Source organism: Nicotiana tomentosiformis, chromosome 12 (genome assembly GCF_000390325.3).
Source record: "Nicotiana tomentosiformis chromosome 12, ASM39032v3, whole genome shotgun sequence".
Taxonomy (NCBI): domain Eukaryota; kingdom Viridiplantae; phylum Streptophyta; class Magnoliopsida; order Solanales; family Solanaceae; genus Nicotiana; species Nicotiana tomentosiformis.
In genome coordinates this window covers 1,645,974-1,718,062 of record NC_090823.1, presented here as the reverse complement: position 1 = coordinate 1,718,062, position 72,089 = coordinate 1,645,974, and the positions used below count along the sequence as shown (strand labels likewise).

Genomic DNA, 72,089 nt, shown 5'->3' with positions numbered 1-72,089 from the left:
TAATTAGTTCTTTCTCTGTTTTTATTCAAAATCTATGTTATGAGATCATATTGTTTGAAGCTTTGAGCTTTTGATGAATCATGTTTTTCAGTTTTATTTTTTGTGTGTTTAAATTTCTAAGGTAATAAAGAAGTAATCATAATCCTAATGACTGTAAGAGTATGATTCATGTAGTGCAAGTTTACAATTTTTACAGCTCGAAACTGATCTCATTGCTTTAAACTCGAACTCATATATATATATATATATATATATATATATATATATATATATATATATATATATATATATTAATCATATGCGCAAAAAATTATTTAAAATATTTTTAAAATTGCAAAAATATGTTAATTGTAGGTCGCCAGTGTAACCAACGACCTAATTTTCCTTTTTATTTATTTATTTATTTGGGCGGCTTGTTTTTTAGACTGTAGGTCGCCTGTGGAATTGGCGACTTAATTTCCTTTTTTTGAATTATTTATTAAATTGCAGATTTTTTTGACTGTAGGCCGCTTATGTCTCTATTTTTGTTAATTGATTTTTTTTTTAACTGTAAGTCGCCTTAAATTGTTTTCCTATATGCATCATACATATATATGTGAACAAAAAATTACTAAAATTTTAATAAATATTATATTCTAAATTCATAATTTTAAATGCATGTGTTTGGATTAAGCCTTTAACTACTAAGATGTTCCACCCAAAACACAAGAAAATTAATATTGAAACGTCAATTTGACTAATTTTTGAAGTTAAATTATATTAAATGAATTTAATATTTGAAAATTTAATTTTAAATATTCAACTGACTCATTGCTTTAGACTAGAAAGATGTATACATATAAGCAAAATATTATATAAAATGTATACATCTAATAATACCTCTAGATTGATTAGCCCATGTTCAACCACTTGTTTTTATATTGCAGAATTTTTTTAATGTAGGTCGCCCATGTACCTTTTTTTTAATTTATTAAATTGCAGATTGTTTTAACTTTATCCTAGAAAGTTACATGAAACTACAATAGCATCACGATAACGAAGAAGAGTATTGCAGATAAAAGTAGAAACAGAGAATTTTTATTGATTTGGGATGATTACAATGGAATAGAATCCCTCTAATTATAGGGAAAAAGTGGCTTAGTCATCAAGTAACAAACCCTAAAATCTCTCTAAAATATAGACATTCACCATAAATAAAATACTACTCCCTCCGTTTCAGTTTATGTGAACCTATTTCCTTTTTGGTATGTTCCAAAAAGAATGACCCCTTTCTAAATTTGAAAATAATTTAGCTTAAACTTACAATTCTACCCTTAATGAGAAGCTTTTATAACCACACAAATACTATGAGCTCCTTTTTGACTTATTTAGGATCACAAATTCCAAAAGTCTTCATTTTTTCTTAAATTACGTGCACAGTCAAACAAGTTCACATAAATCGGAACGGAAGGAGTATTTATAACACTCCCCCTTGAATGTCTATTCACCAAATAATGTGCCTCATTAAAACCTTATCTAAAATAAAACCCAGTGAAAAACAAATCTAGTGAAGGAAAAAAAGTACACATATCTAACAATACGCCTTTTGGTTGCCGCGTTAAAAACCTTGCAAGAAAAACCCAGTGGAACAAAACCTTATAAGAAAAAAAAAGTACAATCAATTCACATTTTTGAGCCTTTGTATTTCAATCTTGTGCAGCATCTTCAAAATATCGTTGGTATAGATTTGATAAACAAATCGGCCATATTAACTTGAATGAAAATGTTGCACCTTGAAATCATAATTCTTGATATATATATATATATATATATATATATATATATATATATATATATATATTCATATAATGCCGTGGAATGACCTTTTCAATATCACTATAGAGATTCTCGCTATCATATTATCATGATTATAGTTATAGCAAGATACATATGTGCACAAATTGCACTTAGGATGTAGTACTTCATGACCAAGAATTCTATATGCTTTAAGCAATTTAAATCTTTGAGGGGGTGTCATATAAGTTAAGTCATATAAGCCATATGAATGGACTTTAGATGCATATCATATTTTCATGTCATGCTAGACATATAAGATAGTTAAAAGTAATTGCATACTCTGTTGACTTTATACTTTTAAGTGTTTGACTTGTAGGTCCAAAACTTCATGTCTTTCATATGGAATAAATTTTACTTGAATTATTTCTCCAGACTTAAGATCCTCATATATATTTAGCGTTATCATAAATGTAGTCGACGAACATTTTATATCGATTCCAACCTCATTCTTTCATAAAGACATAACATAGAGATCTCTTCATTCATATTTTTAGGTACCTGGACCTCTCCTGAGATTTTATGAAATGTTATGTCATGTGATCTTCTAGATCACTTGCCTCCTTATTATGATCATTTGCTCATCCTCTTTATCAAGAATTTTATTTGAAACCGATTTGTCTATACGCTTTAAGCATACCATAGACTTTGTCCTTCAACAACAACAACATACCCAGTATTATCCCACACCGTGGGGTCTAGGGAGGGTAGTGTGTACGCAGACCTTACCCATACCTTGTGATAATAGATAGGTTGTTTCCAATAGACCCCCGGCTTAGGAGACTTTGTCCTTCTGGGACTTATTCTAATGGGAGCATTTGTAGTGGGAATATAGTTACTTTCTTTGGGTTAGCAAATGCATATGGCATGCTTTGCAACATATTGCAGATGAATTATGTTTTTATGCACTTTAAACTCATATTATCTTATTCGAGGATCTAGATGTATAAATGATAATTCATTCCGTAACTTTTTCTCAACTGTCTATCATGTCCCCCTCCCCCCTCATGTTAGAAAAACTAACTTGCTTCATCAATTTTTTGTGTTATGGTGTTAATCAAAATATACACCGCATATCAATAATAATAAGATGGAATTATTTGGTTCATGATCCTGAACCATTTGTGAGGGGAGAATATAATATACTTTCGTATATAAGGTATATCAAACTCATACAGATAACTTTGTTCTCATGAGCAGTAGTTTAGCTATTAAGTAGAGGCATTCAATAAATTATTTTGCTAAACCAGTTGTGATGTAAACCAACTTATCGAGATGAACTGTCTTGAATAGAAAATATGAAAATTATGCTCGAAATTAAATTATTGAACAAGTTAACTCGCAAATATTAGGTTGAGGATTAATAATAAGAGCACATGTAACCATCTCATAGATGCATCTTATGTGGTATATATGGCAGGTAAATGGGCCCATATTCACCTTTGATATTTCCAGCATTCATGGGATTCAATCCCAATTTTAGTTGGTCTATTAATTAATGAGAACAAACAACATAAGAGAATTCGTAAAGAACTTTCTAGTTCTTTAATATTTACACATGTGAATTCTCTTTTATTTTTCACATCATACTGAAATTGATATGGCTAAACTAGTTGTGCTAACTGGATAAATTATCAATATTGATAAACTTCAGGTTTACACCATGACGTGTACAATTATCAATAAACTCCAAGTTTATTATGATATAGGTCCTTATATCAATAAACTTCTACTTTATTGTTGCATACTCTAATATGTGGTAGTACAAACTAGAGAATAAAGCGAGTAATTTTTCACATACATATTATCCCGCTACAAGTTATAGTAATAGAAGATATTAAATCTTTCCTTTATTTATAGTCTCAATATAACCAACCGCTTTCGCGAATACTTTAGAAACTAAATAAGTTTCTTTGAGACTTACTACGATACAATACCTTATTGATAATCAATTTTATTTCTCCAAAATAGTATAATTGGCTCTTCTGGAGCTCTCAATTTAAATTTTGTACTACCACATATTCATCAACATCCATATGGTGAATATCTCTTTTAAAGAAAAAGTTATACCATTATGGTCATGGTCAAAATTGTATGCAAGATATGTTTCTTACATTACTATTGTCCTTTAATAATCACATTACCAAAATATTTTGGCATACAATAGGTACGTGACCAATGACCATTCATGCCATAATAATGACATTATTTTTTTTATTTCATCTCAAACCTCCTTCTAAAAGTGAGCGTGGTATATTCACTACCATTATCACGTTCGTATTCTTCCAAGAATGAATATGTATTCATGAATCACATGTTATCACATTCACATCATGAATGGACCATAATCATTTATATGTGCTTTACAAATATCATGTCAAATCCATGACAAACATTACTTTCACAGAGTGAAGGATTGTTTTGAGAATTCCTATTATTCTCATTACCATAATGATGACGATTATAATTCCGTTTATTGCCACGTCCACATCCATTGTTACCTTCACGGTAATAATTTTATTTTATTTTAGACTTATTATATATTTCTATCATATTCTCTTAAGGGAATGAGAATGAAGCAAATTCAATGGGATGGTTTTCCACTTCTTATGCTCATAATCATACATGAATTTGATCATGGCAAGATATAGAAATTTTACCACTTTAGGTAGTTATAATTTCTCATAAACTCTATTAGAGTTATAATCAAAATTTATTATCTTTGCTTGTATTTAAAATCAAATTATAGAATTTCAAGAATATAAAAGAGAAAAATAAGGTAAAATACTTACCTTAAATCCAGAATTTATTTGTGAATGATGTTCATGGATCAATTGACAATCATTATGCTTAATATTATGTATAAGTTGAGCACCAAACATATATTCCAGAGCCTCTACTCAATTGGTTGGAGTCTCGTGCTGATAATATATTGTAAAACAATAAAAGACGAAGAAGAGTATTGCAGAGAAAAGTAGAGAGAGAGAGAGACAGAGAGAGAGAAAGAGAGAGAGAGAGAGAGAGAGAGAGAGAGAGAATTCTTATTTATTTGGGATGATTACAATGGAATAGAACCCCTCTATTTATAGGAAAAAAGTGACTTAGCCACCAAATAACAAATCATAAAATCTCTCTAAAATATAAACATTCACCATAAATAAAATATTATTTACAACAATAAGATTATTTTCTTAGACAACAAACGTAATTGATAAACTTTCTTTTCATGATTATTTTTATATTTAAGGTAATTCCAATTAATTCCCGTTCCTCATCCAACTTGACACCCTCTTTTTAATGACGGAGCCAGAATTTTCACTAAGTGCAAAATATAAAGAAATAAACACATGAAACCTTAATTCAATATCTACTATATAGGGGAGTATAAATCAGTTCTTTTACAAGTAATCAGTATTGTCTCTGCCATACCTTCGCCAAACCATCATGTCTCCTCTCTCTTCGTTACCCCAAAACCCCAATCTGTCGCACCCCTTCCCTCCATTGTCTGTTGGTGACCACACCGGGGGTCACCTCACTCTTCTTATTAATCCTACATAACAGATTCCAACAACAACCAGTTATGCCACGACAATCGGAGGACACACAGTTGGTGGAACAAAAAATTGATTCGACTGGAACCTATGCCTTATGAATTTGTGGATGGTAAGGCTAGGGTGGTGGTGTTCACCAATGAAGAAGACAAATTGCTTGCAGAAAAGTTCCGTCTCACGATAGTTGGAAGATTTCTACGAACTCTCCCCCAAATTGATAAACTCAGAGATGAGTTCAAGCGGCTTGTGCCGCTAAAAGGATTTTTCAAAATTGGTGTCAAGAACTGGAGACACGTGTTTATTGATTTCACTGATGAGGAAGACTTTAAGAGATTCTATGGAAGGAGATCAATGCAAATTTGTGGCATGCTAATGCGAGTAGGACGTTGGACTCGGGACTTCAAGACTGATTCAGAATCTACATTGATGCTGGTATGGTGACGTTACCATACCTCTCATGGCAGTACCACGACTAGCCAGCATTGGAGAGGATACTAGATCCTATTAGCACGTTGATTGCACTGTACAAGGCTACAATTGCTCGCACAAGACCTACAACAGCTAAGGCGAGAATTGAAATTGATCTGACACGTCCAAGGCTCAACGAAGTAGAGGCCGCATTGACTTATAGTTCGGGCGAGATGCACATTTTTACTCAAGTGGTGGAATACGAACAAGTACCGAATTTTTACTTCTTTTGCAAAATGCAAGGTCATTTAGATACATAATGTGAAATACAACAAAATAAGGACTTGCCTAAAGGACCAGTGAGAGAAGGAAAAATGAAAGAGAAGGTCCAAGAGGAGAATCAACATAAAGAAGAATGGGTGGAGGTTACAAACTCCAAAAAGAATTATTCTGCAAAGAATAGAAGAATTAATCAGGGGAAACAAGGGGAAAGGCATACAGATAATACCCCTTTGAAGCTCACTAATGGTTTCAGTCCAACGGAGGTTATTGAAGATGAGAAATTAGTAGACAAAGAAGATTCACATATGCAAGGCAATTAGGAAATAGAGGAGTTAGTACTGTCAGTGGGAAAGGAACAACCAGATAAGCCAGTACCAACTGGATACGAACCAGTGCCACTACCGAAAAGTTTTAACACTGTGGAGTTGTCACAGAAAAGCCATAACAAAGCCAAGAAGAATAAAAATAAGAAATCAAAGATAGGTACATTAAAGAAATCGAAGAAGGGAAAAAAGAAAAAGAGAGTTGAAGCACCTGAACAACTTGAAGAATAAATGCGCACCACAGGTCATGAACTAGCTATTGTCTCTAAGGAGCAGTCCAAAAAGTTAGCCTCTAAAAAGAGATAAAAGTTCAAGTCTAAGGCCACGTTGCAAGGGCTCGCTAAAACTAATCTGCCAGAGCCAATTGATGGGAGCTTAAATTTTCCAGAATTGACTCTAGAGAAAGAAGACTCTCCAGATGAAAACCAGAAATCTAAGTTGAACACAGAAATAGAGATTGTGGTTCAAGCGGGGACTCTGGGAATGTACACTAAGCTGGGAATTGTAGAGAGCGGAAGTAATAGGGCACAAAGCATAATGTTCAATCATGCACAATGGAGGATTCAGGGAACCTAGATGAAGAGATGCTACAGTTACAAGACGTAGAAGTTGAGGTCAGATTAGATGATAAGTTCGCTCAAAGACCTCATAGAACACTGGATTTTAATAAAGTAGATTCTTCACAGAGTATACAAGATAAGATAGCAAAGTTTAACCATTTATCTCCCAGAGGAGTACAAGGTGCTGTAGGTGCTAATGCTTCATGGCTCCAAGCAAAGGCACAAAAGACAAACAAAAAAATAACAAAGAACCTTGCCCCTGATTATTTCTCATGATTAGTACAATATCATGGAATATGAGGGGCATCGGAAAGGTTAAAAACTCTCAAATTACAATAGAACCTCACTTTTATTGCATTACAAGAACCAATGACAAAAGCTACTAAGATAAGGAGATTCCAGAATCAGTTGGGGTACATAATAGTTACTTTAATTGTAACAACAAGATATGGCTCTTTTGGACAGACGATCATGTGGTTAACATATTGGAAGATACTGAACAACAGGTGACCGTTTCAATCAGCCATCATATGGGCTCTACACCATTTCATTTGACAGCCATGTATGCAAAATGCAAGGCCTATTTGAGACAACAACTCTGGACAAAATTCAGAGAAATAGCGGACATAATACAGGGATCATGGGGAGTGGTTGGTGACTTCAACGTGATCACTAACTCTATAAAGAAGAAAGGTGGTAGGCCTTACATAGTATAAAAAAGTATTGACTTCTTAGCTTGCATTGATGATTTTGGTTTACAAAACGTAGGGTATTATGGAGCAATGTACACATGGAGTGACAATAGAGGAGCCCCTAAAACTATATGGAAGAGGCTTGACAGGCTTCTAATTAATATGGAATGGTTGGATGAATTCTCAAAAACTACTGTGGAGCATCTAGCTAGAGTTTGTTAAGACCATGCATCTCTATAGATCAATATGAAGAAAGCTTAGTTCCCAGACCCAAATACTTTAAATTTCTCGACTTCTGGACTAAACATGATGAGTTTCTAGCAGTGGTGCAAGAGGAATGGCATGAACCAATACAAGGTAATGCTCTATGGATACTACACCAAAAATTGAAGAAGATTACTAAACGGTTGAGTGCTTGGTCGAGACAGGCATTTGGTGACATTTATGAAGAACCAAAGAGGCTGGAGAAACAGATAAATGAATTGGAAGCAATGCACGTAGCTGATACCACACCTGCTCACAGAGTAGAATTGAATGAAGCAAAGGCTAAGTATATCCAGTATCTAAAGACTCAGGAAGAAGTACTGCGACAGGAAACAAAGGCACAATGGCTTAATGAAGGGGACAAAAATACATCATATTTTCATAGTGTCATAAAAGAAAGAAGGAAAATATTATGCATACAGAAGATACAAGATGATGAGGGATAATGGAGGGAAGGTGATAAGAAAATTGCAGAAGCGGCCATAAGTCATTTTCACAAGATTTTTAATCATGGTGAGGCTTCAAATGACTTCTCTGCACTAGAATATGTGTTACTTCAAAACTAACAAAAGAAGATAATGAGGTGCTCATGGCCATCCTCACAATAGAAGAAACCAAAGAGAGTGTCTTTTTCATAGATCCCACTAGTGCACCAGACCCGATGGACTAAATGCCCTATTATTTTTAGAAGTGTTGGCCAATAATTGTGGAGGACATACACAATGCTGTGTTGTCTTTCTTCAATGGTGCAAACATCCCCAGATTCTTTTCACATACTTGCTTAGTCATGTTACCCAAGGTTGATTTTCCACAGAAGCTGTCCGACCTTAGACCAATCAGCTTATGTAATGTGACAAGTAAAATAATATCAAAGATTTTGAATGCCAAACTTGTTCAAGTGCTGCCAAAAATAATATCTACAAACTAGTCGGGCTTCATTAGAGGAAGATCGATATCATAGAATATTATGCTGGCTCAAGAAATCATAAATAGCATTCAGGACTCTCAAAAATGAGGCAATGTAGTCATAAAGCTTGATATGGCCAAGGCATATGATAGAATTGCTTGGCCATTTTTGTACCAGATGATGAGGAAGTTAGGATTCTCATAGGAATGGGTTGAATTAATTCACAGACACATTTCATGTAATTGGTACTCAATTATCGTGAATGGTCAAAGACATATTTTTTCAAGTCATGGAATGGATTAAGACAGGGAGATACAATATCCCCCTCGCTATTTGTTACAGGTGTTGAACTTCAGTCAATATTATTGAATAAGCTGCATGAAAATAGAGAGTTCACTGGTTTCTCGATAAATAAAAGGGGACCTCAAATTAACTACTTAGCTTTTTCTGATGACATCATTCTCTTTTCTAGTAGTAGAAAGAGAACTATCAAGCTGGTGATGAATACTTTGGCAGTCTATGAAGATATCTCTGGTCAACTGATAAACAAGACTAAGATTTATTTCTTACTAGCTCCAGATGCTTTAGGGAGGAAGGGTATTATATTGGCCAGATGGACTAGAATGAAGCAGCAAAAGTTTCCAATTAAATACCTTGGTTGTCCGTTATTTGTGGGTAGGCAAAAAATCGTGTATTACTAAAAATGATCAGCAAGGAAACTAGCAGGATTAGAGGCTGGCACTCCAACTAGTTCAGATTGAGAAGTTGTTAGCAAAATTCTTTTGGAGCTCCGCAGATGGGTCAGATAGACATCATTGGATTGCTTGGTCTAAGTTATGTTATCCGTATGAAGAAGGGGGGAGACTTCAGAAGGCTACATGATACGTGCAAAGCTTTTTCTGCCAAAACATGGTGGAAACTAAGAACTGTGGATTCTTTATGGAAGGAGTTTATGTTGGCCAAATACTGCATCAGACACCATCCAGCGATAAAGAAAGTAGGTAAAGGGGCATCACATAGCTGGAAGAAATTATGAAAAATAAAAGATAAAGTGGAAGAGAACCTGGTATGGTTAGTCGGGAAAGGTGAGATTTCATTTTGTATGATAATTGGACAGCAGAGGGACCACTATGTAGTCATCTGGATGAAGGGGTGAGACCTAAAGATATCAGGTTGAAGGAAGTACTCATTAATGGTGGCTAGCATGAAGGAACTACCAGGACTCTATGGCCAAACTCACTCAGAAATGTACTGCAAAATATTGTAGTTGAGTTGGACACCGAAAAGCCCGACAGACCAATATGGACACCTGCTCGTAGAGGACAATTCTCAGTATCATCAGCCGGGGAAATATTTAGACAGAGAAAAAGCATATTTGCGACAGACACAAGGATATGGCATAAGTCAGTCCCTTTCAAGATGGCCTTTCTCACTTGGCGAGCAGTACATAATCGATTACCTACGGATAATAGGGTCTCGATGATTGGGATTGTGTTAATTCCTAAGTGCTACTGCTGTAGGACACCATCACCTGAGACCATAGAGCATTTATTTTGCTCAGGCACATTTGCATTAACAATCTGGTCTATTTTTTGTGCACCTTTTGGCATTAATTGCAGGAACACTCAACTGATACAGCTACTATATTCGTGGTGGAGCCTAAGACCTATGAATACAGTAGCATCGTTCATTACCAAGGTGCTGCTACAAATCATAATATGGGAATTATGGAGGTCCAAATGTGCCAGCAAATATGGAGCAGAGCTCCCTTCTATCCAAAGATCTGTAGTGTTGATTGGTTCCAATCTTTCCGGCATAGTAAAGCAAAGGTTTGGACAACTGCAGATGGAGTCAACATGGGAAAAGTTGCAAGATATCATTGATCAACCAATTAACTTCAGAATAGTTAAGATACACTACAAAAAAAAATGACTTCAGCGACGAACTAATTTCATAGCTAAATAGTATATTTCTGTCGCTAAACAGGTTTAGCAACGGATTAGCGATGGATTTATGTCCGTCGCTAATATGCTCGTAGCTAACCCCTTAGTAACAAAAATTTTGAATCTATTGGTAAGTTAGCGATGAATTAGCTACGGTTTGTATCTGTAGCTACAGTTAGCGACAACACATATCCGTCGCAATTCTCATCAATTCTGTCACCATATCTACAAGTCATTTCGTCATCAGATTTAATTGGCGACCAATATTTTTCGACGCTAATCCATCGCTCATATTATTGAGACATTTTTGGCTTTCTTTTGGCGACGAAATTCTTTTGTCGCAAATTTGTCGCAGCATGTTATTCTATATTAGTTATAGCTACAAAGAAATTCGTCACAAATTATATTTTTCTTATTTTACATAATAAAATAGATATTGTTCAAGCATATAGAAGATACTTAATAAAAACTAAAATTCATAGAAATTAATATTCTACAAGATCCAAAATAGATACCTAAATGCAAATGTATAATTATGTTTAAAACATCTACAATACTAAAATAAAGTTCAAACAGAGACTAGAGAGTGAAGGTCATCATCAGAAAGCGATGCATGAACCTCGTTAATACCAAAACATCTACAATACCAAAGTTCAAATAAAAAAAGTTAACTACTGAGAGACTGGAGTGAAGGTCATCATCAGAAAGCGATGCATGAACCTCGTTAATATTAGTAGGATGAGGAGAAATTGAAGGTGCCACAACTGATGGGTGATCGGTAAGATTATCTGGCATATGTGAGGGTGAAGAAATCAATCCTATTACTCGATCAGCCAACACAGGAAGCATGTGATCAGTCAATACATGAACCATATGATCAGTCAATGCAGGAATCAATCGAATCACTAACTCATCCAAATTTGCCATTGATGCTGATTGAGCATTCAGAGGTGGTGTTGATGATGAAGCATCAAATCCAGAAGAGGCACGAAGATTCGGCCCATAGAAATTGTCATGACCCAAAATCCCACCACAGGCGTCGTGATGGAACCTAGTCTCTAAGACTAGGTAAGCCGATTACAATTACCTTTTGAAGCCATTTTTTTTAGTTGAATAAGTAATCAAAGCTAACAGCGGAACAAATAATTACGATATACAACCTCCCAAGACTGGTAGTACTAAGTCACGAACTCTAACTGAATACATGGAATGATCACGAAGACCGAATATACAATACTGTTTGATTACAAATTAACAGTAAATGAAATGAAAAGACTCCAAAGGACTGCGACTGCCAAGCAGCTCTACCTTGAATCTTTACGATCGCGCTTTAACTCTGTTCAAGTCTGATATCTCCAATACCTGGCTCTGCACAAAAATGTGCAGAAGTGTAGAGTGAGCACACCACAGCGGTGCCCAGTAAGTATCAAGACTAACCTCAATAGAGTAGAGACGAGGTACAGTCAAGACACTCACTAGTCTAATACCCTGTGCAATATAGCAGTATACAATAGTATTAGAAAATAACTAGCAATGATAACAACAACTCAATCAGTGATATAACAACAAGACAACAAGAACATCATAATTATTGCTCAAGCGAATAAGGAACACAAGTACAATCAATAAGTCAAGTCCTTCAAATATAAATCATTCACATATTATTCTTTAAGATAAATATCTTTCGAATATGCTTCTTTTGAATAATTATCTTTCGAATATACTTATTTCAAATAAATATATTTTCAAGTAAAAGTCACCATGTGACACCTCATTTCAAATCATAAAAATTACGGGTCTCAACCCACTTTCATATTTTCTACGACACCTCGTGCCCATATTTCTATCACCATCACACGGATAACTCACGTGACAATAATAAAATTATCATATTTTTTCCCGGCACCTCATGCCCATATTATTTTCATAGCTGCACAGACAACTCACGTACCAAAATATCAATGTATATAAGATCAGCAAGATCAATTTATTTTTAATAAAGTAAAGTTAAAATATTTAAATCGAGTAAGAAATCAACAAAAAGATAAATTTATTTTAGAAATCGTTTGAGAGAAGAAAAATGACATTTTCTTTAAAATAAAGCATCAGATAAACTAATGATTTGGATATAAAAATTATTAAATTAAACATACTGAAAAAAAATTTTTATTTAAAATAACTCAATCATCAAAGACAAGTACAACCCAAAAATACAAATCCTCAAACTCTCGTACATAAAAGTCAAGGTCAACACAATGCATCAAGAAATATAAAACACTTAATATTAAGTCAAATAATACATCACGAAAAATACAAGAATGTACAAATTACGGAAAACAAAATAACCAAAGGCCAGTGCAAACATAGTCCCGAAGTAAGTGCTCAACAGGGGATCTCCCGAGGTACCTCGTAGACCCAAAATAAATATGCAACAACAATAATGCCCCTAGGCCATCACAAATCAATTCTCGCCATACGTGCATAATAATGTTCCCACCTTGTCTCGTCACACACACACACACACACACACACACACACACACACACACATACATATATATATATATATATATATATATATATATATATATATATATATATATATATATATATAGCCCGCCTTGTCACGCCGCATGTGCATAAATTAATAGTAATAATAGCAACGCAGAAATCTCGTGCAAACACCCGAACATAACTCCCACAATATAATGTGCCAATATCATATCTCATAAACTGTACCTCAAGTGCTCAAATATTATAACATAGCATAGATCGCACATCAAATGCTCAATTATTACAACTTATCAAAGATTGCACATCAAGTGCTCGAATATTACAAATTATCACAAATTGCACATCAAGTGCTCAAATATTACAACTTATCACAGATTGCACATCAAGTGCTCAAATATCACAATTTGCCACAAAAATCAACAATACCTTATTTTCCACAATAAGGAGCCCATGGCTCGACCATAATGTGCACAAAAAATCATAACAAAATATCCGAAAGTGAACAACTCAACAAAATAATATTTCACATAAAAATCAAGGTGGCAATCACACCAAATCATTATGTAAAAAATAATTTCAACAAACAAGGATCTAGGCATGACAAATGGAGGATTTAATGAGTGCCAATAATTTCCAATTAAATACATAAGGGCGTCTAAGGATTTTTAATCAATGAAATTTGCACATATAAACCAAGTACGTACTCGTCACCTCGCATACATGGTTTTCAATTACACAAATTGCACATAAGACTCAATGTCTAAGGGGTAATTCCCCCACTGGAAATTAAGCAAGACACTTACTTTTTAGAAGTTATACCGATATTCCAAAATCGCCTTCTTGCTTGAATTGGCTTCCGGACAGCTCAAATCTATTCAAATCAGTTGTATAACTTCATTAAAATTCATCGAAAATAATTCCGGATAATAAAACGTCGACTTAGAAATTTATTCCAAAAAGTCAACGCGGGACTCGCCTCTCGGAACCCGACATAATTTTTATGAAATTCAAACACCCATTCCGATACGAGTTCAACCATACCAATTTTATCGAATTTCAATAACAACTCGACTTCCAAATCTTAAATTTTTATTTTTGGAAGATTTTACAAAAATCTTGATTTTTCCTCCATTAAATCCGAATTAAATGATGGATTCAAAGACATAATCATGAAAATTAATCAAAACTGGATAAGAATCACTTACTCCAAACAGCCACGCAAGAATCTCTCAAAAAACCGCCTTCTATCGAGCTCCAAATCTGATTTTGAGTTATGAACTCAAACCCCCATTTTTGGGACTTTTAATTCTGCCCATATAGGCCTTCTTCGCGTTCGCGACCATTACTTTGCGTTTGCGAAGGCCAAAACCCAACTGCCTCGAATCGTTCATCGCGTTCGCGACCTCCTCGTCGCGTTCGCGATGACCAGCTGACTAGCTCCTTCGCGTTCGCGAAGGCCAAACGACCTCAGGCCACTCTTCCTTTCTTCTTCGCGTTCGCGTTGTCTTGGCCGCGTTCGCGAAGGCTTGCCCAGATCCTTCTTCGCGTTCGCGTTCGCGTTCGCGTTCGCGTCCCCTGCTTCGCGTTCGCGAAGGCCAAACCACCAGCCCCTCAAATTCCTCTTCGCGAACGTGGGACTCCCTTCGCGTTTGCGTAGAAGAAAACCAGATGACAGAAAACAGCAGTTCAAAATAGAAGGAAATGGCTCGTAGCCCATCCGAAACACATCCGAGGCCCTCGGGACCCCGTCTAAACATACCAACAAGTTCCATAACCTATCACGGACTCGATCGAGGATTCAAATCACATCAAATAACGCCGAAAATACAAATCGCACTGTGTATCAAACTTATGAACTTCCAAACCTTCCAACTTCTAAAACGCGTGTTGAAACCTATCAAACCAACGCGGAATGACGTCAAATTTTACAGGCAAATCCCCAATAACATAACGGAGTTGTTCCAACTCTTGGAATCGCATTCCGACCCCTATATCAAAAAGTCAAACCCCCCGGTCAAACTTCCCAAAAATTCGATTTTCGCCATTTCAAGCCTAAATTGGCTACAGACCTTAGATTCATAGTCCGAACACGCTCCTAAGTCCAAAATCACCCAACGGAGCTAACGGAACCGACAGAACTCTATTCCAGTGTCGTCTTCACATAGTTCCAGGTACGTGAATGTCATATATAAAGTTAGTAAAATTATTAGATTTTCGACTTACATGTACAATTCGTGATCACTCACTAACAAAAGATTTTTCATCATGACCATGTGTAGCTCACTTAGTGTTGGATCTCGACCATTTTTAATAGCCTATACAAAAAATAAAGAACTTTATTTTCTTTGATAAGGTAAAACAGTTTATTAATGGAGGTACCAAGAAGTATACAATAGTACATGAACAAAAAGAATAGCCCCTACAAAAAAATTCAGATTATATACTTCCCAACATATCCAAGAAATCCAAATACTCAAAATAATAACTCAAAAGTTTCAAGGAGATGCTAGGGATTTTTTAAATGCAAAAAGAGCTGGACAATTGTTGATAGAAGGAGTTGAACACATAGAGCAACAGAAGTTTTTGCTGTCACAAAGTGGTACTAATCAGTAGAGTGTTACTCTGTAACAGGCAACTAGTGCACATGTAAATTGCGATGCTGGAAATCTTAATGCTCAGGTGGAGACAAGAACTAATGCATTGGTTATTCCTGCTGGCCAAAGTTTTATGGAAATATCAGAAAAAGATAACAATAGTGGTAAGCAGCAGGTGTTTCACATACAACCTGCTGAAGTTCAAAAACAGTCTGCTATGAGGAATAGTGGTGTGGCTAATTCCGGGCAAAATTGTGAAGGGGCTATGACTGCAGTTGTTGCTGCTCTGTTAACTGGTGAAAATACGGCAGCATCACATGATAAGGGTCCGATTTTTCATATAGATGATGCTTCAAAATTGGTGAAGTGGGCAACCTAAACCTTCAAGAGATGTCCTTGCTTCTACTATTTTTGCAAGGATGTATACAGCTTTGTTGGAGGACAAGGACATCAAATTTGGCAGAAAGCAACATGGTTCCTTTAGTAGCAAATTGTTAGTCAAGTAGTCTATAGTTTTAGTCACAGATATCACATCTGATTGTCATTTTCTTTTTATTCTTACTCTATTGTACTTGCAGTTACAACTTTGCATCTCATTACAACTCTATTGTTCATCCAATTGTCTCACATATTTTCGGAACAAAATCCGGTTGAACTAAATCCCTTTCTATGGTGCAAAAAGCTACATAACTCATATGTCAAGAAAATAGAAAAAAAATGGCAGTCATGATCATCAAAAGGCTACGTATGAAGGCAAATCTGCTGAGTAATATCAAGGTGATATAAGGACTTTATTGGATGAAAAGAAGAAGGTTGTTATGGTGTCGTCTACTGGTAATGGTGGTGATCGTGTGACTGAGAAGATGAATGTAGGAGGAACATGCTCGCAATCATCAAAATTCAATGTCACAATTATTCCAGCTACTGAAGTTCGAGTGGAGCATGGGGTTTCTCAAAATGCACCAACTGATCGGATTGTTGTTACATGTGTTAAGGAAGCTATTAAAAATGTGCCTAATGCAGTTGTAGTTCAAATTGAAACTGGACAAATTATTGAAAAGAAAACAGCTGCTGAAAATACTGTGCAGAGTAATACGGATCAACGAAAAACTTCTAATAAATCTAAAGCTCCTAGGGATATTCCTGCAGCTACTGCTTTGGGGAGGATTTACCAGGCTGTGGGCTCAGCTTTACAAAATCATACAAAGTTATTTATGATTGGTGATCTAGCTACTACATCTGCACGTGAAGTAATTGAAAAACCAGCAGTGGCTACACCTACTGTTATGCACGATAATGGTCGAGGTCTTGAAAGAAAGGAGGAAAGAGCTGGACTTGGTTTTGATGCGTCAAGCAAAACTGGTACAACTCACATTGAGATAGCAGCTACACAAAATTCAGTTATTAAGGCTTTGCAAAATTTAACTGGTAGTGACGGGGCAGAGGTGAGTCGATCACCAACTAAGAGTATGCATCAAGCGTGGCTCATGACCAAGCTGGAAATTTGATGCAACACTTTGAAGTTGCAACTGGTGAATGTGGTAAGCGGTGAATGCTACTAATGTTGCTTGGGATGTATATCAATCAATTATACTTAAAAAAATAGATGTTGAAGCTGAGCAATCATGCAACCATAGGGATATAGAAGCAAATGTGCAGACTGGAAATCTGTTGCAACAAGAAAAGGAAACAACCAGACATGAAAGTGTTCAAGTGGCTGCACATTCCAGTAGCATTTTGGCTGGGAATATTGGTGCATCTATAGCTAGCTTGAATGCCTATAAACTGAGCAACAATGAGGAGAAAAATATGGAGGAAGTATGGACTCTGGTAGCTTGCAAAACGATTGCTGCAAGTCAAAAAATAGTTGGTCTAGATAATGTGCAGCATGGTGATCAAACAGAAGGTGCAAAGGAGTTGTGTACTCTAAACTCTTATAAGGTTTTGCAGCATAATGAACCATTGGAGGATATGAATGACAAGATTGATGATGCTAAGAAGTTGGAACTGGTGGGTGGCAATACAGTCTCAACATCTGCACAAACCAGCTATACATGCGGCATAAAAGAGTGGCAAAACTCCAAGATTACTAGTGGTAGAGTGAAGGAACAGGTTACTCGGAAGATGCTGGAATTGGTTGATGTCAAAGCAGTCTTAAAAGCAGGACAAAACAACGTGAAAGTTCACCAACAAAGTAGAGTTTTTCAGCACTTCACCTTAAAAAAATTGGAAGCCATGCAGATCTCAAGACACCTAAATTAGATTTTAATCACCAAATATCACCAAAATTGGTATTAATCAAGAGTTCAACATAAAAGAAACCCCCAAATCAGATTTTAGCAACAATAAGTAGTAATAACAATATATATTTATGCACAAATGAGATATACCCAGAATATGTCAACCCCTACTTCATATTTAACTTCACATACTACAAAGAAGAAGGGAGAAGAGATGAAAGCTTGATTTATTTTACATATACCAAAGCCCTAAAAATTTTACTATAGAAAAATTGCTAATAAACAGAGAAAAAAGCAGAGACATACCAGTCTTTTAGAAAAGAGATGATCTAGTAGCGCATCTGGGAAGATTAATGGAAGATTAGAGGAGAAGAAGAAGAAGCAAAGGGGCTCGTTTCTTACTGTATTTTTCTGTGAGAAAGACCTTATGTTTTAGTCTTACAAAGGTAAAGATAGCAGCAACACTTATTTTGACACAATTTTTTCCCCTAAATACCTAGTGACAAAAAATTTCCGTAGCAACAAGGGTAAAGATACTCTCATTAATGAAAAAGATTAGTGACATACATGCTTCGTCGCTAAATCCGTCGTTAATATGTAATAAATTTTGTCATCAAATTTTCCTCACTTATTTTGTTGCTAAAATGAGGGCGCCAATTTTTAGCGACGGTTTTTTTTTATTTTGTCGCTACTTTGTTGCTAAATTAGATACTAATTCTTCTACTTACCTTTTTTGCGATAAAAATCTATTTCCGTAGTTAATCTGCCGCTACTTAGCGACGGAAAAATATTTATCACAAAAATCTGTCGCTAAATCGAGTTTTTTTTTTTGTGATAGTGAGATGGTCTAGACCCCCCATGCCATTTTATAAACTAAACAGTGATGGAAGTTGCATGGAAGGGTCGTGTGGTGCAGGAGGGGTGATGCGTACATAAAATATCTAATTTTGCGGAGAGACTATGCATTTACGTGCCACATATTTTTGCCTATAAATTCGCCCCTGCCGGTATTATAACTCTACATCCGCCTCTGGTTATTGGCTCATCTAACCCGGTAGCATTCATGAGTTGCGAGTGGCAAAGTTTAGCACTCTTTGCTAGTGAGCTATGCACGAGCGTTCAAAATCTATTTTTTTATCAATAACAAACTGAACTTTTAGCTCCCATGCAAAATTAATCACTTTCATAGAAACCAAAAAAAAAAAAAATACCTTAATTGTATGAAACTGGGAGTTTGCTGCATAATTACACGACCTGAAATATACATGCGGACACCTTTCCAAAACCCAATTATCCCTACAAAACGGTAGCCAATGTACAGCAAATTTTGCAGCTTCCAAAAGAGCAAACAGAGTAAGCTCCGAACCTCCATCGTCCGACACGTAGACCGAGAGCTTCTCGGTCGGGTAATCGTACGCCAACACGGACAAAGCCGTGTTCGCTACGTTAACCGGCGGCTCCTTGTACGGATCCGCCGTGCAAATAAATACGTCCAACGCGGGAAATGTTTTTAAATTTTTGAGTTTTTCGGGGAATTCTTTACGTGTTATGGGATGCATGTGAAAAGACTGAGAACTTTTCCACATGAAGGTTAGGATCGTGTCACAAATTAACAAGGAAATGCGTGTTATGGTTGTGTGGTGAAATATTTGTGTTATATGGTGATAGAAAAGAGCTAAGATGGCAAATATGTAAATAAGAGCAAATGCACGGTTGAGAACCATGCGTTTATGCATGACTTTGAGAGAGTGAAGAGGGCTATTAACGGTACTCGCGGCGGCGGTGGCGGTGGCGATAGTTTCCATTTTTTGGTGCTGCTGCTGTAGATTATCGGATGTATTAATGTGTATGAGAAGTCCAACTATTTATAGGAACTCATACAAGTTTTTATAGAAATAATTTAAATTTAAATTTCTCATTTTATCTTTAGTGGGGATAATTTATAATCACACAAATATCGATAACTTGTATTAGACCATGAATTTCAAAAGTTTTTCTTTCTTTTTTAAACTGCATGCTAGTTAAATACTGTCACATAAATGAAACGCGGATAGTGGTACTCATAGGCAGGGGAGATACTGTCACCAAAGGATAGCCATGTCGAACACTAATCCTTTGTCGAAATCCTTTTAACTGTTGACACTCATGGTTCAATAAGATTGAACGGTGCACTTGGTTGAAGGTTAACTTAATTACTAAGAGGAATAGAAATCAGTTCCCACTTAATATATTTTTTTCTCTTTTTTTTTTTAATAATGTACCCATGTACTAGAAATCTTAGATCCGCCTCTGAATACTGTTGTTTTTGCATGATCCATACATGCAGCTGATGTACGAAAGCATGGTTAAGAGGATAAATAAGGTGGTGGAAAGAGGAAGAATAGGAGAAGAGTACATTAGCAACGAGGACGAGCGTCAAGCTTATACAAAATTTTCGTCTACTGGTTTTACTCGCCATCATCTCCCCTCTATTATTCAGGTTTGTATTTTTAAGTTCCTCGGAATATTTATAAGATAATTATAGGTAATCGTCCTATGATAAACATTAATTGACAGTCAAATAAAAACAAAATTAACGTGATATAACAGGTTAAACTATATTAATAGGGGTCGTTTGGTAGAATGTATTAGGAAAAATAATATATGTATTAGCTTTGGTATTATTAGTCTCTTGTTTAGGAGTAGTTTTTTCACGACCTTTGTATAACTAATACTTGTATTAATTAGTTATAATATATCTTATTCAATATTATTCTTATACATAGCAAACCATGGTATTAGCAATATCATAGTTTTTAATATATGGATAAGCATGTATAAAGATAAAATTGCTCTTTTAAGACCTTTAATACACCAAACTAAATAGTCAGTAAAAAATAATTTTAGGATAACTAATATCAACATTACTATACTATTCTTATACACCCTACCAAACGACCCCGATAGTGTAAAATAACTTTTAAACTAACAGTGCTTATATAACTTTAAATTTTTTCATGATATATCTTACTCTCCTTTTGCTCAAATCCTTCGAGCAGGTTTTATTGGCAAACGGCACAGACAAAGACATTACAGATGTTTTTATGCCAAATTTTGTCTATATTTCCAGGCAGAAATGCAACACTTCACCTCACCATTTTAAAGCAAGGGCGCTTAACGTTCTGGTAAGCCAATTCCACCCGCCATAATAGAAGCGGATATAAAATTCCAAATAATAGAATTTGAGTATGGTAAAATTTACCCATAGTTTATATTAAATTAATAAATGTATGATATGTATTAAATTAAAATAATAAACTTTTATTTTTTAATCATGGTTAATTATATTACATTCTAATGACTTTATTCAAAGGCGGATCCAGAATTTCAGGAAGATGGGTGCACCACTACCCGACCACCATTTGATTTGGTCCTCTAAAATTTTACCATGAACTAACAACAACTTGACAAGTAAAGAACAATCAACATTGTTATTACAAAAACTTATCATTCCATAGACAAATATCAATAAATAATTTTCTTACCTTGGAGAGCTATCAATGATAATATCGTTATTTATAGTTACAAATACTAAGCTCGATATATTAAAATTAAATAACTAATCAAAAAGAGAGTGGTAAATAAAAAAAAAAAAGAGGGAACTTGTTAAATTTTATTTTTTAGAGGTTTTGAAACTCAATGATTGAACCAAAAAAGAGAATGAAGAAAACACAATCCAATAAAAATAAAATTTTAATTTAAGGATATATTAAAAAAAAAAAAGAAATAGAAAAGAAAAATAGGGCATGAGATTTGAAGGAACTTGGATTATACTAGACCTAGGGATCAATGGTGCACAAATCTAACACTGCACCAAATGCTTTTTTGAACATGGGTTCGCACATGGAAAATTAAATAGTTTGTCCTAAAAATACCACTGTGATACACAGTTTAGGGAGAGGAGCATGGGTTCACGTGCCCCATGCCCATCCACGTGGATCCGCCTCTCACCTGATTAAATTAATTAACTATTGTAAGCTAATATAATTTGGTGTAGAGACCGACTGCATGTGGTTACACCTACGTATTTAAATATCTTTCTACTGTTAGCAGATAAATCTTATAATTACCTCCTCCGTCTCAATTTATCTGATACACTTTTCGATTCTCGAGGTTCAAACTATGTGAACTTTTACAAATATTTTAAAATATATTTTTTGATCTTATTGATATAAGAAGAATTGCAACTTAAGTACTTTTCATATAGTTTGTGAATATTTTAATTTTAATTATAAAATATTAAATTGATCGTATCCAACTTAGCTTCGAAAATAAGTTAAATTAACTCTCGAGAATCGAAAAGTATCACATAATTCGGGTTGACAAAAGGAATGTTAGATATTCTATATATATAGTACATCTCTATACTGTTGTGATTTTTCATTCTTGTTTCGGAAACAACGTCTTTACCTGCACGCGGCAGAAGTAAGACTGCGTACTTACTATCCTCCCCAGACCCCACCTGTGAGATTATAATGAATTTATTGTTATTGTTGTTATTGTCTATATATAACACATGAAAATAGAAATTAGATTTGAATTATATTTTTTTATCCTTTTAATTGCGAAGCTTCGAGTATCGGGAATCATGACAAATGCACCTATAATCTTAACACTGGACTGTGACATGTACTCAAATGATCCATCAACTCCTAAACGGGCTTTATGCTACTTCTTGGACCAATACCTCTGGCCCAAATTAGCATACATTCAGACACCACAGCATTTTCATGGGCTTAATCGGGCTGATATCTATGCCAGTGAGTTCAAAATTTCTGGCCCAAATTAACCCATTGGGTATGGATGGGCTTTTTGGGCCCAATTACTTAGGGACTGGGTGCTTTTTCCTTCGTCGGGCTTTGTTTGGCGGCCCATCAACATTTGTGCAGCAAGAAATGATTCCAGATCATGCGGTGAACAAGCCCATTATTAAGGCCCAAAATATTCTAGAGCAAGCTCACAAAGTGGCAAGCTGCAATTATGAGAACCAAACTAACTGGGGTTTCAAGGTATGTATATGTTTTATTTTCTTTTTTCATCGTCAACGGCAGAGGCAAATTCAGAATTTAAACTTTATGAGTGCAGTTTTAAAATTCTATCACAACTTATTAGATCTACTCGGTTCGTATAAACTTATACCTTACCCTTTACATTCGCCTCTAGTAACATGCATGTCATGAAAAGCCCAACTGAAGTAACGGTTAGGAGGAAGCCCATGTGATTTGGATTTGTATCACTGTAGCACGAATTATGATCTCTTAACTATTTCGTGGAGATTTCTATTACTACCTGTTGCTGCTTTTTCTTCGGTTATCTTGTTTTTCTCGTTGTTATTACTGCTTTTTTTTTCTTCTCCACTACCGTATTTCTATTTTCCTTTAGCCGAGGGTCTATCGAAAATTGTCTCTCTATCTTCACAAGATAGGGGTTAAGGTCTGCGGATACACTAACCTTCCTAGACCCCACTTATTAGATTACACCGAGTATGTTGTTGTTGTAACCATTTCATGGAAAAGAGTCTTTACATTTCTTAACATATATAATAAACAAAGCTTTTTGGTGGTGACTGAACTAACAACAAAAAGAAGTGCAGATGGGCTTTAGATATGGATCATTGGTGGAGGATTTCTATACTGGTTATCAACTTCATTGTGAAGGTTGGAAATCTGTGTTTTGCAATCCAGAAAAGCCAGCATTTTTAGGACATTTACCTCTTGCTCTCATTGATGGGCTTATTCAAATCAAACGATGGTCCATGGGCCTTCTTGAAGTGGCTTTCTCAAAATACAGCCCACCTACAACTGGTGCGCGGTCTTTGGGCCCTATAATGGCCCAATGTTATGCTTACTATGCATTTTGGCCCGTTTACTTCATACCCGTCGCGTTCTATGCTTTCTTTCCTTAACTCTCTCTTCTCACCTGAGTTCCCATTTTCCCGAAGGTATCTCTTGATTTTTTCAAAACAAATTACTCGTGATATTAGGTCTTCATAAAAATGTTTTAATTGTAAAATATGATTGCGTAAGCTCACATTTTCATTTATATTGACTTCAGATCTCCAATCAATGGACGTTTTTGTATATTTTTCTATTTCTTGGAGCGTATGCACAAGACTGTTTAAATTTTGTCTCAACACAAGGGTCATTACAAAGATGGTGGAATTATCAAAGAATGTGGATGATATGGGGGTTATCATCATTTCCAATTGGAACTATTGAGTACTAAACAAAACACATTGGTATAGCCACGCAAAGGTTCAATATAAGAAGCAAAGTAGTCGATCATGACCAAGGTACAAGGTATGGTAAAGGAATTTTTGAGTTTGGGGTTGCTTCGCCTATGTTTGTGCCCCTAACAATAGCAGCAATAATCAATTGAATGGCATTCCTCAAAGCAATAGTGAGATTTTCCAAAGGGGAAAGCTTCAATGGATTATTTCTCCACACTCTTATTGCTTGTTTTGGAGTAGTAAATTGTTTGCCAATATATGAAGCTATGGTCTTAAGAGCTGATAAAGGAAGGATGCACACCAATATTACTATCATCTCAACATTTTTAGCTTGGTGTCTTTACACAATATCTTCTTGTATTGTAGGACATATGTAACATCATACTTATGTTTCTTGTGGTTTTCTTAATACATACCTATTGTAATTTCAGTGTTTGCAACATCAATAAAAGAGTAGCTAGTTTTTTCAAATAAATTAAATGTTGCATCTTTCAACAATAAAACAGTCGTTAATTATAAGTTGATATAGTATTACAGTAATACTTGGAAAAATTGCCTCCTACCTATTGTCCTTTTTTACTACTAAAGGAACCAAACTATAACTAAAGGAAGGTTGTTCTCATTGTATTTACGTTAATTATCTTTTACCTTTAATGAAAAACTTTTGTTGTACTGTATTACCTAAAATTACTTAATGTAAGACGTCAAATGGATGGTGACAATTTCATAATTCAAATGATAGTTTAAGATATGGTATACATGCATGACGCATCTAACGACGGCTCGAAATGATGTTTAATGAGAACAACTCGAAACTTTAAAGTAATGAGTGAATTAAGAAAAAAACGTTGTAACTTTGTTTGAGAGTTTTTGGGAATGAAAAACCTAATAAAGAGTGCACCCCCTTAAATTATTTAAAATTAATCAAACCAGTGCATCTCGAATACTAGATGGTTAACCAATAAAAAAAATGGAGAAAAGATCGAATGGTTGATTTTGTGGTAAATCACTGATCATTAATCCCTTATACATGGGTGCCATCTGTACTTTGAAAAATTTACAAATATATGTATACACACATGCATACATGTATAATAATCTCAATGTCCAAGATAAAAATAATGACGGGAAGAATCGATGTGGCAAGTGTTCTCGAATAAACATTAGTGTTGCATATAAAAAACGACATAAAAAACGACATCGCTTGAAAATAATGTAACGTAAAAATCAAATTTTGAAACAAAAAGTAAAGCCTTGGGACATGTATAGCTCCATCAAATTTCCAAACCTAAACCTTTTTTTTTTCATTCGGACTCACTTTGAAGATTCGATTAATTCAATTTCGCATCAAGAAATCTCACTTTAGAGGGTAAAACGCTCCATATTAAAGCGGCTTTTAATCTGAGACCTCCAATTAAAAACGAATGAGTACTACTACCCTAACACAACCTTTTGTGATAGACCCAAACCTATATACAAACTAGGTTGCCATAATAGATTGATACTATTTGTACAGATTCCAAAAAACTGCATAAATATGACACTTTTTGGTGTGGTCTTTAAATTTTGGTCCCATTTGCCTCTTAGGTAGAACTTTAAGGTCTAAAGCTAAAAGTATTTCTCATGGGGTAAGCGAGGGGCGACACCTGTTAAACTTGAAGTTCTGCTTATGTGCAAACAGGAGCAAAAATTCAAAAGCATCTACTTTGAAGGCTATTTGTGTACTTATGTATACGTTATTATAGTGACACGAGACCTTCCTCGGACGAAGTTCTCCTTATGCTCATCATCCTACAGGGTATTAATAGTCGTTTCGAGCTTCAAGTGGGAGAAAAAAGAAAAAGAAAATGAAAAAACTACACAATATAATCGATCCCAAAAATAATAGTAACCGATAATATATATATATATATTTGTATATTAATACTAGTTAGGATGAACTCGGGCGCAGCCCGAGCCCAACAGCTATTGTCAAAGCTGCAAAGTTTTCCTTTGTGCTGTACGATTATTTTGGGGTACATAATTTAAAAGAATTTGCTACCTCATCTTAATTGTTACCAAAGTGTAACTGTAAGTTCAAATATGGTTAGACTGTTCAGTAGTATCCAAAATAAATTATGTGGGTCTGTTTCTGTAGCACTAAAATATGTAAATGTGGTTCATAACAAGTGTAGAAAAATACACTTCACAAAATAAAATATATCGCTCTTTGGATAAGCAAAACCAGAATGTAAAAGATGATTGATCTTGTAGATATATACAAATCTATAGGAGACGTAGTGGTAGTTACATGGAGCAGCATAAACAATTTCATTGACCCTGCTTTAGGCACAGACACTCTTAATTCCAGCTCTGGAAATGCAAGGTAGTGGTAATTGAAACAAGGAATAGTCGCAAAACAAACAAGCTAGCAGTAATCTAGGTTCATGGGATGTGCTCTTCCATTCCTAACATATTTTGCAATGTTGGCAAAAGTCAATATAAAGTTCAATTTGCAGCTATTCAGTAAGAAACACACTCACAATGACATTAACCTGCAATCGTGAAAATGGCTTCAAAATTTGTTCCTTCGATAAGGTTCTGTCATCTTCTTTGAAGTTTATAAAACCTGGTTTGGACACTATCAATAAGACAAGAAATCTGCTAGAAAACATATAAGACAATATAGCTCATAAGAAGTTCAGCCGAAATCCTTGCAGTGAAGGATCTAACTTTTAATTGACAGCAAAATCTCCTTAGCTTACAAAATGTTATAAGTATATCAAAGATAACAACATCACTTGCGATTCTATTAGACGCATGCCTGTAATAATATTTTATTTATTTAAATTATTTGTAGGTAAATTTATTGCTCAGCGCCACTTGCAGCACTGTAAAAATGATTTTACATCCATAAGGTTACCAATCGTCTTCAATATAAACATGGACGTTACAGAGTTGAGCCTAGGATGTAGAGAGGAGCTCACAGTTCCTTTAGATTTTGACAGTGTATCTTCATCTATGGTTTTTCCAACGAAAAAGTAATGCATGAAAGAAACTACTCCATATAAGTAAATTGCTATAAATGCAAGTCGAGGCTACTGTAAGAAAAAGTGAGATCACATTATATTTTCTATGATTCACGGAGTAGTCCACCTGATACCATGATATGCCGACGACATTGATCACAGTCGACAAACATCAAATAAACCAAAAAGAAAGAAAATTCTGATCGGGAATTTCACTACTTCAGTAAAAGCAGCATTCTGATTTCATAACGAATATCAGTAGATCTACCATCACAATATCATGAAATTAATAGCAGAAATATGCAACAATATAATTAAAAAAGAAAAACCAGACCTCCGGAAACAAAGAGAAGCTGAAAGTTGTGAAAATGAACGCCACGGACGGGGCCATTCAATGATAGTTCCCATATGTTAATCCCAAAGCTGGGTCACAGCGCCGTGAAGGCTAGCTAAGATCCATGGCCTTTTTCTATGAAAATTGAGTCCTTTCACTCGATTACTCTTCGTCTCCAACTTCGTATGCAGCTTCCTCTCGAACTCCAGATAAAACTCCGTATACATCTTTCAACAAGTTCCTCTATCTCCACACACACAATCACACTGCAATTAATCAAAAGTAAATGCAAAACAATAATTTTGACATGCGTGTCAAACATTACCTGAATTTAGTGTATCCTTATCCATTTCATAGTATGTTCTTCAACTTCTTCGTGCTTACGTTTTTTGATCAAAGTTTGATTGTTCAACACCTCAGTGAGAAGTTGCTGTTTGAATTTAAACATTGTGAACAGTTTCTTTGTTGGTATTGAAACACAGTGCTTTTTAATCCTTTTGTTTTAGTTGGGATTGATGATAACACCAACTGATCTACAAGCCTTTCTTGGTTTATACTTGCTATTTTTTCTCCATGTAGACAGTTATTCGGTTTTTATGGAATCCATCAGTTATGCAAGTTCAAGTTCCTTTTATACCCATAGATATTTGCAGCAGCAGTACTTCATGTAATGTTTGGAAAACACATATTATATTTTATGGACAAAAGAGTGACAAAAAATGCAAATGTAATTTCATGGGCAAGATTAAATGTTAACCTTTATAATGAGTACTCTATCATAAAAAAAATCATTTCACAGGAAATGGCTATCAACAGTTATAGTAGCTAAAATCACAGAAAAAACGCGCTCAAACTTGCATCATATAAGCATATCTCTTGCTGAGGAGAATGGCTAAAGACTCATTCAGCCAAAAAGGGAATTTCTAGACCAAAGCTGGAATTATCTCATGGGCACAATTTTCAGAAGTGGTTGTTGTTGCGACTAAACACACTCACGCAAGTATACGTGATCGTCAAGTAATAGAGTAGTGAATAGAGTATCGTTCCCACGAGGACTTATGATTAACTTTTGACTAATTCAAACTCAAATAGCTTATCGATTCAAGCGATTTCTTATAAAATAGATAATTGTCTAATTTACTACCTAAAGACTATCAAGTAATGGAATACCAGAAATCAACACAACACTTAAATAGTTTTAAATAACAATCAATGAGAGATAATATTCTAGGGTCACGGATTATTTAACAATCATGTTGCATCCTTAGCTTAAAATAACTAATTGCTTTATCTGGATTGTTGGTTCACAGGGTTGATCTTACTCATAAGAGTCTGTCAAGCCCTTACTCGCCTATTCAAGCTAACTTAATACCTATATGTCTATGGAATTAAACTTAACAAGAACGCATTTACAATTCCTGTACTGCAACCGAGCAAGGCAATTAGGTATATGTCTATCCCAATTGTGAATCCTATCCCTTATGCCCGGATTTAAGAACTTGCTCTATTTAATTCTATATGCAATCAAGAGTTCCCACTTTCGAGTTCAACTCTAGATTCGTAGATAATATTTCACTGTTAGCTACTCAACAAAATAATTAAAAACAGAATTAAATAAACAACCCAATATGATAAAATCAACTTCGTCAAATTAAACTTCAAACATCAACATTCATGTATACCCATGACCCTAGAACAATAGGGTTCTTAGCCACTCATATTCAGGCAATCATCAAAAATTCACAGGAGTGCATAAGAATCAATAAAAGAAAGAGAGAATAGGAACTCAAGATGAATTCCGGCCTCCACAGCTTTGTCGTGGCTTTTTTCCCCCTTCCCAATATGTTAGATAACCTAAAGGAGGCGTTTTTGGCTTATATATTGCGTACAAAAGTCGTGGGCCAAAGCTCTCCTATTCCTAGTCCAAATCGGCTTCAGGGATTGATGCTAAGGTGGATGCGACGCATCCACCTCGTCCTCCATTTCAGTTTTGCCTGCGAAGGTGGATGCGACGCATCCACCTTGTCCTCTATTTCTCAGCTTTGCATGCGAGGGTGGATGCGACGCATCCACCCCTAGTTCCTCCATCTCAGCTTTGCCCAGGTGCGGATGCTATGGCGGATGCTATGGGCTGACTTCACTGCTAAGGGTGCGCGAACTGATCTTTTTCTAGATGGATGCGACGCATCCAATCTCTCTTCCTCTACCTAGAGCACCTTTTCTTCATATTTTTGCACTCCAAACACCCTAATTCACCACACACAACTCAATTAGTCATAAAACCAATAATTAAACCATGTTGGGCATTTTAAAGATCAAATAACATCAAGAAGCAGTTAAAACATGGGTAAAGTAACATCAACACATATCGAAATATGCCAAACATCACTACCCCACACTTAAACCTTTGTTCGTCCTCGAACAAACCATCCTATAGTAGACGAAACAAAATTAAGCTCTTATCATTCAAAGCACACTGCACCTATGACCATGGTTATTTGCAACAATTAGGCTCTAGACTATGCATCACACACACTTCCCTTTACGTATGCCCTTCTTTAAACATATTCGAACAAAGACAACATGCTCACAACAATCCTAACCTCAAAAACTGACTCAATATCACAATGCACTCATGGCTTGAACAACCAACATCATAGAGAAGTTTAATAACGTTACCTATCCCTCGTGAAACCATGTGCCCTCACAACAAGAACAAGAGAGCGAGTTCAATCCACACATTCGAATCTCATGATCAAATATTTTAATGACTCACATATATCAAAGAAAATCGCTCACTCTCACAGAGAAGTCATATGCATGCAATTGGTACCATATGCTTGCCCTTAATGTAAATCTCTACTAATGTAAGCTTGCTCGATCTAAAATCAATTAGGATTTTTTCATGGTTGTAATGTGGGCTAAGGAAAAGGTAGGATATATTTTAGGAATAGTGACTCAACCTCCTAAGCACTTTAACACATCATCAAATAACTTAAGCGCAAATTCTTCAACACCACTTCAATTTCACAAATAATATCACCCCAACAATATTTTCTCTTTCTTTAAGCACTACTTTAATTCATACCCACTAGCAAGAACAAGATAACAATTTATTCATCTATATTTTTCTTTCTTTTTTTTTTCCAGATTTTTCTCTTCTTTTTTTTTTTTCAATTTCCGCTAGTGGTGTATTATTTTACAAAATAAGTGCACCCTTCTTTCTTTCATTGGTTCCACTCAAAAGTCACCCTACACTTAGTCCATTCTTACTTCTTTTAGCGCTCATCTAACAATTAAAGTGCTTTAAGAGGTAAAAGGATCAAAATAATGTCAATTAAGAATAAAAAGGGTATAGGCTTGTAATGTGGGTATCAAATAAAAAGGTCTACAGGCTCAAAAGGGTTACTAGGGATAGATTTTATTTGTGATAAGTAATAAGCTCAAAAAGATCAAAGAAAGCCTAAAATCATTTTTCAAACCGAGCATCACCTAAAATTTCGCTTCAACTCACATACCGGGCAAGTTCTAGACACAAGTACAATACATGGGCAACACAAAAATCTCACCACACATGGCACATGACTCACTAAGGACGGCCCTATTCCGACTCTCAAACAATGCAAGTATTCGCGGAGCCACGAGATATTGAGCATTAAGCGCAAAGTGAACACAAGTCAAGAAAACGAGAAATAGGGGCCACAAAACATGCTATCCAATTTATAAAGGCTTCATGATCAATTTTAAAACATAGGAAAGGCACTACACATGCCAAAACCTGAATATGCTACTATCAAACAAGTCAAGAGCCCCTATGAATCTCATATTTCTTCCTCTATTTATTTTCTAAACTCTAATCTATTCTCAAAGGAAAGAAAGAAAAAAAAAATTTACTGCCCGGTTCAAAATACATCCCATGGAAAAGAACCGATGCACAAAGAAAAACCACAGGGGATTATTACTACCTACACAAAAATTTTACTAATTACTCAAGGCTACTACGTCAATCTCCTAATACTAAACTAATTTCAAGAATCAACTGAGAGTTACTCCATATAGATGAATTTACTACTATTACATGCCATTAATCCTTACAGCCCCCAACAATCAAATTGTAACAGTTTAGTACATTCATCCATACAAAAAAATATGAATACCCTCCACCCCACACTTAGAACTGTGCGTTGTCCCCAATGCACAAAAATAAGGTAAAGTAGGGTGAGAAGAAACTCCCTCAAGTCAAGGTGGAAGGCTCATTCGCAGTCTGTGGAAGAGCATCGGCATCCATGGCATTCATCAAGACCCCCTCCGGCCTTGCAACATCATCCTCACGCATAGGGAGAGCTGTCATTATCCTATCATCACCAACTGGAGCTGATTCTGTAGCAGGTGGTACATCGACCTCAGTAGGCCTGGTGTGTGGAGCCTCAGGGACTATAGGGGGAACAGGAGTGGATGGTCCGGCAGTGGACGATGCAATCAGCTGTGAGATGTCTATATCTGCACGTTGAACCAGAGCTCTGAGGAGTAATGATATCTCCCTCATTATCGTTGCCTGCTCAGTCTGGACTCGGCTTAGATCCGCACGAGTCTGACTTAACTCATCCCTGGTGGCACTCAACTCGACACGAGTTGCTATCAACTCAGCCCTGTTCTCTTGCATATCTGCTTGCATCTGCTCAAATAACTGTTGAATGGTGAGCTTAGAAGACCTTCCCTTGTTCGGCTCTAGAACATGAGTGACATCGTATGGTCCTGGAGCTTTAGCCTCAATGTCGTCATTCTCCTTGTCCCATAGTACTCCCATCTCTGTCAAGAAAGCCGATAGGGTATTTGCAAAGAACAGCCTCCACTTGTAATTCATCCTGGTGCGCTGTATTTGATCATGCATGATGGCTCCTAAGTTGAGCGGTATCCCCTCCAATAAAGCATACAACACTAGTGCGCGGTGACGAGGGACATCAGTTTTGTGTTGGCATGGCATCAGGCGGTTGCATATGAAATTTAGAGCCACACGTGCTAACGCACTCATGAATTCCTTGGCTATAGAATAGTACTCCATACTCCCATGCTTCCAATCTGCATCCTTCCTGGTAGGGCATAGGACAGACTTAATGTGTGCATAATCTGGTGTTTTGCATATGGAGTCAAACCTATCTGTTAGTGTGTGTGGCACCCCTAAGAAATTATTCAGAGCTTCAGCTGACACATTAATATCTACCCCTCTTACTCTCACAATGTTGCCCATGGCGTGACGCCAATTAGCGTAAAGCTCTCTAACAATAGTGAGGTTGGCTTTGCCGTGACCCTTCAAGATGGGTCCCCATTGTTGCACCTCGCGAATTGATTTCAGAAACTCTGGGTACTTTTTCTTAAGTGTTCCGATGTTGATCGGCTTTTCTGGAATATACTTCTTTGAACCCAGTATCTTATTATAGGCTCGGAATGCCTTCTTATTAACAAAGTTCTTCTCCCAAGCAACTCGGTCTATGGGTTCACCCTCATCTTCATCACTCATGTCGACCTGTAGAAGGTCATTATCCGAATCGGATTCGGATTCAGATTCTGCAGTAATCTTCTCCTTTCCCTTATCAGTCGGATCACTCTTTTTGGAGGCTTTTCTCTGGTATGTCACAGGCTCTCTAATCTCTATCCCTTTGCTTGGTGGATTTAATGATGTTTTTGTAATACCCTTCTTCACTGTCCTCCTGACTAATGGTTCCTCTTCTTCTTGCTCTGAATCATCACTTAACTGCCTAGGCTGCAGTTCCTTTTCCTTCTCCATCCGCTTCCTTTTTTTCTGTGGATTTGGGGCACCTGCTGCCTTTCCGGTAGGCTTTTTGGGCGGTTGCTTGTTATTATCTTTGTCTTGTTGCTTGGACGGTTTACTCGTTGCTGCCATTTTACGAACCTAATTACCTGCAATGCAAAGAAATCAACAATTAGTGTATAAAACAGTGAAGTTCAGCTCTAAAACAGTTGCAACAGCTTGCACTTCCAATTATTCGCAGAGTCATGCCATTCAATACTTCATGAAACTATAGCTCATGGCTATATAGATATCATTATGCCCAACATGAGGTTTATCCGAGCGACGCTCACTCACCATGTTCAATTGCACATAGCACCTCACTCGACCCCACACTTATTCTCACGACATATCATTACGCATAGCGCTCACACAATGTAAATCGAGTAACACTTTATAATTCAAGATGTCTAGCATGTGTCGGATGTTCAATTCATTTAGACAATATATCATAGGCTCAAAACATTGTTGTACACAATCAACACAAAGAACCTCACACTTATACACAAGCATATACCAATGTTGCTCGGTTACTCAGACTTCACCGATGCCCAAATTTACCTCACGGTCAATTCATCGAACATGTGATATGCAACAGTTGTGCCTAGTTCATTCTATCAGTTGGGTGATGCGACTACCCTCCCCAAAATTAACGAGATGAAGGGAATTATAGTTTATCATCTCGCAACCATTACAACTAACAAGAACGACAGCCCTAAACCTCAGGCTTTTTCAGTCCCTCTCTTAATCACATGTGTGATATTTGAAATTGGCAAAACCTAACTTGTTGCTACCATTGAGCACTTGGAGAAGAAAAAGAAAGAACGAAGAAGATGATGCGTACCTGTCGCGTTTGGATGCGTAGCAATTGGGATTAAAGAAAGAACGAGGAAGACGGGCTTTTTTTTATGTTAGGGTGTCATGTTTGTTTTTATGTTTGAGTTTTGTTTTTGGCCTAAGATGTGTTAAAATATAGCACTTACCTGTGCGTGCGAGCTTGGACGCGACGCATCCCCTCTGCTTTCTCCAAAAATTGGTTGGACGCGACGCGGACGCGATAGACAGACTTCACTGCCTTGAGCAATTGGTCCGTCAATTTTTTTTCATGCTGAGGGGGATGCGACGCATCCCCTCTGCTTTCCCATATCTGGATCCCTTTTTTTGGACGCGACTCGTCCTAAGCGACTTCTCTGAATTTTTTTTTTATATACATACAAGATCTAATTCCTACAAAATAATGAACTAACTAACTTGGGTGGCCTCCCAAGAAGCGCCTGATTTAACGTCGCGGCACGACGCAACACGTTCTTCATGCCTCCACTAAATCCATCGAGGTCTTGTGACGTGCAATGTCACCACCCCAATAGTATTTTACTCTCTGGCCATTTACCAAGAATGTCGCATTGGAACCTGTATCACGCAATTCTACCGCACCATGAGGTTTCACACTAACCACTTCAAACGGACCCGACCATCGAGATTTAAGCTTTCCTGGAAAAAGCTTTAGCCTTGAATTAAACAAGAGAACTTCTTGACCTGGCTCAAACTCACGATGTTGGATGTGCTTATCATGCCACCTTTTGGTCTTTTCTTTATACAATTTGGCATTTTCATACGCATGCAATTGAAACTCATCAAGCTCGTTGAGTTGTAGCAATCTCTTCTCACCGGCCAAGTCCATCTCCATATTTAGCTTTGTGTTCAAGCTCGACGGGCAAATGGCATGCCTTCCCATAAACCAACCTGTACGGAGAAGTACCTATGGGGGTCTTGTATGCAGTGCGATACGCCCATAATGCGTCATCTAGCTTCCCGTCCCAGTCCTTTCTATTCCCACTTACTGTTTTTTCCAAAATCTGCTTTACCTCTCTGTTGGAAACTTCTACTTGACCACTCGTTTGGGGATGATAGGCAGTGGAAACCTTGTGCTTAACTCTATATTTTGCAAGAATATTGTTCAGCAATCTGTTACAAAAGTGAGTTCCCCCGTCGCTTATCAACACTCTTGGAGTCCCAAAATGTGTGAAGATGTGCTTCTTTACAAAGCTTACCACTACCTTTGCGTCGTTAGTAGGAAGAGCAATAGCCTCCACCCACTTAGAAACATAGTCGACCGCCACCAAGATGTACCTGTGCCTATTAGAATATGGGAATGGTCCCATGAAATCAATCCCCCAAACATCAAAAAGCTCTACTGCCAGAATATTTTGTAAGGGCATCTCGTGTTTCCTCGTGATAGTTCCGGTTCTTTGGCATCTATCACAATTTTTAATAAAGGCATGTGCATCCTTAAACAATTTTGGCCAATAGAAACCTGATTGTAGCACTTTTTGGGCGGTTCTATCCCCGCCGTGATGACCTCCATATGGCGAAGCATGGCAGTCATGCAGTATAGCGTTCATCTCTTCCTCAGGAACACACCTTCTCACCAACTGATCTGCGCATTGCCTATATAAGAATGGCTCATCCCACATGTAGCGCCTTACATCATGTAAGAATCTTCTTCTATTGTCAGGTGTCAATTCTAGTGGTGTCACCCCACTTGCAATAAAATTCACATAATCTGCATACCATGGGGCTTCACCTGAGGTGACTGCTAATAATTGCTCATCAGGAAATGTTTCTTTGATTGACCCTCCTTCAGCTACATGGTTCCGACTTTCTAATCTGGACAAATGATCAGCCACTTGATTTTCTGTCCCTTTTCGATCTCGGATCTCTAAGTCAAATTCTTGCAAGAGGAGGACCCAACGAATCAGCCTCGGCTTGGTGTCTTTCTTTTCAAACAAGTATCTGATAGCTGAATGATCTGTGTAGACGATGACTTTGGTTCCCACTAGATAGGATCTGAACTTGTCAAACGCCCACACCACTGCAAACAACTCCTTTTCAGTAACTGTATAATTCATCTGAGCTGGATTCATAGTTTTGCTCGCATAATAAATGGAGTGAAAGATTTTATCCCTCCTTTGCCCCAAAACCGCTCCGATTGCTATGTCACTTGCATCGCACATCAACTCAAATGGTTGTGCCCAATCTGGGCCAATGATAATTGGTGCAGTCATCAATCTTCCCTTCAGCTCCTCAAAGGCTTTCAGACATGCATTATCCAACTTGAAGGTGACATCTTTCTCTAGAAGCCTGCACAAAGGAGAAGAAATTTTCGAAAAATCTTTAATGAAACGACGATAAAAACCTGCATGACCCAAGAAACTGCGAATGCCTTTGACGGATGTCGGTGGGGGCAATTTCTCAATCGTCTCCACCTTTGCTTTATCCACCTGTAGACCATCTTTTGACACCTTGTGCCCCAAAACTATACCTTCACGTACCATGAAATGGCACTTTTCCCAGTTTAACACCAAGTTCGTCTCTTCACACCTAGCAAGCACTTTATCAAGGTTCATCAAGCAATTATCAAAAGAACATCCAAACACAGAAAAATCGTCCATGAATACTTCTACAAATCTTTCAACCATGTCAGTAAAAATAGCCATCATACACCTTTGAAAAGTCGCAGGTACATTACAAAGACCGAAGGGCATTCTCTTGAACGCATACGTGTCATAAGGACATGTAAATGTAGTTTTTTCTTGGTCCTCTGGGGCTATAGCAATCTGATTATACCCCGAATAACCGTCCAGGAAACAGTAGTATTCCTGGCCAGCTAACCTATCAAGCATTTGGTCAATAAAGGGAAGGGGAAAGTGGTCTTTCCGGGTGGCATTGTTCAATTTTCTATAATCTATGCAAATTCTCCATCCAGTGACAGTTCTTGTAGGAATTAAGTCATTATTTTCATTAACTACTACAGTCATCCCCCTTTCTTCGGCACACATTGAACGGGGCTTACCCATTTACTATCAGAGATTGGAAATACTATACCTGCATCAAGCCACTTAATCACTTCTTTTCTTACCACTTCTTTCATGATTGGATTTAGTCGGCGTTGATGCTCTACACTTGGCTTGTGTCCGTCCTCCATGAGGATTTTGTGCATGCAGAAAGCTGGACTAATGCCTTTAATGTCAGACATTGTCCACCCAATTGCTCGCTTGTGCTCACGTAGCACCCTTAATAGCTTTTCTTCCTGCAATTTAGACAAGTGAGAAGAAACAATAACAGGTAAAGTGTCAGAACTACCCAAATAAGCATATTGAAGGTGAGGGGGTAGGGGTTTAAGCTCCAATTTTGGAGCTTCTTCAATTGACGGCTTTGGAGGGGGGCCACTTGGCCTATTCAGGGGCTCAAACGGGTGTATTCCTTGCATGTAAGCACATGATGCATCTAGGATATGCATCATTTTTTCAACCTCATCATCAATCATCAAGCTATCAAACAACATGATTGCTTTTTCTAGAGAGTCCTCTAGATATACACTCGTGTCGAGAAGTTGCGCATCCACCTCCACAACAGATATCATAGAGAGCTCCTCATAGTGGCGGGGAAGTTGGATTGCTTTGTAGACATTGAAGACTGCTTCCTCGTTGTCCACCCTCATAATCATTTTCCCTTCCCTCACTTTAATTATTGCATCACCAGTAGCCAAGAGAGGTCGTCCCAATATGATTGGAACTTGTTCATCAGCCTCGAAATCTAGAATAATGAAGTCAGCTGGGAAGATAAATATCCCAATTTGCAGCAGCACATCTTCAATCACTCCTTCGGGGTAGGCTATGGACCTATCAGCTAATTGCAACATCACCGTGGTTGGTCTCGGAGCTCCCAGACCCAATTGCTTAAACAAGGACAAAGGCATCAGATTTATGCTTGCACCCAAATCACAAAGAGCACGACCCACATCAATATTACCGATTCGCACTGGAATGGTGAAGCTGCCAGGATCCTTAAGCTTTTGGGGAAGCTTGTTTTGGACCCTTGATGTGCACTCCTCAGTAAGCGCAACCGTCTCGAACTCAGTCAATTTCCTCTTGTGAGCCACTATATCTTTAATGTACTTAGCATACTTTGGAATTTCACGAAGTACATCCACTAATGGAATATTTAATTGAACCTGACTCAACATAGAGAAAAATTTGTTGAACATGCGATCGTCATTCTTTTTCTGCAATCTCTGGGGGGAAAGGTGGTGATGGCCTTGTAGCCTCCATTCGCTCTGAACTTGCATCATTTTCCTTTGACTCGTGTATTGCCTTAGGTGTCAGCTCCCTTTCAGGTATAGGTTTTTCCTTTCTCTTATTTGGCACTTCCTCTAGTTCCCTCCCGTTTCTAAGTGTAACTGCATTAACTTGAGGGTTCTTCTCTGTATCACTGGGAAGAGAGCCTGTAGGTCTAGTATTTTGATTTGCTGCTAACTGCCCCATTTGCCTCTCAAGATTTCTGAAATCAGTCCTGAGTTGTTGATTGTCTAGCAATAACTTATTCAACAAGTCATTCGTACTCTCTTCTATTTGTTGGGGTGGCTTCTGAGGCTGATTAAAATTTCCTTGAGGCCTATACTGATTCTGATTCTGTTGATTTACGCCCCATGAGAAGTTAGGATGATTCCTCCAATTTGGATTGTAAGTGTTCCCATATTGTGCATGTTGATTCATAGAGCCTCTGTTTTGTTGCCCCACATAGTATATAGATTCAGGATTCGTAGGGCACATGTCACTCATATGACTGTCACCACATATTTCGCAACAAATAGACATCTGTTGTACATGTTGCATTTGTTGTGTTGTCATTCGGTTCATCTGATTTGCCAGCTTTGCAATATCTGCTCTCATGGCTGAGAAGTCATCAAGCTCAATCAACCCGGCTGACTTCTGTTTAATTGCTCTTCTTGCATCCCCATCTCCTTGCCAATTATGGTCATTGGCAGTGAAGTTATTTAGCAAGAGTTGTATTTCACTATACGGCCTCGCCATGCAACTACCCCCACAAGCTGAGTCAAGATTCATCTTTGATGCTTCATCTAACCCATCAATAAAAGTGTGACCCAATACCTCATCAGTCTGACAATGATGCAGGCAGTCTCTGAGTAGCTTCTTGTATCTTTCCTAAGCTTGACGAAGTGTCTCGCCATCCCGTTGTTGGAACCCAAGAATTTGGCTTCTCAGCGATTTTGTCTTCTTAGTAGGGAAAAACTTGATTAGAAATTTCCTTGCTAAATCATCCCAAGTGTGGATTGAGTTTGCGGGCTCCTTTTGCAACCATTCCTTAGCTTCCCCCGACAGTGAAAAGGGAAATAGTGTCAGCCTGACATAGTCCTTGGAAACGTTCGGATAATTGTAAGTGTCCGTAATTTTCAAGAAGTTCTGAATGTGCCTCTGCAGGTCCTCATGAGATAGACCCACATATTGTCCTGTGGACTGAATCAGCTGTACCATGTACTGTTTGAGTTCAAAATGCCCAGTGATATCAGGCTTCACAATAGCCTGAGTCATATTCGCAAGATTGGGCCTTGCGGCTTCAATCACCGGACGCTCTTCATTACCTGCCATCTCTATTGGCTGTGGTTGAACTACGATGTCCAACTCTCTTTCTATTCTCGTTCTAGCTTCGACTTCCTTTCTCACTCTATGAAGTGTTCGTTCAATTTCTGGATCAAAAGGAGGTAGGTTGTTTGCACTTCTACTCCTCCGCATTCAAGAGAAGAGCCTGTGAATACAAACAAGGCAAACTGAAAATTAAAACTTGAACAAATAAGTAATAACAGCTTAACTCAGTCAAGTAGCTATTTTCTAGGTCCCCGGCAATGGCGCCAAAAACTTGTTGCGACCAAACACACTCACGCAAGTATACGTGATCGTCAAGTAATAGAGTAGTGAATAGAGTATCGTTCCCACGAGGACTTATGATTAACTTTTGACTAATTCAAACTCAAATAGCTTATCGATTCAAGCGATTTCTTATAAAATAGATAATTGTCTAATTTACTACCTAAAGACTATCAAGTAATGGAATACCAGAAATCAACACAACACTTAAATAGTTTTAAATAACAATCAATGGGAGATAATATTCCAGGGTCACGGGTTATTTAACAATCATGTTGCATCGTTAGCTTAAAATAACTAATTGCTTTATCTGGATTGTTGGTTCACAGGGTTGATCTTACTCATAAGAGTCTGTCGAGCCCTTACTCGCCTATTCAAGCTAACTTAATACCTATATGTCTATGGAATTAAACTTAACAAGAACGCATTTACAATTCCTGTACTGCAACCGAGCAAGGCAATTAGGTATATGTCTATCCCAATTGCGAATCCTTTCCCCTATGCCCGGGTTTAAGAACTTGCTCTATTTAATTCTATATGCAATCTAGAGTTCCCACTTTCGAGTTCAACTCTAGATTCGTAGATAATATTTCACTGTTAGCTACTCAGCAAAATAATTAAAAATAGAATTAAATAAACAACCCAATATGATAAAATCAACTTCGTCAAATTAAACTTCAAACATCAACATTCATGTATACCCATGACCCTAGAACAATAGGGTTCTTAGCCACTCATATTCAGGCAATCATCAAAAATTCACAGGAGTGCACAAGAATCAATAAAAGAAAGAGAGAATAGGAACTCAAGACGAATTCCGTAGTTTTAGAACTTTGTTGTAGCTTTTTCCCCTTCTCTAATATGTTAGATAACCTAAAGGAGGCGTTTTTGGCTTATATATTGCGTACAAAAGTCGTGGGCCAAAGCTCTCCTATTCCTAGTCCAAATCGGCTTCAGGGATTGATGCTAAGGTGGATGCGATGCATCCACCTCGTCCTCCATTTCAGTTTTGCCTGCGAAGGTGGATGCGACGCATCCACCTTGTCCTCTATTTCTCAGCTTTGCATGCGAGGGTGGATGCGTCGTGGATGCGACGCATCCACCCCTAGTTCCTCCATCTCAGCTTTGCCCAGGTGCGGATGCTATGGCGGATGCTATGGACTGACTTCACTGCTAAGGGTGCGCGAAATCTGATCTTTTTCTAGATTGGATGCGTCGCATCCAATCTCTCTTCCTCTACCTAGAACACCTTTTCTTCATATTTTTGCACTCCAAACACCCTAATTCACCACACACAACTCAATTAGTCATAAAACCAATAATTAAACCATGTTGGGCATTTTAAAGATCAAATAACATCAAGAAGCGATTAAAACATGGGTAAAGTAACATCAACACATATCGAAATATGCCAAACATCAGTTGTACCCAAAACAATTGTCCCGGCCAAGAATCCTTGGTTATCCTATTTTTCCCTACCCAGTATTTGGTTGGAATACTCCATCTCTCGCTTGTTCAATTCAACACTAATTGCCAAATAAAAATAATGTTATTATCCAAAATAACTTTAGAGTTAGCAAACAGTTTCACCGACTACTTAGAGAAGTATTATTCGTGCTTAATCACTTACGTATCCCCATCATTACCTCTGTATCTTAAATCCGCAAAATAAATAATATTATTCGTGCTTAATCACTTGCTTATCCCCATCATTACTCTGCATCCCGATCCGTAAATCCGCAAAATAAATAAAAAATTTACTATCGCAGATCCCTTCGGGACGGAGTGGTTTTAAACAGAAGGGAAAAATGAAAATAACACAATATAAACTGAACTCACACTCACCCAAAAGTGGTCAGCTGGAAATATGGCAACAACAAGAAAAACGAAGAGCGAAAGTATAAACAGAGAGGCGAAAGAAAGTGTAAGCCGAATGAAAATTGTACAAGAGAAATCGTGAAATCTTTTGTTTGCCCACCGTTTACCCAAAGCGAAAACATGACGAGCAGCAGACAGAGCAATTTGGTAAAGTTGATGATAGTGTTGAGTCCAGCGGTGGCCTTGACATGTTATTGTTAAAGGAAGACACAAAATGAAACTGAAAAGACGATTGTACCCTCAAGCATACAGGCAGGCATGTTGACTTGCTGTGTGCTTATGCGGCTTTATTAGATAGTAGAATATAATTCATATAATAGTATATATTTTTTGTATATTTTGGTGTCAAATGTAATTATTTTTCGCGACCAAACCTTTTGAGAAGAAGCTACGCATAAGGATCAAGGGAGCGACATGGATCCAAAGCTTAAAGAGATTTCACAAATATTCGAATGATTCAAAGCAGCTTTTTCGCGTAACGATTTCGATACTTGCTCTCTCAGCTCAAGGTAATTAATCGCTTCAATTCCCTTCCATTGCTAATGCTCAAAACCTATTCAGAACCCTAGGCCTTTTTTTGTGCAATTTACTTGTATTAGCCTTGAAGAGTTTGAATTACTGTTACTAGTCCGTAAAAATTTCACTTTTTAAAAAAAATTATGAGTGCCATGACATATTACGAGTTTGAAATTAAATCAATTAACTATTGCTTAATCTCAAATTTAGTTGGGATCAGCCATGTTATTATCTGTATCCAGTGGTGGATGTAGGCTTTAAGATGTGGCCAGTAGCTTTGGCCCAATATAGAAGGTGACATTCTTTTTTAAACAGACTACACAACAAAGTAAGACACATAAATTGAAACAGAGGGAGAATGAATGAATCATTGTTTTCATAATTTTGTGATCAAAGCTTGACCTGAATTCCTGAAAAAACCAGCATTTTTAGGCATATACTCGGGTGCCCCTCTTGTATCCGCCATGTTGGTAAACTACCAATTTTTATTTAAAAAAAGTAATACACATTTACTCATCAAAAAAAAGGAAAAGAAAATGAAGAAGAAGTGATACACATGGAATCTTGCTACACGACATGAAGCATTTGTCTGTGAAATATAACAACTGTATTAATGCTATATAGCTTGTGATATGAGTCAATTAGCTTAAACAACCATTTAGAAACTTGCATGAGAATATGCCAAGAAGGGGATAAGGTAGCAAGAACTTGGTGTCAGGTGCCTTTTTTTTTTTTTTTTTTTCCCTGATGTTGTAGGTTCGGTTGACCGAATTTGAGAGCTTGCCTCCCCTATTTCAAGGAACACCTAATGCTATCCATGAGTTGAGAATTGCAAGTAATGTTTTCCACTTATTTATCTTATTGCATTGATTGGTTGTTAGTTGTGTAAACTATGGCTGTTAAGAATATGAATTTTGAGATGAAATGTTCGTAGTACTAGTTTCTTTCACGGAATGCACCATTCACGATTGTGTTTGGAACACCAGAAAAGTTGGATGTGGCATATAGTTTTAGTTTGCTATATTTTGGAAAATGGAAGTCGTCTTTTGATATTCTCTATCCAAGTTTCACCAAGATCATTACCCAAATTTGGAATAGTTTTATCGTTGGAGAACATGTAACAGATAGTGTTCTAGCTGGAGTAAAAGTTTGTTTCTCTAAGATTTTAGCTTGTTATACTCATAGGTTTTGCTTATCTGATGGGCTTGCTAACTTTCAAATTTGACATGATGGATAGAAATAGCTAACAAGTTTCGGAGCTTGATTGAAGTGTATGATCTTTTCCTGTTGTCTATACTTATACTTACTGCTTTAAAAAATTCACACAGGAGATATATATGAGCATGCAGTTATTTTAGCTGTGAAGATGGAGGACCAGGATGCTTTTGAAAGGGACTTTGTTTAGCTCAAACTTTATTACACAGATGCACGGTAAATATCTCGTCATGCTTTTCTTCTGTATGTCACTTAATGGTTCTACACCTTATTCAACAAAGGGCAAAAGAAGTCCACTGTTCATAAGTGTACCTACCTCAGATGAGGTGGCAGGATAAGAGATCCGATAAAATTTGAATTGCAACTTGATTGTTACTCGACTATGGGTTTGCTTTTCCCGAAGCTTCAAATCCCAATTTCCAACTAATTTTATCCTTTATAGCATCATTAAGATAGGGAATTAGTGAGTTTAGTAGTTATTGTCAGATCTCCATGTTGATTAATTCTGTTTGATAGCTGCATTATCTTTGACCTTGAACAGTGGTGCTTATGCCCGTCTATTTCTTGTGATGGAGCCGTGACCACCTTCCGCCTCCCCACAGGTATATTCCATCTTAGGTCTCAACCTTCTGAGACTCCTCGTAGAGAACAGGATTGCTGAATTTCACACCGAACTAGAGTTGCTTTCTCCAAGTGCTTTGGACAATCCTTGTATTAAGCATGCTGTTGAACTGGAGCAATCCTTCATGGAAGGAGCTTGCCACCGCGTGTTAAGTGCAAGGCAGACTGTGCCTGATGCAACATATGCTTACTTCATGCACCTGCTAGCGAAAACTGTGAGGTAAAGTTATTGGTTTAACCCAACATTGGAAATTACTGGCAGCACTTTAATAGAGCTATTCGCAGAGCGCCACATGTTGGGTAATGGATTCTACTTATGCTTACATGTTACATGCTTGAGCAAAAACGTCTGTATAAGAACTTTGCGTCTGAACTTTCAACTGTCTTTCATTAAAATACCATTAGCCACATTAGATAAATTCTTACCATCTGCCTAAGCCTTGTTTGTGAGTAGAGTTACCTGGTAGTAGCAAATAACTGCTGGATTAATCGAGGTGCAGATAGCTAACTAGATGCTGTTGTTCAGAAATAGAACCATTAATCTGAATCCTTATTAACCTGTTTTACTGATTTGATGGTGGCCAATTATCTTCATTTGGTGTGCAATTGCAGTGACATGTTACATGTTTTCCTTTAGATTGAAATGGTGCAAATTTTCTGTCATTGGTAGGGATGAGATTTCTGGATGCAGTGAGAAGGCTTATGATCGTCTTGCAATTAGTGATGCCCGACAAATTTTACTGTTCTCCTCGGACCAAGAACTTCTTGAATACGTTAGGGAGGTAATTTACACCTCACCCTCCTCTCTCTCTCTCTCTCTCTCTGTGTGTGCGCGTGTGTGATGGTTTTTGTTTTTTTGAATAACTGAAGTTTATTTGCACAAAAAAGAGAGAACCTGGCAAGTGGCTAAAGGGAGCTACACAAAGGTGTTGCTCTCAAGAAAAGACAGCATACAAACATTTACACTAGTTGGAAGGCTTTGGCTGCTCCAGAAGAAAAATAAACATTATGATTTTCTCATTTCCGGATATAGACTACTCAATTCTTTCAAAGGCTCTTCTATTTTGCCATCATTGCACATGGGATCAATTCCCAAGCCTTGTATTTCTATTTACTTCTGTCTCCTTTACTGCTCTAGAATGAAGGTCTTATTTCTTGGTATGACTCACCTCATTCCTCTAAAGGTTAAGCATCTTACTTGGGATTTTTGAATCAACTTGATAATGCAACAAAAGATGTTCCACACCATCTCATCTGTAGCACCAGCTAGTTAGTTGAATATCTCTTTTTAAAAAATTTGCTCTTAAAATAGATCCACGTTAATAGCTCCCAAGAATTCATTTTCTCCACATATGCACCATGGACCTATCCCCTTTGCTAATCTTCCTATTGAATGTCCATACGTCCTTTATTCCAAGTCCCCCTATGTAAATAGGAGGAGTCACAGTTTCCCAATTTGCCTAATAGAAATTTTCTCAACGTGCTTAGCCTCCTATAACAAGTTCCTTTTGTAGAACAGAGAAATTTTCTCAACGTGCTTAGCCTCCTGTAACAAGTTCCTTTTGTAGAACAGAGAAATTTTCTCAAAGTTCCTTTTGTAGCATCTTGTTCTCACTTCTCACTTCTCAGTAGTGGACGGTGGTACTTGCAGCAAGGACATAAAGTGGGTAGGGAGATTAGATAAAGTAATTTTAAATAGTATTATGTTAAGCCGTTTTGAAATGTATTGCTTCTGCAATCCTACTAACTAAGTTCCAATTTTCTGAATTTCCGGATATCTACTGATGACATCCTTATATCTTGTCCACTGTGGTACATCATGTATGTCGTAGGCAACTCAGTAAGTACTTGTGCAATGGAAAATATGAACTATGTATCTTCCATTACTACTGGAATCAAGTCACATTTTCTAATCTAACTCAGAAATTTCTTGAAACAACAGCTCAGTATTACTTATATTTCCCAATTCTCTTGCTCAACATTACAGAATATGAGGGTATCTCTACCAAACAGAAACTGCGATTTGCGCATCCTGCTGCTTGTTTGTTGACCAACTCCTGCTGTAAAACCATTGATTATACACCGATCCTTGGGCTTATCCGTTATCCTAGCTACTCAATCAGCAAAGCTGAAGCAGTGAAACTCTATATCTCTTGTATTTGCCTTGGAATCCTGCCCTTTTACTGCTGAATGTTTTGTTTCTTGATTAGTTTTCTATGCTTATTTGTAAAACCATCTGACCGATGGTGTTGTTGCAGGAGCATCCCGAGTGGAAGATAGAAAACGGGGTTGTTATTTTCCAGAAAGTAAAAGATTTTGTATCTTGCAAGGAGATACCATCCCTGCAGCAAAAATCAACTTCTGCCTCTTTAAGTTGCACTTGGACCTGAAATTCACTTGGGAAAAGGTGTTAAAGATTTATATATGAAAAACATTATTTCCTTGATACCTCCTTTGTTTTCCATAGTGCCGGGTCTATGTATTGTCTATCGCGTTTGCTTTGTATCTACTTTCTCATTTCCATGATGTTATTTTTCCTATGGTTTCTATTGGTGGTACTGATATTATCTCTTTTTGTCTTCTTGAACCGAGGGTCTTTCGGAAACAGCCTCTCTACTCCCTCGGGGTAGGGGTAAGGTCTGCGTACACACTACCCTCCCCAGATTCCACTAGTGAGATTTCACTGGGTCGTTGTTGTTGATTATTTCCTTGATACTCATCAAACAAGTATTTCAATTTTGTCGTCAGTAGAAATCCTTATCTCCCTCCTATAAAAACAGAAAATTAACAAACGAGAAATCTAGTAATCGGGATAAGAAAAGTCCTTTTTTTCCCCAAGAATTTAGTTCTGATACTGATGATCGTACCAGTATCTAGCAATACTCGATATTTTATCCAAATGTGAATTTTTATATATTTTTTTAACTTCAACTTCAAAATACTTTCGGTATGTTGTACTGCTCCCTCTCATTTTTGCAACAGTTTGACCACTCTCTATGCATAGTCTAAAAAAACACTTGTTGGTGGTCCATAACAACCACAACTGCAACATTATGGTTTTCTTTTGTTAATTCTCGTTTTTTTTAATGAAAAAAGTGTGATTTATATACTGGAAAAAGTGGAGTCATTAGTATTTATATTAGTAGTTGCTAAGATTTGTGTTAAATGGATAATGCAAACACATCTCAAATTTGGAGAGTACAAAAGAGTTTTTTTTATCGCAAATTTTCATATATTTTGAATTATTAATTATAAATTATAATACTTTTTATATAGTTTCTAAATATATAAATATTATTTTAAAAAATTTAGTGATTTTGTGTTCTAATTCACACCAAAAAATAAATAATTTGACCTTCGTACTCCAAATCGTATTACATAAAGTGTGAGGGAGTATTGCTAAAAAGACTATTTTCTTTTTCTTCATAGTGTTCTACTGATGTGGTGAAGCACTAATTAAACTCCTTAGAGTATACATAATCAAACACCGACTGGCTTATTTTTACATGTATTTTATATAGTAGATGGATCTTGTTTTTAAAATTGAAGATTACAGTGATCTCATCAATCGCTTACGTAGAAAAAAGAAATATAAATGCATCAACTTTAATTACACTAAATATTAAAATCCTCACTACATCATCATCATCTAGAGACAGTGAGATCATCTTTTGAAATTTCGTTTTAATGTTCAAATTAGTGTGTGGAAGGAAAGGAAGAAAGAAGACGAACATGAATACTAAGCGAGTTTGTCAACCAATTAATCTGGCATGTTCAGACTGAGGCGCCTCGATTATAATGTAGTTGTAGTAGTCATCTAGTGGAAGATTTGTTAAAATCCGCCCATGGAACCGGTCCTTCACGTATTGTGAATGTCAATTGCCATTTAGCTAATAACTATGTGAAAATTGAGGTTCAACAAGCGATATTTTTTATTACTGCATTTGAGACAGTTGTTCGAATCCCTTATGATATGCATATTACGAAGAGATCCATTTAAGAGGATAAATGGCTTTTAAATATAAAGCAATTCATATTTATACCTCAATAGTGATATATCTACAAGACCTATAAAATGGGAGGGAGGAGAAAACAAATATTCTTTATTTAATATTTAATAATTTTCTTTCTTCAAAGAGAAGATAGGAGATTTTTTGTGCTTTAGTTGCTCAAAGTTGATAGTTGCCAAATTGACCACCATCATTTATTCTTTTATGGTAAGAGATTCCTCATCTCCTTAAAGTGGTCCTGAATATTTGTTTGACATTAAAAAGTCTTAAGATTTGATGCCATGTAAAACGTTGGATAAATTTCACAAATGCTAATATAACTATAATTTTTTTTCACTAAAGTCATATAACTTTATTTTTTCACACAAAAATAATATAACTAAGACTTTTTTTCATCAAAGTCATATAACTTTGTTTTCTCACACAAAAATCATAAAACTTTCACTAACTAACACAAAAAATCATAGTGGTCGAAAAATAAATTTTTCGGTAGTATTTTCTTATTTTACGTTTTTTTATTTTTTATTTTCAATCTTCTAAATAATTATCCAATTAAAATAGGAGAAATATGAGTATATTTTTAGTCGTTCCCAAAAATAATAGTCGATAAAATATTTTATATATATATATATATATATATATATATATATATATATATATATATAGGCTAGCAAATGTAATTTCGGCCAACCGATTAATTTTATATTTTCCCTTAAAATAGGAATGATCCAACCCAGCCTGACCCAATACTCATATACATAAGTTAAAATAATACTAAAAGTGAATTTTTCCCCCATAAGAAGCTTAGTTTGAAATGCATGAGATTCTGACAAAAAAAATAAAGAAATAAAAGGTATAATTAGAGAGCACTTGAAATAAAAATGTTATCGATTTGAATAAAAATCTTGAAAAGAAAAATAAAAGATAGAAGTATCATGTTTTGAAGGATTAACTATTCGCTTTTAGTATTATTTTATATATGAGTATTGGGCCGTGTGAGCCAGGTCAGGTTGGCTCATCCCTATTTTAATTGGATTATTATTTATTAGACTGAAAATAAGAAAATAAAAAAAAACACAAAATAAGAAAATACTACTGAAAAATTATATTTTCCAATCACTATGATTTTTGTGTGAGTTAGTAAAAGTTTTATGATTTTTGTGTGAAAAAATATAGTTATATGACTTTGGTGAAAAAAAGTCATAGTTATATGATTTTTGTGTGAGAAAACAAAGTTATATGACTTTAGTGAAAAAAAGTCATAGTTATATGATCATTTGTGAAATTTACCCGTAAAACGTTTATGCTAAAATCCTTATAAGAACCTGTTTGATTTTACTATAAATATTGATCCTAAATATTCCTGTGGAGTCAAATAATTTTTTACTACAATCCAAACATTTTAAAAATATTTTCATGTGGTTTCTAAAAGAATAACTACTTTAATGGCGACTTATTCGACTTCTGCGAGGACTATAATTGCTACAAAATATCAGCACTTATACGACTAAATTCGGCATAAAATGAATGCTATTGTGGCCAAGGGAGTTTCTTTTAAGAGGATAAATTATTTTTGTGGCGATAAAAGTCACCACTAGAAATTAAAAAAAGAAAAAAGTCTCCACTAAAAAAAAAAGGTCACCCCTAAAAGTCGCCATGGTAGTCGCTCCTTCTAGTAGCGACCTACTAAGCCGACTTCTAATGGCGACTTTTTTCTTTTAGTGACGACTTTTTTTATTTTTTGTGGCGATTTTGATCCAAAATTACTAGGTTTTGCCAAACTCGTAATTATAACGAACGCTCCGCCACTCGTCCACCTCCTATCCTTTTTTTTTTTTACACAAAACTTATATATTAGAAACAATATAAAATGTACAATAACTTGCGATGTTTTTTTTACTTGATTTTAGAATTGTAGAAAAAAAAAGTGTTTTGACTCTTTAAATGGTGATGTCGTGGATCGAAGAATACTATATATATAATATATAGACTTCTTGGAAATTAAAGATGTATTTGCTTTTCTTTTTCTTTTTCTCTTTAGATAGAGAGATAATTAGTACTAATAATCTAATGGTTAGGAAGATAATGGTGCCAATAACAGGTAACTAAGACAGAGATTAGTTGGCAAGGGCCTTAGTTCAAGCAATTAAATGCCAAACAAAAAGGGAACATATTTGATGATGATCGAACCAGTTGTGACAGATTTATGAGTAATCCAACTCTTAAATGTAATATTTTATTTGCAAATGGTTAAATATTTATTAACTTTTACACAATAAGTAATTTTATTTATTAGTAGCTTATGTATTAATTAGTATGAATTTAAGTTATATATATTGATAGTGTAAAGATCATTAACACTATAAGTGAGCTTAAGATTGATAGTAAAATGTTAGTTATCATTTTTATCATGTTATCAGTTATACTTATTAGAGAAGTTTATCCGTTATTATTTTATTAGTGACTTGATTATTTAGATATTTTTTTACATCGTTAATGCATAGACATTTAATATTTTAGGACAATATTTATGGAGTTTTTTTTTTTTTGGGGGGGGGGGGGGGGGGACCTTATTTACGGTCAAGTAATAATATGGTTTAAAGAAATAAAATTTTCAAGTGTATTTAAATTAAAAGTAAATGATTTTTAATTTCTTCTTCAAAATATTTTTGGATTAATTAATACTACTTAATTATAAAGTCTAACATGACGCAAAAGGCTCTCTATTCTATCGTTTTCTATGGGGTCCTTTTTGATCTAACAAAGTTTCAATATATTAGTATTTAACTAAAATGGAGTAGAAGAAAACACTTTTTCATTGATTAAGACATTTTAGAAGTCTAAACTCCAAACTCCAATAGTTAATTACTAAATAATTATAATTTGCCTTGCAATCATAGGCAACTTGAAGCATGCTAATTTGACAAACTTACTCATCCATATTTTTAAGAACAAAATTTTAGCGGGTGGACAACTTAAACCGTCAAGTTTATTTCTTTTATAACCATTTAATATATGCAACTCACTAACTTAATCAATCTAGATTAGCGTAGCGTAAGAATCATTAAAAAAAGAAAAAAATTTTATTTTTTTATTTTAAGGATTCGAACCCGAGACTGCTGATTAAAGGTGAAAAATATCATCTATCACCGTATTGAGTGGTAAAGTGTTAAGTCTTTCACCACAAATTCAACTTCTCGAAATGAAATTTTAAATATTTGCTCCTAATGATTGAGGTTATATATATATATATATATATACGGTCGAAATAGATTTCGGCCTTTATACGATCGATCGAGGTCAAAACGTAACAGATCGGAGTAAGACTTCAAAATGGGTTCCGAATATGGTACAAACAACCTTCGAGCCCGAGGGACCAATCAATGTCGAGCTCGATATCATTATCAAGATCGAATCCAAATCGAACTATGATGCAAAGTAAAGTTATCGAGCTTATGATTTAGAGACCGACCAACACTGACCCCGAATCAATGCAAGGATCCGAGTCAGAATCGAGCTCAAGTCAAGATCGAGAGCTCGAGTCGAGACCGAAAACTCGAGTCAATATCGAGCTCACAGACAAGAGCCGTTGCAATCCCATTAGAGGAGACAATCCTGATAGGAATTATGGAAAAACTGATTTATCATGGGTTTCCCACTATGTATTTTTTATATCTAAAGTAAGATCCCTCTACTATAAAGGGAATGGTTATTATTTCTGTAAGGGGCAAGTTTTTTGTTTACATTGTAATTCAATCACCATATTCTCCTATACAGAAGAGTTGTTCTTCTAAGCTTCATAAATTGGTTCAACATGTTCAGTCCTAAAAATCATCTTCGTTACAACCGTGTTTACTTTGTACTCTTTGCAATCCATATTTGATATTTTTATTTATCCTTACGATTTGTATTAAGCTATACCACATATCCTTAGAACTACGTACAAATTTAACTCTATCCGCTTATCGGGTAAACAATATAAATAAACCATCATAATCATGTTGAATGTTTGAACAAATAAATCAGCCATAGTTGTACTTTTATTGTGATTAAGTGGAGTTAATTAGAGGGTAATATCGTCATCTTAGTGACAAAAGATGCAGATGTTAATCACCATCCATAGACCATAGACCACAATTTGAAGTATTCAAGAATCAAGACAACAAAAGTAGGTTCACTTTTTGTTTTAATGAATTTAAATACATTTATTTTTCTTAATATAATATGAATAAAGTGTACTACGACAGATTCCATTTTGTGTTTTTGCTTTTTTCGCCACCTTTTTTTCTTCTAAATTCCAATACTTTACGATAGAGAAATCACAAAAGGTCCAAATTTGTTCATTTATATTCTTATCGTTAATAAATTGCTTTATATTTGTTCTTATCATTAATGGAGCTCTAATGTTAATTGGCTGGAGTCCACGTGCAACTCTTCATGAAAAAATATCAAATTTACCCATCAACTTTTTAACTATTGTTCAAAAGTACGTTCGAGTTGAAGTTTCATTAAGAGTCGACGATAAAAATATGATTTTTCATAATAAATTGAATAAAATTAGATCAAAAGTCTAACGAAAAGCAATATTGCTCAACTTCGAATACGACATACATAAAATAAATTTGAACCTTTCCTCAGAGAAATTAAATATAAAAGATTTTAGCTGCCAAAGACCAGTCTATTCACACATGATTTCATGAACCATCAACTCTTTGTGGACACGAAAAAATTAGTTCTTGCAAAATCTACCATCTCCGAGAAATTTTGTCTAGTGACATTTTATAACAGAATTCATTGACAACAATATAAATAATTATAAATTATTTTTCAATTGATGACGGTGCATATTTTCGGTAATTCTATTAGCCTTACACCTAGTTTGAGTTATGTCTGAATCGTAGCATCAAAATTTAAGCCAAATTAAACTCCCATAGAATACCTTTAGATTACAAGTCTGATCATTTATCTTTGTTCAAACTTTTCTTTTAGCAAAATTGTGTAAATTATTTATTGGCAGCTAAAGTTGCTACAAAACATAAATAATTACGCGACAAAATTAAAGAATATTGAATAGAAATAGCTTTTAGGTATATTGTCAACGAATAGTTACAGTAATGGCGACCTATTCGACTTTTATAGCGACCATAATTGCTACAAAATGTCAGCACTTATGCGACTAAAGTTGGCATAAAGTTGAGAAGCAGATGATTAATCATTTGTTTCCGGAAGAAATTGAAGAATTTCTTAATTTCCGAAATCGTCTTAGCTAAACCTATAGAATTCAAGTTTTTTTTCTTTTTCATTTTTTTTGCAATTTATATTTTATTAAGGGGACAAAGACCAGAAACTCTTCGCTGAATGTGGCTCATAACCGGTACCAGTGCAGTGAGGTATTCCTGTTGAGATTCTAGAACTTTGATGATTATCTCGTCGTATCTAAACCAGTGAGACATTAAAGTTTGAAGCATACATTCTTTTCTAGCCGGTGATAGAGGAAAATAGAAAGATATGGACTTTCAATCAAGATTTTCCTTGCAAGCCGATTCCCCAGCTCCTAAATAGGTGTTGCAAATCTTAATGTATAGAACCTACGACTATATTGAGGAGTAAGGAAAGGGCTCACATGACAATGAGGTCATTTTTGCATGGGCTTGGACTTCTAAGGCTATTGTGGCCAAGGGAATTGCTTTTAAAATGAGAAATAGTTTTTGTGGCGACAAAAGTCGCCACTCACAGTAAAACCGTTGCCACTAAGGTCTGCATGATAAATCGTCTTTACTAGTGGCGACGTGATGTGGTGACCTGTTGTGCCGACCTTTAGTGACGATATTTCGACTTTCAGATGCGACAAAGTTTGCCACAAAAATAATTTGTCCTTTCATAAGCAATTCTCTCGTCCACAATAGTCTTAACTTTATGTCGGCTTTAATCACACAAGTGCTGATATTTTGTAGTTCTATAGTCACTACAAAAATCTAAAACGTCACCATTAAAGTAATTATTCATTGGCAATGCTAACTTTTAATGGCGACATTTTCGACTATAAAATATAAATTCTACGTAAATCGCCAAGGAATAATTACTTTAATAGAGACCTATTTGACTTTTATAGCTATTATTGTTGCTACAAAATATCAGCACTTATGCGACTAAAGTCGGCATAAAGTTAAGACTATTTGGCCAAGGGAATAACTTTTAAAATGATAAACTATTTTGTGGCGACAAACGTCGCCAGTAAAGGTAAAAAGGGCGTCACTAAAAGTCCGATGGTAGGTCGCCACTGGAACTATGACGTTTCAGCAACAGTACGTCGCCACTAGAAAGGGCGACCAACCATGCCGACCTTGGTGGCGACATTCTTTACGTTGAGTGGCGATCTTGATCGCCACAAAACAACTCTTTAGGCTACAATAGCCTCAACTTTATAGCAGCTTTAGATTTGGTTTTTTATATTCTAAAACCTTTATTATTTTATCAAATTTTTTAGGTTGAATGGTTAAAGACCTCCCTTGAACTTGACGTTTTTTGGCGAGTGTACACCTTAACTATTCGAGGTCCTAAATATCCCCTTCAACTTTGTTTTTTGAAAGTTATTGACTCCTTAACTTTTTGGACCTTAGCATTGTGTCCATATGAAATTTTCATCTGACGTAGCTGTATACAGTGGCAAAATAAATTATTTTTTATTTAATTAAAAATTTAAAACTCTAATAAAAGATCAGGGCTTTTACGCCATTTCAGCGGCAATATAACTTAAATCCGACGAAGAATCCGGTGGAAGAATCAAATGGGTCTTTTCAATTGAACTCAAATCAGTTTTAAATACAACTACAACTCTAGTGGAAGAATTAGCGAAAACTCGAATCTAACTCAAATAAGTTTTAAATATAACTCCGGCAGAATAATCCGGCGAAGACTCCAATAGAAGAATCTAACTCAAATCAGTTTTAAGTATAACTCCGGTAGAAGAAACCGGCAAACCCAACCCAAATGGGTCCCAATCACTGTCCAAATGTGTCCCACATGCGGGGATTAACACCATTACCGCGGGTAATGTTCTCCGAAAGTACACCTAGTTTTTGAGGTATTTACAAGGCCTATTAAGCATAATTTATACTGTAAGTTTAGGGAGAAATTTGTTATTTTGCTAAAGCAAGAAGAAGATGTTATATCACAAAATGAATATGAGAATATGATGAGAATAAGGAAGATGAATGTAACTAGGAATGATGATGGTGATATAGGGAGTGAAATTTTTAAAAAAAAAGTTATTTCATCATTTTTAGTTTGAGATAGAATAACAGTTAACAAAAATGGTAATTAAAGACTGATGTGGCAATTAAATGGCACTTTCACATGCCCAAACTCATTTGAAGTTACTTTCTTTGCCATGTAGCGCATTAAGGAGTTAATAACTTTCAAAAAATCAAGTTGAAGAGGTATTTAGCACCTCGAATAATTAAGGTATACACTCGCCAAAAAACGTCAGGTTCAGGGGGTCTTTAACTATTCTGCCAAATGTTTAGGCTAAAGTGGCAAATAAAAAGAATGGGAGGGAGTGGTACCTTTCATTATCCGTTAAGGTTTGTATCTTTGTTATTATTAGCTGGTGCGTTTGTTATCGGCTGAGAGTACAAAACCATAAACGAAACAAGAAGAAAGTTTTGTTCCTTATGCGCACTATAAATAAGCCTCATTTCGAGATGTCTATTTATGCATTATCGAACCACCGTAAATACTTACCTACTTTCGTAATTAAATTAATTACTCCGTTCGTTTCAATTTAGTTTAGCTAGTTTGATTCGACACACAATTTTAGAAAAAAAAGAAGATTTTTAAAACTTATGGTCTTTAAAACTTAAGGGGTGAAAGCTTTTTGGGACTATGACATTTGTGTGATTATAAAAGCTTCCCATTAAGGGTAAAATGAGTAAAATGAAGAGTTTAAAGTTGAATTATTTCCAAATTTAAAAATGTGTCATTTATTTTGGAACATACTAAAAAGGAAAGCACTTCATCTAATTTGAAACGGAGGGAGTAAATTCTAGAAGGGTAATTATTGAATGAAAAAATATGTAACGTGCATATAACATATAAATATAAATACTTGATCGATACCATATCTCGATCTTGGAAGCAGTTCTTCTACAACATCGAATCCGATAGTAGAAGAAAGAAGAGTCTCATTCAAAGATTTGATGATTCTATACCAGTTTAAACTTATTATGATTAATTGATTTAATGTAGTAAAAATATTATTAAATAACCACGATTTAGGGATAGATATCTATATGTAAATACATATCATATATTTATTAGTTTAGTATAAACATTAAACACTGAGTAGATTATTTTTTACTGTTAAACTAATTTGCTCCATATTTCGTTTAATCATTGCCCTTTGATCAAATCACACATAACAAACAATGAACTAGGATAAAAGTTTACCAATATAGTTTAATGGTATGTGATTCATAATGTAAGGGTAAATTCAATAATTTTCATGATGTAGAATAAAGTCAATAATGTTCAAAATGTAGGTTAAATTCGATTCTCGTTATTTTCTTTCTCCTAAAAATAATAATAATAATAAGATAACATTGTATATGGTCGAAATTGATTTCGGCCTTCGTACGTCTGATCGAGATCACAACATAATGGACCGAAGAAAGTCTTCATGATATCGAGATGGGATCCGAAGAAGGTACAAACGAGCTTCAAGTTTTAGGGACAGGTCAAATATCGAGCTCGAAGTCATTATCGAGTTCGGATCCAAATCGTACTATGATAAGATGTGATGAAATCGAGCTTAAAGGCCAGAGGCCAACCAATACCGAGCCCAAATCATTACCGGACCCCGAATCGGCATCGACCTCAAACCCGCTTCGAGGTCTAAAACTGAAAACCGACCAATACCGACCAATACTGAGTCTGGCCAAGATCGAGCTCATAGACAAGAGTTGTTGCAGCCGCACTAAGGAAGAGAATCTCGGTGGGAATTAGGGAAAAACTGATTTATCATGGGTTCTCCACTATGTATTTTTAATTATATCTAAAGTAGGATTCCCCTCTATAAAAGGGATGACTATATTTCTGTAAAAGACAAGTTTTGCATACATTATAATGGAGATATCATACACTCCTATATTGAAGAGTTGTCCTTTTTAGCTTCATAGATTGATTCATCTTGCTTAATCCATAAATCATCATCTTTCCAATTTTACTTATTTTTCATTCTTTATACTAAATATTCGATATTTCTATTTATTCTTACGATTTGTATCAATTTATACCACATATCCTTAAAACTACGTACAAATTCAACTCTATCCATTTTTTGGGTAAACAGTTTGGCGTCCACCGTGGGGCTAGGGATAACAGTAGTTATTTGATACGAATCCGCAAAACACGCCATTTTATGCTTATTTTCAAAAGTGTCTTTGATTTTGGATTAGCAACGACGAGCTATCAATTAAATGGCCTTACGTATCGACAATGAAGCTGGTATTCAAGGTGAGAACAACAACTTGACGCCCAGTATCGAAAGGCCGCTTGTCGACGCTGTTGGAGCTCGAATCGAAGTGCCATTAGATGTTAATTCGCATGTGGCCATTGAGGCAAATTTATATTCTGAACCTGAAAATAGCATTCATGATAGCACTCGATCTGCAACTCGAGATACTCATAACGTCGAGGAAAACGGCGTCAGCTTGCGTATGATTTTTGAAATGTTGCAAGCTCAACAGGCAGCAATAGCTCAGTTGCAGAGTCAAACCCAGATACCGAGCAGGCCGGAGCCCAGTCCACCCCGAGAAATTGCCCACAAAACGGAACCAGCTATAGTAAGGTCAAATGAGTAAGAGTCGGGGACTAATCCCGAAATTGCTAAGATGTTCGAATAATTGACCAAACGAATAAAATCAGGAGTAAGGAGGATCGAGGCAAACGACAAAAAAGTGGAAACATATAACTCCAGGGTTGATCAGATGCTGGGGGCACCACCAATATTGAAGGGCTTAGATTCCAAAAAATTCGTACAAAAGCCTTTTCCCCCAAGCGCGGCTCCTAAACCAATCACAAAGAAATTCCGCATGCCCGAGATTCCTAAATATAACGAAACTACCGACCCCAACGAATATGTCACCTCTTACACATGTGCTATTAAAGGGAACGACCTAGAGGACGATGCAATCAAATCCGTATTATTGAAGAAATTCGGTGAAACCCTGTCAAAGGGAGCAATGATATGGTATCATAATTTACCATCTAATTCTATCGATTCTTTTGCTATGCTTGCAGATTCCTTCATAAAAGCACACGCAGGGGCCATAAAGGTCGAGACCGGGAAGTCGGACCTGTGCAAGGTAAGACAAAAGGATAACGAGATGCTAAGGGAGTTCATATCTCGTTTTCAAATAGAACGAATGGATCTGCCACCAGTCACAGACGATTGGGTTATTCAGGCTTTCACTCAAGGTTTGAACGAACGAAGTTCAACAGCTTCACGGCGATTGAAGCATAACCTGATCGAGTACCCAGCTATTACTTGGGATGACGTGCATAATCGGTACCAGTCGAAAATTAGAGTCGAAGACGATCTGTTGGGTTCTAAACCCGTTGCTAGAAGGGATATCAATCGAGAACAAGGTCTGATCAGGGACCGATACCGATCATATAGTGGAAACCACATGATCAATGAATTGAGACGTAACCCCGGACAAGGCAATAAAAAAAATGATCGAGGTCAAGGGTCTCGGGGGCTGATAAATAGAAATGGGTTCGACGGGTCTACCGGACCTAAGGAAGCACCACTGTTATCGGAGTATAACTTCAGCATCGATGCATCTGCCATTGTGTCGGCTATCGGACGCATCAAAGACACTAAATAGCCTCGACCCATGCAGACAGATCCTGCCTAGAGGAACCTCAATCAAATGTGTGAATATTATGGCACTCATGGCCACAGAACGGAAGATTGCAGGCAACTAAGAGAGGAGGTAGCCCGTTTATTCAATAAAGGGCACCTTCGAGAATTTTTAAGCGAAAGGGCCAAAAACCATTTCAAAAATAGGGATTTCGATAAACAAAATGAATAAGAAGAACCACAACACATCATCCACATGATCATCGGTGGCGTCGTTACCCCTCAGGGGCCGGTTCTTAAACGCACTAAGACATCGGTTATGAGAGAAAAGCGACCTCGAACTCAGGATTACGGACCCATAGGAACCTTGTCCTTTAATGATGAAGATACAGAAGGAGTCATGCAACCTCACAATAATGCACTGGTAATATCCGTAGTTATGAATAAACTAAAGTTAAGCGTGTGTTAATTGATCCAGGTAGCTCGGCCAACATTATTAGATCGAAGGTATTAGAACAGCTCGGTCTACAGGATCAGATCGTATCCACAACCCTGGTTCTAAATGGATTCAATATGATATGTGAAACCACCAAAGGTGAGATAATTCTACAGATAAACGTGGTCGGGACCATCCAGGAAACAAAATTCCACGTAATCGAAGGCGACATGAGATGCAACGTCCTTTTTGGAAGACCATGGATCCACAAAATGAGAGTTGTACCTTCGACCCTCCACCGGGTTCTTAAATTCCTAACATCGGAGGGAGTCAGGACAATGTACGGAGAATAACCGTCCGTGATAGAAATGTTTTCCATCGAAGAAGCAATTCTGATATCCTCACTTTCGTCAACAAAGGGGCCGGACTCAAAAGAGGAATGAGATGCCAAGTAGAAATCACAGACGTCAGCTTCAACCCAACTAGAAAATCAGAAGATTGACGAAGATGATGATCAAAGGATCCCTCGATCCTTCGTGGTCCCCGATGATTCCGACGCTACCCAATTAATGATTGAAGAACTTGAGCAAGTCATACTAATCGAGCATTTTACCGAACGAAAGGTATACCTGGGAACTGGATTAACCCCCGAACTCAGGAAAAGGCTTATTCAATTTCTTATCTTTAACATAGATTATTTTGCTTGGTCCCATTTAGATATAACAGGGATCCCACCTGATATAACGACGCATCGGCTAAGCCTGGACCCTAGGTTCAAACCGGTGAAGCAAAAGAGAAGACCCAGTCCAAGGTAAAGCACGCATTCATAAAGGACGAGGTAACTATACTTCTTTAAATAGGGTCCATTCAGGAGGTGAAATACCCCGAATGGTTAGACAATGTAGTTGTAATCCCTAAAAAAGGGAACAAACTTAGAATGTGTGTAGATTATAAGGATTTAAACAAGGTGTGCCGCAAAGATTCTTTTTCACTGCCTAACATCGGTCACATGATCGATGCCACGGCTGACCACGAGGTCCTTACTTTTCTCGATGCCTATTCCGGGTATAATCAAATCCAAATGAACCCGGAAGAGCGGGCAAAAACTTCATTTGTCACCAAGTATGGAACATATTGTTATAATGTGATGCCCTTCGGGCTAAAAAATGCAGGAGCTACTTACCAACGCCTAGTAAATAAAATGTTCGAGGAACAAATAGGTAAATCAATGGAAGTTTATATTGATGACATGCTAGTTAAGTCCCTGCACGCAGAGGACCATTTGGCTAATTTGCAAGAAACATTCGATATTTTAAGGAAATACAACATGAAGCTCAACCCTGAGAAATGTGCTTTCGGGGTCGGTTCGGGCAAGTTCCTTGGCTTCATGGTATCGAATCGGGGAATCGAGATCAACCCCGATAAAATCAAGGCCATCGAACATATCGCCATCGTGGATAGTGTAAAAGTCGTGCAGAGGCTAACGGGACGGATTGCTGCCTTAGGCTGATTCATTTCAAGGTCGTCAGATCAAAGTCACAGGTTTTTCTGTCTACTCAAAAAGAAGAACGATTTCGCCTGGACCCCGGAATGCCAACATGCGTTATAGGAATTGAAGCGATACTTATCGAGCCCACCACTGCTTCACACTCCAAAAGCAGACGCGAAACTTTGCTTGTACTTGGTAGTATCGGAGATCGCGGTAAGTGGTGTCCTAGTTCGAGAAGAGCAAGGTACGCAATTTCCCGTTTACTATATAAGTCGAACCTTAGGGGAAGCAGAAACTAGATATCCACACTTAGAGAAATTGGTACTTGCACTGATAAGAGCCTCTAAAAAGTTAAGACCATACTTTCAATGTCACCTATATGCGTATTAACCACTTACCCACTTCGTAATATTGTGCACAAGCCCAAACTATCAGGCCGATTGGCCAAATGGGCCGTCGAACTCAGTGGGTACGATATCGAATATCAACCTCGGACGACCATCAAGTCTCAAATTTTAGCAGACTTCGTGGCCAATTTCACGCCAACCCTCGTACCCGAAGTTGAAAAGGAACTCTTGAAATCGGGCACATCATCGGGGGTATGGACCCTTTTCACAGACGGGGCTTCGAACGTGAAGAGGTCCGGGCTAGGCATCGTTTTAAAGCCGCCTACGGGTAGCACTATTAGGCAATCTATCAAAATTACTAGGTTGACTAACAACGAGGCCGAGTATGAGGCCATGATTGCAGGTCTCGAGCTAGCTAAAAGCTTGGGAGCAGAAGTCATTGAAGCCAAGTGTGACTCTTTACTGGTGGTAAATCAAGTAAACAAAACCTTCGAAGTTCGAGAGGATAGAATGCAAAGATATTTGGACAAACTACAGGTAGCTTTGCACCGTTTCAAAGAATGGACTTTGCAGCATGTACCTCGAGAACAAAACAGTGAGGCTGATGCACTTGCAAATTTGGGATCATCGGTCGAGGAAGATGAGATCAACTCGGGGACTGTCGTTTAACTCTCGAGATCCGTGATCGAGGAAGGTCATGCCGATATAAATTCTACAAGCTTAACCTGGGATTAGAGGAATAAGTATATTGAATACTTGGAGAACGGAAAGCTCCCTTCGGACCCTAAAAATTCGAGGGCCCTATGAACCAAAGTGGCTCGATTCACACTAACTGCAAATGGAACATTATACCGAAGGATATTCGATGGACCATTGGCAGTATGCTTAGGTCCAGGAGACACCGACTACATCCTACGTGAGATTCACGAGGGTACTTATGGAAATCATTCCGGTACCGATTCATTAGTCCGAAAAATAATCAGAGCAGAATATTATTGGATCAATATAGACAAAGATGCAAAGGAGTTTGTTCGAAAAAGTGACAAATCTCAAAGGTTTGCACCGATGATCCATCAGCTCGGAGAGCTACTTCACTTAGTCCTATCCTAATGGCCATTCATGAAATGGGGAATGGATATCGCCGGCCCTCTGCCATCGACCGCAGGTAAAGCTAAGTTCATTTTATTTATGACTGACTATTTCTCTAAATGGGTTGAAGCATATGCGTTCGAGAAAGTAAGAGAGAAAGAGGTTATAGACTTCATCTGGGATCATATCGTATGTCGATTTGGGATATCCTCCTAAATAGTGTGTGACAGTGGAAAATAATTTATCAGCAGCAAAGTGACGAAATTCCTCGAAGACCACAAAATAAAAAGGATATTATCGACACCGTATCATCCTAGTCGGAACGGACAGGACGAATCAACGAACAAGACTATTATTCAAAACTTAAAGAAAAGGTTGAACGAAGCTAAGGGAGAATGGAGAGAAATCCTACCCGAAGTTCTTTGGGCATATCGAACAACATCAAAATCCAGTACGGGGGAAACCCCGTTCTCCTTGGTATATGGCCCCGAAGCCTTGATTCTAGTCGAAGTCGGGGAACCCAGTGCCAGGTTTCGATATACAACAGAAGAGTCAAATCACGAGGCTATGAATACTAGCCTCGAATTATTGAATGAAAAATGAGAAGCCGCTCTCGTCCAATTGGCCGCCCAAAAAGCAGCGGATCGAAAGATACTATAATCGAAGAACCAATCTTCGCCGTTTTAAAATCGGGGACTTAGTGCTAAGGAAAGTCACCCTCAGCACCCGAAATCTAAATGAAGGAAAAATGGGTCCAAACTGGGAGGGACCGTATCAGGTACTTGAAAATATCGGTAAAGGATCCTACAAGCTCGGTATTATAAACGGCAAACAACTATCAAGCAATTGGAATGTATCGCACCTAAAACGATACGACTGCTAAGGTACGACCCTCCCATGTTCGTTTATATTTTGAAACTAACCCTTGTAGGAGTTCGATCAGGAACAAGGATGGATCATTCAACATGAAGCCTTAGGTCTGAAAGCACGCGTTGCACTCTTTTTCCCTTGGACCGGTTTTATCCCAAATGGGTTTTTCGGCAAGGTTTTTAATGAGGCAAACCATCGATCGTGCTAACTTAGAACAATTCAACAGTATCCGAGGCCTCTTTACAATCAACCTCGAATACTGGTGGGGCATTACCCTCAAATATATCAAGTTTGATATTAGATTATCAAGCTTCATAACAACAAGGTTCCGATAGGAAAAATTGTAAGAGCCAAATGGTCAAAACGAACCATGCTCGTGTACATTGCTCGATCCCTGGTACAAAATATAAACACATGTATAACAACACGAGAAGAAACTTCTTTGCCCATATCTCATGTCTCACAACCCATCCTCTATTTTATGATCTATTATGCAAACAAGCTCAATGGCCGACCATTATCCCACAAATCGGGGACTGTCAACCGAAAAATCAACGAGTTCGAGCAACCCTCACTCGACTATAAAGCCTAAGGGATACCCCGACTCGAGTTCGAGCAACCATTCTCACTCGGGGACTATCTACGAAGCCCAATGGCTACCTTATTTCGAGTTCAATACTCACTCGACCATTAAGCCTACGGGCTACATTACGTCGAGTTCGAATCACTCACTCGACTAGTAAGCCTACGGGCTACATCACTTCGAATTCGAGTAATCACTCACTCGACCATTAAGCCTACAGGCTACATTACTTCGAGTTCGAGCAAGCGCTCACTCAACCATTAAGCCTACAGGCTATATTACTTCGAGTTCGAATCACTCACTCGACTAGTAAGACTACGAGCTATATCACTTCGAGTTCGAGCAAGTACTCACTCGACCATTAAGACTACGTGCTACATTACTTCGAGTTCGAATCACTCACTCTATTAATAAGACTATGACCTACACCACTTCGAGTTCGAGCAAGCACTCACTCGACTACTAAGCCTACATGCTACTTTTATTTCGAGTTCGAGCAATCACTCACTCGACCACTAAGCCTACGGGCTATTGTTATTTCGAGTTCGAGTAATCACTCGCTCGACTACAAGGCCTACGGGCTACCTCACTTCGAGTTTGAGCAAAGCACTCACTCGACTATAAAGCCTACGGGCTACTCTTACTTTGAGTTCGAATCACTTACTCGACTACTAAGCCTATGGGCTACTCTTATTTCGAGTTCGAGCAACCACTCGCTCAACTATAAATCCTACGGGCTACCTTACTTCAAGTTCGATCAATCACTCACTTGACTATTAGGCCTAAGGGCCACCTTACTTCGAGTTCGAGCAAAGCACTCACTCGACTATAAAGCCTATGGGCTACATTACTTTGAGTTCGAATCACTCACTCGACCATTAAGCCTACGGGCTACATTACTTTGAGTTCGAATCACGCACTTGACTAATAAGCCTATGGGCTACACCACTTCGAGTTCGAGCAAGCACTCACTTGACTACTAAGCCTACGAGCTACTTTTATTTCGAGTTCGAGCAATCACTCACTCGACCACTAAGCCTACGTGCTATTCTTATTTCGAGTTCGAGCAATCACTCACTCGACCACTAAGCCTACGTGCTATTCTTATTTCGAGTTCGAGCAATCACTCGATCGACTACAAAGCCTACGGGCTACCTTACTTCGAGTTCGAGCAATCACTCACTCGACTATTAAACCTAAGGGATACCTTACTTCGAGTTCGATCAAAGCACTCACCCAACTATAAAGCCTACGAGCTACTCTTACTTCGAGTTAGAATCACTCACTTGACTACTAAGCCTACGGGCTACCTTATTTCAAGTTCGAGCAAGCACTCACTCGGTTATAAGGGCTACAAGGTCCAAATTCAATCAAATTGCCTAAAGCCTTATGAATAAAACAAAATCTTCACAAGGCAGAGAATAAAATAGAGGCAAGTAAGGAAAAGAAAAAGATCTTTATATATATATTTATACAAGAATGTTTACAACGTCCGAACATGACCCTACACAAAAATTAAAATGGGAACTAAGGGCTAAGTTTCTTGGTTATCTTCGGGGGCAGTTTCTTCTCCATCGGGCTCCTCATCACTCTCGGACCCGATCTTGCTCTCATCATCATCATCATTATCGGAAGCCAAGGCTTCAGCATCGGCTTCGAGCTCTTTAGCCCTTTTCATCTCTTCGGCGAGATCGAAACCTCGAGCATGGATCTCATCGAGGGTCTCCCTCCGATATCGACATTTAGCAAGTTCTGCAACCCAATGTGCTCTAGTGTTAGCGGTCTTAGCTGCCTCTTTTGCCTGTACCTGAGCAGCTTCAACATCGGCCCGATAAACGACCACTAGTGCATCCGCATTAGCCTTTGCCTTTTCGGTGTCAGATTTGGACTTGGCAAGTTCGGAGGCCAACCGAGCCTCAAGCTCTTCTATTTTTCTTGATTGAACCAATATCTTCTCCTTCATGCCTTGGAGTTGGTTTTCGGCCGATGATAATTGGGCTCGAGCAGTTTCTTTTTCTGCAGCAAGACGACCCATACCTTCTTTCCATCCCAAGGACTCCTCCCTTATCATATCGACCTCCTCACGAAGCTTCCCAATCACCTCAAGCTTCTGCTGCAACTGTGAGATCGAAATATTAGCCACCGTTCCAAGATCGAGCCCATGGGTTTTTAAGATTATTATTACCTGCTCGGTCAGGTCGGTCTGGTCTTGATGAGCCTTGGCCAACTCAGCTTGGAGGTCTTTGATATATTCTTCCCTTTGCCCGAAGAGGAGTCTAAGGGTGTTCTTCTCCTCCGTGACCCGTCGGAGGTCGGCCTCATACCGACGCAGCTCAGTTCGAGATCGAGAACATGCTTCTCGATGAACCGCTACGGCCTACGTAAGAAGGAAGAAAAGAAGTTAGAGAAGAATAGCAAACATAAAAGTAATATCAACGAAAGGAGTTAAAGCTTACCCAATTCAAAGCTTGCTGCACTTTACAGAAAAGGCCTGACACATCACTAGGGCCAGGAACATCCTCGACTCCTTTAAACAAATCACAAAAGGGATCCTCCCCTTCATGAGACCGATTTATCTCGAGGGCCCCCAAAGCTTGGGCTTCCCAAATCGCCCCTTAGAAAAGGCAGGGAGAATGGGCGAGTCTCTAATTACTATTGCCCCAAGCGACTCGCTTGGGGCATTCTCTTCAGTTCAGAGAGCTTCAGGACCGGACTCTTCTGATATACCCACCATTTGTTGACTTTGGTGGGAAGCATCGTCGGTCTCTAGTGATTCAGGGACTCTACCCGAACCTTCATTCGATATCTCCTCAGTCCGAGGCGGAGCTTTATAAATCACCATCCATTCAGCTGCCTTTGGGGCATCGATGGTTTTATTCGCTCGGGCCACCAGCACAGACCCGTCATTTTCTTCTTCTTCATCTTCATCCCTTAGACGCAGAACTGATTCCATAGTCAAAGGGATGATGTTCTTCCTCGGCTTACGAGCCATCCTCGTCTTCGATTTTGGATCATCGGTAGAGGAGGCCATTTTTCTCTTATTATCCTTCATCGGTTTTGGAACAGAGGTCGAAGCCCCTTCCTCGACGGGCGAGAGCCTCAAAACCGCATCTTTGCCCACACCTACATACAGGTAAATTGATTTAAGTATATGGAAAGTATCTCGTTCGAACTACCAAAGATACGAGAAAAAGGCTTACCATGATTTTTGGCCTCCCATCGGACCTTAGACAAATCACGCCATGAGCGTTCGATATATGTGGAGGTCGAAGCTAGATCCCGTACCCAGTTTTTATAACTGCACCGGGCATCCAAGGAACCGCTGCATCACAAAAAGGGGATATCGGTGAGAAAAGAAATGAAGGGGAAAAATAGTAGGAGATAACAGCAGAATTACACTTACGCTTCATGTTCCACTCCTCGGGAAATGGTATCTTTTCAGTCGGAATCAGGTCCGAAGTCTTCACTCGAACGAACCTGCCTATCCAGCCTCGATCCCTCTCCTCGTATATGCTCGAGAACAAAACCTTGGTAGCCCGGCGCTGAAGATTTATTAACCCGCCTCGAAAAAGGCGAGGGCAGTGCAATCGAATGAGATGGTCGAAGGTGAAAGGCATCCCCTCAATTTTGTTCACGAAGTAACGAATCAAAATAACGATCCACCAAAAAGAAGGGTGGATCTAGCCTAGGGTTATTTGGTATTGACGGCAGAAATCAATAATAACAGGGTCGAGGGGACCTAACGTGAAAGGATAAGTATACACACTTAGAAACCCATTCACGTAAGTGGTGATATCTTCTTCAGGAGACGGGATTACTATTTCTTTGTTCTCCCAATTACAATCTTTCTTTAGTTGTTCGAGGTGCCCCTCGGTTATCGAACACATATACCTCGATACTGGCTCATATCGGTCGGGAAACGACAGGCCTTTATCGACCTTAAAATCAGAGGTAAGAACACACGCCCCAGGAACACACTCCTCAAGTCGTGGCTCCACCGATGTTTTGTCGGTGGCAGACTGTGAAGAAGAAGCTTTTTCTTTTTGAGGAATGGTTTTTGATGTTTTCGCCATTTTGGATTTTAAGATTGAAAATAGAAGGAGGTAACATAGATTTGGTGTTTTTGAAGAAGGATTTTGCAGTAAAAAATCGCAAATTTACAGATGAACTCAAAAGAAGAACTTGAAAAATTTGGAGATTGAAGATGTAAAAGTGATAAATTGTAAAAGGAAGGGCTATTTATAGATTGAACAATGGCGGTTCAATATCAGCGGTGGCCGACCACCGTCTGCTACGCATTAAATGCCTTGAAAAACTAAATCGACGGGGCAACTATCACGTGCGTCATGATCTAGCCCGATGTAAACGTCATCTTATATCCGATCGAGCTGTTGGGAAATTATATCGTTTCTCGCCATATCCTTCCCTAGAAACGAGGGGACTATTTGTATACGGCCGAAACTGATTTTGACCTTCGTACGTCTGATCGAGATCGAAACATAATGGACCGATGAAAGTCTTCATGATATCGAGATGGGATCCGAAGAAGGTATAAACGAGCTTAAAGTTTCAGGGACAAGTCAAATATCGAGCTCGGGTCCAAATCGAACTATGATGAGATGTGATGGAATCGAGCTTAAGGGTAGAGGCCAACCAATACCAAGCCTAAGTCATTACCGGACCCCGAATCGGCATCGACCTCAAACCCGCATCGAGGTCTAAAACTGAAAACCGACCAATAATGAGTCCGACCAAGATTGAGCTCATAGACAAGAGCCGTTGCAGTCGCACTAAGGGAGAGAATCTCGGCGGGAATTAGAAAAAAGATGATTTATCATGGGTTCTCCACTATGTATTTTTAATTATATCTAAATTAGGATTCCCCTCTATAAAAGGGATGACTATATTTCTGTAAAAGACAAGTTTTGCATATATTGTAACGGAAATATCATACACTCCTATTTTGAAGAGTTATCCTTTTTAGCTTCTTAGATTGATTCATCTTACTTAATCCATAAATCATTCTCTTTCCAATTTTGTTTATTTTTCATTCTTTATAGTCAATATTCGTGACAAGAGTGAGTTGCTCTAGTAGTGAGCACCTTCCACTTCCAACCAAGAGGTTGTGAGTTCGAGTCACCCCAAGAGCAAGGTGAGAGTTCTTGGAGGGAGGGAGCCGAGGGTCTATCGTAAACAGCCTCTCTACCCCAGGGTAAGGGTAAGATCTGCGTACACACTACCCTCCCCATATCCCATGAGTGGGATTATACCGGGTGGTTATTGTTGTTATAGTCAATATTCGATAATTCTATTTATTCTAAAGATTTGTGTCAATTTATACCACATACCTTTAGAACTACGTACAAATTCAAACTACGTACAAATTCAACTCTATCCATTTTTCGGGTAAACAAAAATAAAGACAAATAAGGAAGGAAACATTACTGTAAATGTATCCTCAAGTCAATCAAAATGAAGATGTCTCTTTCGATCAACTAAAAATGACAACATAAAATTAAGACAAAAAAGAAGAAAAGAGGGAATTTGATGCTTTAATATTCTACTCCATTTACGATGACGTTACTATTGAAAATTACTTTTTCTTTTTAAAATACTTTTGGTTTTCCTCTATTGTTTTTGCAATGACAATTTCTTTTTTTCCACCTTGCGGTAATTTGAAAAAAGAAAAAAAGAAAACAAGGAGCTCATACATCGAAATATTCTGCAAATTTATTGATATTAACGTCTAAATTTGAGATCTCGATCTTATTTCCTATGGATTAAATCAATCGGAAAGTTTGATTTTTTTTTTAAAGTATTTTTTTGTTTGGTAATAATTACTTCAACTAACACTAAATTATTGTTGTCAGCTTTTATATACTTAATAACTTCATTAGGACAGTATTTTCATATCATATTACTGATAAAAAGTAAAGCTATTATTAATTGTCCCATTGAAGTTATTACAGAGGAGCTGCTTTATACCATGAGCTACAAGCTAATTTAGGAAGGAAATCATTAACGGCTATATACATGATTTTAGGGATTCTCAACATCCAATAATTATACAATAATGTTTTATCTGATATTATATACATTGGATACTAAGATTTATGACAAGTCATAGCGAATCACTAAGGGAAATTAAAATATAACGAAGTAAATCCATAAAAAAGTCAATAAAATTCAACATATAATATATATGCTTTAAAAAATTAATTTATATATCTACTGTATAATTTTTCGATGACACAAAAATGGCTTCACCACTGTTGACGAGATTGTAATATGAAGGTGATATCATTAAATCAATTATGCTTCCATCCCGAACTAGTAACTTATCTTTTGTATGAAGCTTCTACTATCCATTTTATTTTTTTAGATTTTCTGTCCGACTCTAAACTTAAAATCTCTAATTAAAGATGAAACCATAGTGTCTATTTTGCTAAATTCATGCAAATTCAACATTAGAGGATTGCTTATTATCATTCACTATTTCTAAACTTAGTGCTAAAGTATAACATCTCTTCTTCCTTCATTAAAGATGTAGTGGGATGTTAAATATTTCTACTTTTTCACAAATTTCATTCGAGAATGAAATCCTCTTTATTAAAGAGCTAAAATCTTCAATAGTAAAATTTTTACGACAACCAAATACTTGAAATGAGTATCCAACTAATTCAAATTTATACAGTAAAATATTTATTATGGGAGATAGTGATGCATAAGCCAACGAGAGTTGTAATGAAGTATATGAAATTGCCTTTGTTAGGGACCATTTTAACTCCCATTATAAGACGACGTCTTACCCAATATGGACGGTAAATCAAAAAAAAGATAGTGATGCATAGAATATTTCTCTATTCTTTAATCCATTGAATTGGCAACAAGTAGTAGCCCAAGTGCCCAACTACTATTAGATTCCCAATTCTCAATAGAATCACACTTTTCCAATTGCCTTTTAACATATTTCCCTCTTCTCTTAGAAGAAAAAGAAGAGAGTATATAATAGTAGAAGAAAAGAAGCAAAAAATCTGGAGAAAAATTGAACAGAAATGTCAGAACCAGAAGAAAAAATAACTTCAAAAAATCCCCGACCGAAGTCAAAGGAGTTTTCTTCTCCGCCGCCGCAACAACCACCGCACACGGCGATGGAGAAAGAATCAACGACGATGATGATGGATCTCGATATCGATGCTTCCTGGTCGTTTGATCAGATTTTCGCTGCAGCAGCGGCTGTTTCGTCTAATCCTACGTCGCCATTTTTGCCTTGTTCTCCTCTTTGGGGATTTTCCGATGATATCGAGGAAAAACCTGCCGGAAATTCATTCTCCGGTGCTCTCCGTTTCTCCGGTCACCCTAGATTTGGTGCTACTTGTATGTAAGCCTTTGAGTTTAAGCTGTTTTTCCTTGATAATATTTGAAGAATTTTGTAGGAAAGTTAGTTGACTTGCTATTTTTGCATAGAGTCTAAGTTATATATACTTGCACTGTAAAAACATATTTATACAATCATGTCATTTATTAGATAATTATAGGTAAATGTGTACTGAATCATTAATTAATAATCTGGTAAAATGATAAACAAACTTTTATCATAGGTTAAAATTCACTGATGATATTAGAAGAACTTGTGTAAAGTTAGTTGACTTTTTTTGTCTTGCTTTAAATTCGGTGACTTTTTACACATTCAAATTTTATGGAGTTTGTTTTAAGTTTTCCAAAAACGGACTTTTGCTGTTTTTGCAGAAAGTGCTTGTTTTTATGCTGTTTTTGCGCGAAATTGTAACTTTTCACGGAAATTTCTGAGCTCAAGTTCTCAAATCTTGTAAAATTAAAGAACTCTTCTCGGAAAAAGAGTATCAAACATGCAAAAACTTAAAAAAAAATTATAAAACTTTCTGCAGATATTGAAAC

General features: G+C 37.1%; 2 protein-coding genes, 1 long non-coding RNA gene and 2 pseudogenes across 5 annotated transcripts in view; 4 read left to right on the top strand and 1 right to left on the bottom strand.

Moving 5' to 3' along the window:
* Positions 1-148, top strand: part of LOC104087381 (3-oxoacyl-[acyl-carrier-protein] synthase I, chloroplastic-like) — a 5,328-nt gene extending 5,180 nt beyond the window's left edge. Inside the window, exon 8 of the mRNA XM_070192092.1 lies at positions 1-148. This exon is cut by the window's left edge and continues 142 nt beyond it. The gene's annotated coding sequence lies outside the window, so the exon portion shown is untranslated.
* Positions 149-11,271: 11,123 nt separating this feature from the next.
* On the bottom strand, positions 11,272-18,615 carry LOC138903600 (uncharacterized). Its single transcript, XR_011412915.1, has 4 exons — positions 18,417-18,615; positions 15,500-15,591; positions 14,080-14,147; positions 11,272-12,251 (listed from the first exon to the last, which is right to left on the bottom strand). It is a non-coding gene; the product is annotated as an uncharacterized lncRNA (long non-coding RNA).
* Positions 18,616-19,840: 1,225 nt separating this feature from the next.
* On the top strand, positions 19,841-24,755 carry LOC104093889 (cellulose synthase-like protein G3; annotated as a pseudogene).
* Positions 24,756-41,843: 17,088 nt separating this feature from the next.
* LOC104095396 (26S proteasome non-ATPase regulatory subunit 8 homolog A-like) lies at positions 41,844-47,031 on the top strand (annotated as a pseudogene).
* A 24,045-nt stretch (positions 47,032-71,076) lies between these two features.
* The window catches only part of LOC104095395 (protein NLP6-like), a 5,721-nt gene continuing 4,708 nt past the window's right edge, over positions 71,077-72,089 (top strand). The window contains exon 1 of one of the 3 annotated variants that reach the window (XM_009601526.4): positions 71,077-71,549. In XM_009601526.4, coding sequence (XP_009599821.1) covers positions 71,228-71,549 — 322 coding nt within the window. In that variant the 5' untranslated portion in view covers positions 71,077-71,227. Of the gene's footprint in view, positions 71,554-72,089 lie in introns of all 3 variants that reach the window. The other 2 variants (XM_009601525.4, XM_009601527.4) reach the window with 2 other exon arrangements.